The sequence below is a fragment of the Rhinolophus ferrumequinum genome, chromosome 26, assembly GCF_004115265.2.
Source record: "Rhinolophus ferrumequinum isolate MPI-CBG mRhiFer1 chromosome 26, mRhiFer1_v1.p, whole genome shotgun sequence".
NCBI classification, from domain to species: Eukaryota; Metazoa; Chordata; class Mammalia; order Chiroptera; family Rhinolophidae; genus Rhinolophus; species Rhinolophus ferrumequinum.
In genome coordinates this window covers 28,993,016-29,065,104 of record NC_046309.1, presented here as the reverse complement: position 1 = coordinate 29,065,104, position 72,089 = coordinate 28,993,016, and the positions used below count along the sequence as shown (strand labels likewise).

Sequence of the window (72,089 nt, the reverse complement as noted above, 5' to 3'; positions counted from 1 at the left end):
CAAGTCCAGTCGCCATCCTCAACCTTTAGTTGCAGGGATTGTAGCCGACCACCTCATATGGAAACTGAACTGGCAACCTTGCTGTCGAGAGCTTGCACTCTAACCAACGGAACCATCCGGCCACCCCTCCAGAAGCTCAGCGGCAGCTTACCATCCCCAATCCAGTCATGGAAGGAGCAGCTCACTGGCCCATGCAGGAATCGAACCAGCAACCCTGCTATTCAGAGCTCACGCTCCAACCAACTGAGTGATCCGGCTGCCCCTGAGTAAATACTTTTTGACAAAGGAGCCAAAAACACACAATGGAGAACAGAATACCTCTTCAGTAAATGGTGCTGGGAAAATTGGAAAGTCACGTGCAAAGAATGAAACTAGACTATTATTTGTCACCATTCACCAAAATTAACTCAAAATGGATCAAAGACCTAAGTATAAGACCTGAACGAATAAACTGCATATAAGAAAACATAGGTCCTAAACTTATGGACCTTGGTCTTACAGTGGATTTTATGAATTTGACCTCAACTGCAAAGGAAGTAAAAGCAAAAATAAGTGCACGGGACTGTATCAAACTAAAAGCCTCTGCACAGCAAAGGAAACCATCAACAAAATGAAAAGGCAACCAATTGAATAGGAGAAGGTATTTGAAAAGAACATCTGATAAGTGGTTAATATCCAAAATATTTAAAGAACTCATACAACTCAACAACAAAAAAGCAAACAATCCAATTTAAAAATGGGCAGAGTAGCTGAACAAACACTTCTCCCAGAAAGACAGACAAATGGCCATCAGATCTACGAAAAAATGCTCAACTACACTAGTTATTAGGGAAATGCCAATCAAAATCACAATGAGATACTACCTTACTCCTGTCAGAATGGCTATCATCAACAAGGCAAATAATAACAAGTGTTGCAGAGGCTGTGGAGAAAAAGGAACTCATACACTGCTGGTGGGAATGTAAATTGGTACAGCCACTATGAAAAACAGTATGGAGATTCTTCAAAAAACTAAGAATAGAATTATCATATGACCCAGTAATCCCTCTTTTGAGCATCTACCCGAAAAGTTTGAAAACATTTATCAATAAAGATATATTGTCATTTTCACATTATTTAAGGTGGCCAAGACATGGAAACAACCAGTGTCCTTCAATAGATAATTGGATAAAGGAGATGTAATGTATATACACAATGGAATACCATTCTGCTGTAAGAAAAGATAAAATACTGCCATTTGCGACAACATGGATAGATCTTGAGATTATTATGCTAAGTGAAATAAGTCACACAGAAAAGTCACAAGAACCATATGACTTCACTCATATCTGTGATATAAAACTGAAAGCAACAAAGAACAAGACAAAGAAACAAACAAAAACTCATAGACACAGACAACAGTGTGATGGTTACGAGTGAAAGGGAAGTAGAAAAGGGTAAAGGGGGTCAAATATATGGTGACTGAAGGAGAATTGACTCTGGGTAGTGAATGCACGATGCAATATACAGATGACGTTTTATGGAATTGTACACTTGAAAATTATATAATTGTATTAACCAATGTCACCCCAGTAAATTTAATAAAATTAAGAAAAACACTTAAATTGGTGAACTTTGAATAAACAGATTATCCCCCATAATGTGGGTAAACCTTGTCTGGTCAGTTGAAGGCCTGATAGAGCAAGTAGACTGGCTGCCTGGAGCAGAGGGAGTTCTGCAGCAGACGGCCCTCCATCTTCATCGGCACTGCCAGCTCTCTGAGTCTCCAACTGCTGGCCTTCGGACTGGAACTGCCTCTGAGACTGTCGTCAGTCTGCAGGCTGCAGCCTCAGGACTGGATCTAGTACACCACGGGTCCTCCGGCATCTTCAGCATGTTGGCCCACATCATATGTTTTGGACTTCCCAACCTCCAATATGCATGTGAACCAATTCCTTGCAATAAATCTGTTACATAGAGATCGGTTGTTTATCTGGAGAACCCCATCTCATGAATGTGCAACTGATGTGTGCATACATATACTTGTACTTGTCTCTCTTGTCTTTAGCTGTGAAATATGTCAGCAATACAGCCTTCAGTTGCTATCACCAGTGTTTTATATTTTGCTCTCACAGTCTCCTGATGTTGGATTTCTACCTGTTTTGGTGCTTATATCCCAGGATTCCACACACTTTACAATAGTGCAGTGCTCACTTTTATTGGCATGAATCCTTATTTCAGACATTGGTCAGTTTTTTCATTCATCTTTAGTGGTTGATGCAGTCTGTTTCTTTTCCCCCTTCCCTGCCTCCCTGCATTCATTCCAGCACTGGCACCTTAATCACAAAGCACTCACCCCCGCTTGACCACTCAGTTGGCAACTAACAAGTGTCAGCTTGTGAGGTCCCTGCAACATTCTCTAGGAAGGGAAGGAGTGAGGTCCCAAGCTGGACAGGCTGTCAGACAGGCAGCTGAATTGGTGCCAGAGCACTGTCTGTCCCTGCACACTGTTCCAACAGCAGTATTTATTCAAAGGCGGAAGGAGCTGGAGCCCAACAGTTGCGCTCTGCAGATACCCAGCTGGAATAGCCCCAGGCACAGGAAAACGAAGAGTACATGAATACAGCCAGACTGATTCCAGCACAGGAACTTTTTCTAATGTTCCAAAGTTTTTGTACTTAAAATACCTTAAACATCAATGATTTTTAATTTTATAAGTTCTGACCATTGCCAATAATAAAGTACTTGTATTAATATCAATTAAATACTGAAAGACACTGTCATCTTGCTACAGCATTACATTCACTAATGTGGATTTTAACTATCTCCTCTCTTAAATCATTGTCATTGTGTTTCTTGCCCACTGAAGACACTTTTCCTTAACACATCTCTAGGTTTGCCAGTTATCAGATAAAAATACAGAATACCCAGTTAAATTTGAATTTCAGATAAACAACAAATAACTTTTAGTATAAGTATGCTCCATGCAACTAAAATATTATTTATTGTTTATCAGAAATTCAAATTTAACTGGGTGCCCTGTGTTTTATCTGGAGGCTTTACATGTCCCCCAGTTTTGACTACTGATCTCGTCTGGGACCTTCAAATAGTAAAACATGACCACCAAAGTGGGTTTTCTACCTCAAATCTCAAAAGGCAATTGGCCTTTTTCCTTGGAACCCTCTATCTCCTATTCGTCCATATCATGGGCAACTCTGTCCTAAGATACGACAGCCAGGAAACTGTTGGTGTTCGCACTTGGAACTGAACGCAACACTACTTGAGATGTGGCCTGAGCGAAACAGAGTAGCTAGCCCCTCCCTCACTGTGGACTCTACTTCTGCTAAAAAGGTCTCATGGAACATCAACATATTGGTCTGCTTCATCACACAGATAACTACTACTGATCTTCATCTATTAATTTTGTCTTTTTCATATGTTCAGATGAATGATATTTTACTCCTGGTTTTCTTTTCAAGCTTTACGGCATTCTAGTTTAAAAGATCACAGCAACAAACTTTTCTTGTCCTTTTCATTTCTGAGCTCCCCAGAGAGCTAGCCCCATTGCTGGGTATTCCCCTTCTTTACTCCTAATTAGATTTATTTGAGATTATGTTATCAGAATGTCATGTTATCTCTGAATTTTTTTCTAAAAATTAAAAAAATCGAATTCTGCAAAGTATATGTTAAACTATGCCCATGTATTAGATGCCTTACATATATTATCTCTTTTACTTCTCACATAACTATGAAAGGCAAGTTTTATTACTTCTGGTTTACAGATGAGGGAACAGATTCAGCAGAATTGAGTGACTCGTCCAGGTCCAGACCTGCAGTAGAAGTCGATGGGCTAGAAACGGAAGCGGCAAGGACAGACATCTGCCGAGCCCAGACGGATGGACAAAACCCTACTTTCAGAAACAGCAGTGAGGGTGCCGGAGAGAAGGGGTCTCGAGCAGGTGCAGGGCCCTCTTGAACTCACAGCAGCAACTGCCACACTGCTCACCAGAGCTCGTCTTCAGACAGCCTTTGAACCCGTCTCTGGCATTGTGAGACAGAATAAGAGCTTTTAGGACCCAAGCATAGATGAGACTAACCTGGGCTATGGTGGCCAAATATCTGAAATTTCTAAAAATAAAACATTGTTTAAGTAAAATAGTAAATAAAACTTAAATTTTAAAAGAAGATATAAATTGCACTACATACCTGAAAAAGTTTAATTCTGTTTCTTTTCATATACTGCCTCAAATTATGTTATGGAATTGTAGCATGGAAAAGGATTTTAGAAATCACCTAGTTCTTCATTTATAGAACACGGAAATCCAGAGTGGTCCTATGACTTACTCAAAATCACACTAGTGATTTTGCAAAGAGCCCAGAGCCCACATTCTCCAGTTCAATCTGTTTTAATTAGACTACACTGATATAGTTGTTTTAAACTCTAAGTAGATAACTAATATTTAATTCTCATTTATTCTACTGACAGGTAAAGTATTTCTATCATCTGTCTCTATCCATCTATTTATCATCTATCGATCTATCGATCGATCTATCGATCTATCTATCTATCTATCTATCATCTATCTATCTATCTATCTATCTATCTATCTATCTATCTATCTATCTATCTATCTATCTATCTATCTATCATCTATCTAGAACTATCATCATCAGCTTCTATTAAGCAATTGTCCTCTTATGTCTACTTGTCAGAGATGGGCCTGAGACACTCTTTGCAAATAAGCAACAGGCCATCTAGTGGTAGGTAAGCTGAATTGCAGTCAGAAGTCCCACAGAGAATAAAACAGCTAAATCCAAGGAATCCAAATGTCTCAGACACATAGGATATCGCTCTCATTCTATACAAAAAACTGTATGTGGCCTATTCTTTTTCATTTTTAATTATAACATTTAAAAATCAGCTCAGTTTTCCAAACCAGAGAATAAGCCAATAAAAAAGGGATGTTTTAAAAGGCTGAGAAGGCATTCAAATGCATCATAAAATCCCAGAACAACATTCTACCCAGCTTTCTTTTAGTACCGTGCACCCCGAAAATAAGACCGGGTCTTATATTAATTTTGCTCCAAAAGACGCATTAAGTCTTATGTTCAAGGGATGACATGCTGAAAAATCATGCTAGGCCTTATTTTCCGGTTAGGTCTTATTTTCGGGGAAACACGGTATATAAAAATGTTTAGGAACAGAATGACACATCCTAAGATACTGTTCTGAAAGTGTACTGAGAACCTCTCAGAGTGTCCAGAAACTGGCAGCTTGATAAATTCAATTATTAGTTCTCTTGCAGGGAATACAAGTATGGTTTTACTCAAGATTATTCCAGGGGCAACTTATCCCAGGGGCTAGCCTTAACATTTATGGTGTTTGAAACTAACAACACTAGCTTTCTTTGTTTAGTATTTTCCAGTATATATTTTACCATCTCTTTCCTTTCAGTATTTCTGCATTTTGATGCTTACATGCTCTCATGAGGTAAAACTAGATTAAACAAATCCAATCTGAAAAATAAAATTAAAATTTTATTATTATAGTAATACAGTTACAGTTTTGTGATTATTATTATATATGTGGACTTATTTCTATCACCTTATTTCATTTATTATTCTACATGCTTTTTAAAAATTTTATTGGGGTGACGATTGTTAGTAAAGTTACATAGGTTTCAAGTGTATAATTCTGAAATACATCATCTATACATCACATTTTCAGAGTCAGTTCTCCTTCCATCAACGTATAGTATATTTGATCCTATTTACCCTCATCCACCACCCCGTCCTCCCTTATCCTCTGGTAACCACTAAACTATTAACTGTGTCTATGAGTTTTTGTTTCTTTGCTTGTCTTGTTCCTTTGTTGCTTTCAGTTTTATATCCTACATATGAGTGAAGTCATATGGTTCTTGACGTTTTCTGATTTATTTCACTTAGCATAATAATCTCAAGATCTATCCATGTTGTCGCAAGAGGTACTATTTCATCTTTTCTTATGGCTGAGTGTTGTGCGGGGTGGCCTGTGGGGTCTCTGGTCCCACTCCCCACATAAGAACGCAGGACATGGTGAGGCCAAAAAGGAACACCCACGGAGCCATAGGTAGGGGAGTCACACGACTATATTCTCGCTGGTGGCTGGGTTGGAGACACAGGAACCAGGAGCAACACAATTCTCAACCCTCACTGTGCCGCTTGCAGACTCAGCCACCATCTTCTTGCTAGATCCCCCTTTTTTTTCTAGCCTAGCCCCGGCAGTTATATTAGTGCCCAATGGCTCACTGGTTACAGCTGACGGCCAACTAGCCACAGCTGCTGGCCATTTGATCACAGTCGATGGCCATTTACTACCTGAGCCAGCACCTTTCTATGTGAGGCCGAGAGCCTGGAAACTGTTTTTTGGGGCTCTGTCCCCACACTCCACCTCTACAGAGTCTCGCCTCACAATCTACGCGACAAGCATCTTCCGTGAGGGGCCCTGTGCGAGGAGCCTGGAGGTGAATGCTATTTCCTGGACACAGCCAAGCTCTCTGGTCACAGCCAGGGTTTCTCAGGGCACCACCAGTACTTCTGGGCACAGCCAGACTTCCTGGACTTCTTAGGGTACCACCAGTCTCCTGGGCACAGCCAGGGTTTCTCAGGGCACCACCAGTACTTCTGGGCACAGCCAGACTTCCTGGACTTCTTAGGGTACCACTAGTCTCCCCGGGAACAGCCAGGGTTTCTCAGGGCACTACCAGTACTTCTGGGCACAGCCAGACTTCCTGGACTTCTTAGGGTACCGTGCTGGAACAATAGCGACTCAGAGTCAAGGTGCTTAATATTCTCAATGGTGGCCAGTCAAGACATAAAAGCAAATATCTGCCAGTTCCTCTACATGGTGGTATGTTCCCAAACAGTCAAGTGGTCCATTAAATTAGGGATGGAAGGCAATTCCCCATAGTCCATAGTCATTCGCCAGGGCTGTCCTGGGGGTGAGGGATGACCTTGACCTCACCCTCAGCTCCCATGGAGGACTCAGCAAGCCATTCCTCCTGGGACTACAAGTCCTGCATCCGGGCTGCCTCAGCAAGCTCTTCCCAGCCCACAGGGCCGCAAGGACCTTCGCTTTCTCCGGCCTCTGCTGGTTGGGGAACCGTCCACCTCTTCTCACCCCTCCACGGGGTTCCAGCTCTCAGGTAGCTGCTCCTCCTGGTGTTCCTGTGACTGAGTGTTCATACGCACAAACTGCTCCACCGCCCTTCAGAGAGCTTTGGCCAACACCATACCCTGCTCACAGCGCCACTCATCATGCAGGGAGGCCCTGCTCACTGTGCCATTTGTAGTGCAGGGGATCCTGCGGAGTATCCTGCCGACTACGCCATGTGTCATGCGGGGTGTCAGGCGGGGTCTCTGGTCCCACTCCCCACATAAGAACACAGGACATGGTGAGGCCAAAAAGGAACACCCACGGAGCCATAGGTAGGGGAGCCATACCACTATACTCTCACTGGCGGCTGGGTTGGAGACACAGGAACCAGGAGCAACACAATTCTCAACCCTCACTGTGCCGCTTGCAGACTCAGCCACCATCTTCTTGCTAGATCCCCCTTTTTTGCTAGCCTAGCCACGGCAGTTATATTAGTGCCCAATGGCTCACTGGTTACAGCTGACGGCCAACTAGCCACAGCTGATGGCCATGTGATCACAGTCAACGGCCATTTACTACCTGAGCCAGCACCTTTCTATGTGAGGCCGAGAGCCTGGAAACTGCTTTTTGGGGCTCTGTCCCCACACTGAGTAATATTTCATTGTGTACATATACTACAACTTCTCTATCCAATCATCTATCGAAGGACACTTTGGTTGTTTCCATATCTTGGCCACTGTAAATAAAGCTGCAATGAACATTGGAGCACATGTATCTGTACGGATAAATGTTTTCAGATTTTTTGGGTATCTTCCCAGAAGAGGGATTGCTGGGTCATATGGTAATTCTATTCTTAATTTTTTGAGGAACCTCCACACTGCCTTCCATAGCGGCTGCACCAGTCTGCATTCCCACCAACAGTGTATGAAGGTTCCTTCTTCTCCACAGCCTCTACAACACTTATTGTTTGTCTTGTTGGTGATAGCCATTCTAACTTGTGTGAGGTGATATCTCATTGTGGTTTTTATTTGCATTTCTCTGATAATTAGTGATGTTGAGCATCTTTTCATGTGTATTGGTCATTTGTATGTCCTCTTTGGAGAAACGTCTCTTCAGGTCCTCTTTTTAATTGGATTGTTTGTTTTTTTTTGTTGTTGAATTGTATGAGTTCCTTATATATTTTGGTTATTAGCCCTTTATTGGAAGCATTGTTTGAAAATATCTTCTCCCATTTGTTTCATTGCCTCTTTATTTAGTTGATGGTTTCTTTTGCTGTGCAGACGTTTTTTAGTTTGATATAATCCCATTCATTTATTTTAGCTTTTATTTCCCTTGTCTTTGAGGTCAAATTCATAAAAATCCTCTTTGAACCCAGGTCCATAAGTTTAGTACCTATGTTTTCTTCTATTACATGGGTTATTTGATTAATTTTTCTGTTCAAGCTTGCTAATTTCCTTTTTATTCCTCTACTAGTTTAGGAATACATTTTTATTATTTTTAGTAATTGTCTTACTTTTAACATCTTTTCTTGACATATCAAAGTTTAATAATACCTCTATCCTTTCAAAAATATTAGCATAATTTAATTTTTAAAACATACCTCCCATATTTTATGTTAGTTGTCTAGTATTTTATGTACTACTTGCTCTTAAACTTTTCATAGTAAAGTGGCTTTTATGTTTGTTTGCTGTCTTGTTGTTTTTGCCATTAAATCTTATTTACTTTTACCAACATACTTAAAATTTCTTTAGGGAGAATTGCTTCTTGCATCCTAGTTTTTATTCAGAACACTTAATTTTTTTTAAAAAATTTCTTTCAGCGAAGGCCACAGCTTGAAAAAGGAACTCAAATGTTGTCTGAAAAAGAAAATGCCTTTATTTTACTCTCTCTCTTAATAATCCTTTTAGCTGAGTATAAAACCAATTTGTTCAACTCATTCCTCCTGAGCCTTTTGAAGGTAAATTTGTATTGGTGCAGTTCTAGTTCTCGATTCTAATAAACAGTCTGTTCTCACTCTGATTACCTTTCTGTAGTAGATGGTCTGTCTTTTCTTCTGAAACCTCTTAGTATTTTCTTATTATCTTTTATGTTCTGAAGTTTCACAACAATATAACTAGTTGTGGATTTAACTTTATTTTCTTGCTCTGGATTTGTGTGACACTTCAATCTAAAATCAGTTTTTCTTTCAATTTTGACAAACTTTCAGACAATATTGCTGTGAATATTGACTCACTTCTAGTCTTTATCTCTTCTAAAACATCTTTCAAACAGATGATGTTTTTCTCATTTTATTGTCCACATTTCTTAATATCAATTCATTTTGATGGTTAATATTTGTGTCAACTTGGCTATGGGAGGGTGCCTGGTTGTGTTTTCAAATACCAGTCTAGATGTTGCTATAAGGTATTTTTTTTAGATGTGATTAATATTTAAATCAGTAAACTTTGAGTAAAGCTGATTATCCATCATAATATGGTGGGCCTTATGTAATCAGTTCAAGGTCTTAAGTTAAAAAACAGATCCTCTGAGGAGGAAGAGTCTGCCTCGAGACTGCATTCTGATTCCAGACCACATTATTAAATTTTCCCTAGGTCTCCAGCCTGCCAGCCTGCCCTGCAGATTTCAGATTCACTGAATCCACAATTGCATGAGCCAATTCCTTAAAATAAATTTCTCTCTCTCCCCCGTCTCTCTCTCTCTCTCTCTCTCTCTCTCTCTCTCTCTCTCTCTCTCTCTCCCTCTTTCTCTCTCTCTCTCTCTCTCTCTCTCTGTGTGTGTGTGTGTGTGTATATGTATATGTATATATATATATATATATATATATATATATATATATATATATATACCGTGTATATATACACACATATAGAACCATGTATCCTATTGCTTCTGTTTCTCTAAAGAAGCCTAATGCACTCATATTTTTTATTCCATCTTTCTGTGCTGCCTTTTATGTCTATGGACTGATTTCTTCAGCTCCATCTTCTTCTTTATAACTATAATTTTAGCAGTTCCTAATCTGTTGAAATCTTCCATTAAATTATTTTATTTCTTTAATTAATTTTAAAAATGTGGTCCTGTTTTGCAAATCTTCCTGCCTATGGTCATGGTATCTTATTGTACATTATAGTTACTAGTCCTTCAAAACACTCATTTTATAATATTTTAGACTGTTATCATATCTATATTTGGGCAGGCTAAGTTTCCAGTGTGCTGCCCCTCCATGGGAGGGGGTTATTTTCTGTGGAAGATTTGTGATTCTTAAGTTGTAAAAATGTATAAACAAAGGTTGCTTTTCCCAGCCTGAGGAATTTGGACGGTTCTCAGGTAACGTCTCAGGCTTGAGCCCTCTGACCATTAGCTCCCTGTACTGTTCTTCATCTCCAACCCCACCCCACCCCATATCCAGAGCAGCTTCTTTTGTTACAAGATTTCATAGAGTACTTTTTATTTGATATCACTTGAGTTTGTAATTATACTTTTATTAATATCTCTATTTGACAGAAATTTGTCATTCCCCCATCCTCAATAGACTCTTAGCATCACAAAAACAAGGGATATATAGATCTTTAGTTCACCATTTAGTTCACCCTTAGGACTTGGTGCGGTGCCAAACATGTAGTAGGCATCCAATTAAATTAAATATGCTTGTTGACTGAATGAAGAGGCAAATAAATCCATCCTTTTATTCTGCTAACCATGTGAAGTTTCCTCCAGGATGGATTTGATTGAGATACTGAATAGACAAGATTTATTTAAACTGGTGGGTTTTTTTTTCTCCTACAACTGCTGTTGTTGGTGCTGTTATGGCTAAAACATTAAAAAAATGTACCTGAAACATCCAAATACAGATATATTATTAATTATGGAGTTTCTCTATGAGTTTTGAAATTATGAACATGGACTCAACAGCAAACGTTGACTTTTATAAATCCACAAAGCATTTGAGTATCTCCAGTAGAATTGCCAACTCTACTCCACGTGAAGAAATATTTGACCAGAGTTAATACCATGCAGTGGTTCAAACCAGAATGAGATTTCTGATTCACGATCTTAGGAGCCTCAGTCTTTATCTAAAGTTGGAAGACTACAGGCCTACACTTTCTTAATGTCCAGGTGAGGTGTTCGGTGCCAGGAAGCTTTTGCATGGATGCATCTGGTTTAATCAATCCACACAGTTTCACATAGTGGCTTCTGAACAATAAATGAATTTTTAAAATATTCAAAACTTGACATTAAAAATAAGTATGTTGGAGGGGACTGGTTGGCTCAGTGGTTGGAGGGTAGTGCTCATATCACCAAGGTCACTGGTTCAATTCCCACATGGGCCAGTGAGAAGCAATGGCTTGAGCTTGGAGCTGAGCCACAGGTGGGCAGCCTGTTGGCTCATTGGTCAGAGCATGGTGCCATAACACCAAGGTCGCCAGTTCAAGTTCCACATAGGATAGTGAACTGTGCTCTCCACAACTAGATTGAAAACAACCACTTGACTTGGAGCTGAGCTGCGTCCCCCCCACAACTAGATTGAAAAAAACAATGACTTGACATTCTGGAAAAACACACTGTTCCCCAATATTCCCCAATAATAACAATAATAATAAAAAAATTCCATCTAGATAGAAGTTTTAAATGTTGAGGAAAAAAAACTAAAGAAAAAACAAAAACCCTTGGAAGTATTAAATTAAAACAAGGGTATTTAAAAAATAATAATAATAACCATGTCTATAGATTTCTGTTACATTGTCTCACTTATTAATTTTTATTTATAACTGGCATAGCTCAGAGCTTAAATGTTTTAATTTACTATAAATACAAAGGACAAGTTTTCATCAGAAGTGTAATTATTGCAAATGTAATGGTTGGTCAATTATAAATGGCCCGTAAATCTTTTCTTTTTTTATTTTAGCCTTATAAATAGTCATCTGGCATTAAATATTTGTGATCTGGGCCAGTAACCTTTTTCAATCTCACAAGACCTTTTTTAATTAAACTATATCTTTGTCCCATGTCTGTAATCCTCTCACTGACATTTTATGTACAAGACACCTTGCTAAAAAAAGGTCAAGCAGTACAGTTATAAATGGAAAAGAGATTAAAAGAATTCTCAAGCCATGGTGTGACCTAAGAGTGAGTTCAATATGGAGCAGCACTAGTAGACATGCTCCGTAGACAAGGAGTCCTCTGGGTAGATTTTAATGATTGGGGCAGCAAAGCAAATGAAATTATTTTTATGGCAGAAATGAAAACTACACATTATTTTTCATAGGCCACAGTAATTATTGTGAAAGACCACCATGAGGCTTTAATAGCCATAAAATGTTCAGGAAAACAATTGCGAAACACAGTCATGGTGTTTGTGTAATTCTTGCCTAGAAAGACACTTTTGTTGCTCCGTAAAGCTTGGGAACGTCAGGCTAGTGTTAAGGTTAATTAACTCTTGAAGTACAAGAAACATGTTGAAACTTACATGCATCAATGAAGAGTAAGAAAGGAAAGCAAAAACTGAGTAAGGAAGAGGGAGGGAGTAAATGCCACATTCCTGAAAATTCCATTTTAGTACCTATATATTAAAGAACAGTTATTGTGTTTGGAAGGTAAATACATTCACAGAAGAAGTGACTTAGATTATTTTCACCAGAACATTAAGCAGAAATTGAGAACGGATTCTCCCCCCTAATATTCTCCAGCTGGCACGTTACGACTAAAACTTGCTGAATCCATGCCACAGTGTGATGCATTTAATGGTGTACATGGGTACCACGAAACAATACGTTACTTGTAATGTCTTAAACAACTTAGCAAACCACGGTTCTCAAGTGTTGAAATACCACTGTCTGTTTCTCTGAGGTTGCTCAGTTATACCCAAAAGGCCAACCTTCTCTGAAAAGCCTTTACTGCTAATTTCTTTCTGTCAGGTTTATGTAGCCCAGTGATAAAAGGGTACCCTTTCTTTCCTTTGTCATCAGAATGGTGTTATTTAGATGTTAATACTGGAGGCAAAGCAGTTGACACAGGAGCTTTAATCATAGGACCTCATGCTTTTAGGGTTTGTAATGTTTGTATTTATAAATGGTCCACTTGGTTGCAAACATCCCTTAATTAAAAAAAAAAAAAAAAAAGACCAAAAAGGAAGATAAAATAAAACAAGAACTTTAACTTGACGTGAGTTAAATCTCTTTTGATGTCTCCCAAGTTTTGGGTTTCTGGACAGAATCTTTGTTGGTGTTGAATCCAAAGGTTATGTTCGCAGTTTGCTTCAGCTATAATAAGATGCTGGCAGTGAGTGATGGGTCAGGTGCCAGCAGGTCAGCCCCTCCTAGAGTAACTGGATGCTTGTTTGGTAAATGAGAGAGGTGACAGGCTGACATTATGATGCTTGTGACTCAGCCTGTGCCCGAAGCTTCCAATCAGCTATCAACCCAGACAATAAGAACAGTTGTTTCTATACCTAAAAATCTAGAGTGGTTTTGATACAGGACAGTTAGCATGTCCCTAGGTAGACAGGGAGGCCCCTGGTGGAATAAAGAAAAGACAGCCATATCCTAAAACTCCAGGTTTTGAAATCACTCCTTTGCTCCAGGACATAATGTAACAAGGCCTTGAGGTTAATCATAAAATTCCTTTTGGCCTGACAAACGGAGCAGATCTGATAAAGAGTAGGTTACTTTGCCAAGTCCTTTAGGATGGGCAAGAAGAACAAACCTGGTAGAGGAATTTCATTAGAAGGTGCCAGTTCTCTTCTTCAAACAAGTTCCCTTCTTCAACCAGCTCCCCATCCCCAAGCAGGCAAGGGAAGGTATAAAAGAGCTTTTGCCTCAGTCACGGGCACCCCCATTCGGGACCCCCTACCGCTCGGGAGCTGCAACCTCTTCTCCTGCCTCTAATAAACTATCCTCTTTTTCAAACTTTTTGCCTCTCCCTGGTCGGTGTTTCCATTCTTCGGTCTCACGAGACATGATCCCGGCCCACACTCAGAAACTGCTGGCAGATCACATCACCTATATCAGTGTTGTTGGTACATTTGCTAAGTGGAAAAATACTTTAACGTAGTAAAGCTGGTTACATTTCTAAAATTCAGGCAACTCAATCAAGTTCATTGAGTTCTCCTGGTAATTTTCAACACGTTCTGGTGGAATGCAGCTTTTTTTCCTTCCAAATGACTTGCTCACCTAGATAGAATTTTAGACTCAGACCAGTTAAAAAGATAGAAAAATTCAGTTAATCAAATGATTGCTTTTTTGCTTTTTCTAAATCAAAACTTTCGACTAATTTTCTGAACTGACAGAAATTATTATTTTGCCATTGATTATATTGGACTATCAGTATGCAAAATATATTGAACTTTTGTCTGAAATCAGGCAAATTGAGTCAAGCCAGGCAAGACAAATTGGGTATTTGATAAATAATATTTTTCAGCTTACTTTTGTAACACATTAACCTGTTAAATAGTCAAAACAAACTTACTTGGGGATAAATTATGAAAAATATTCTATTGAATTTATTATATACAAAGCACTTCTCAATAAAGTTCAGGATACGATTCAGAGAGTTTATGTAATTTACCTAGGGTCATAAAAGAAGTAAGTTGGCTTATCTTTAACCACATGATTTCCCGTTTACAACATTCTCTTTCATATACTAATGGGACTGCAGTGTCATTAGGAATAGTGATATTTTTAAAATTTTATGTATGGATTTTCCCATATTTATCATATAGCTTAGGTATAATAGACAAGGTTTTAATTTTATTTTCTCCATAGACCAACGAAATAAACAATTGAGAATATAAAATATTGGCATATGTAAAAATTATATTCAAAGAGTTCTGTTTGAAAAGAAAAGCACATGTTTTATTCTATTGCAGTCATATATAAAATAAGCAGAATTTAAAAGTATAAATATGGAATGTATTTTTTATGTTATATCTAAGGTTTCTGTTTTTTCCCTTGTTTCATAAAAGCTGTAATTTTCCATGACTCTGCAGATACTAAAAAAAATATGTTCACAACTAGAAAAAGAATAAAATATTTGTGATGCGGTAAATACACTAGAAGTTTGCTAGATGGTGCTGCAACATATACTTGTAATGCTCAACTAAAAGTGTCCGTTTGAGTAGCAAATTTTCTTACAATTAGAAATAATCAGACCTGATAAGTCCAATACCCACCTTGTACCCTACATAATCTTTACATTACTGATTATATTCCCCACACTGTATTTCATATCCCTGTGTCTATATCATGATTATCAATTTGTACTAGATTTATCAGGGGGATCACTTCATAGACTGTGTAGATGCCTAACCACTGTGCTGCACACCTGAAGCTGAAGTACAATAATATTGAATGTGAGATACACACACACACACACACACACACACATATAGTCATGAGATGTAAAGTACAGCATAAGGAATATAGTCAATGGTATTGTAACAGTTATATACGATGTCAGAGGAGTAGTAGTTCTTTGTGAGGGATGTAAATGTCTAACTATTATGTAGCTTTGTACACCTGAAACTAATTTTAAAAAAGAAGTAATCAGACCTATATTGATATTTGGAGTTTTCTCATTATGATGTATATATTATTTTCTTCAGAAACAAAATTATGCTACCTCCTTAGCCCCCTAACCAGATTTTAACTTCCAATTTTATTGAATTTGGGCTATATTTAACAAATTAGCTTTTTATATTTATAGAATATTTACACATATAGATTAAACTCAGAAGCCACTGAACAATAGCAAAGTTAATCTGCGATATTATGCTTCTTGGAATACAGATCATTTTTTCAGTCATCCTAGCAATAGCTGAATGTATTTCAAATAAAGTGATTTGATTTTAAGTGTGCTAATTCAGAACAAAGTAAAATAGTTTAGGAGTGCTCACTACTCTGAAGTATAAAATTATTATATATAATCATTTTCTCTTCAAATATACATGTAAATTAAATTAAAAATAATACAAGAACTGTTTCATTTTTTTAAAGCAAAAAACCATTTTTATCAAAGAGGTATTATTTGTACTACAGCCATTAACCTTAATCATGTGTTTGTACTGTCCAGCCTATGGTCTAGAGCAGGGGTGTCCAAACTGCGACCCGCGGGCCAACTGCAGCCTGCAATCCATTTTTAATTGGCCTGCAGCAAATTCCAAAAATATATTTAGTTTACTTAAATAAACCAGGTGAGGCAATACGTACTTCACCTCGAGTGAGTGGCCTGGCTGTTTGTGTATTTTACCGCATATGGCCCTTGGTAAAAAACGTTGAAAAGAGTTTGGACACCCCTGGTCTAGACAATGCCCTGCAAAATTAAATTATAATTATAGTGAAATACTAGCCAAATATAAAGAGGGAAATGTGTGACAATATAAGTTAGAATTAGATAACCTGCATTCTCTGCAGATATCATAATTATAACATCTTTAGGATTCAAAAGCACTTCGGATCTACATGACCTTAAGAACAAAGAAATGAGAGAGAGTTCTGGTCAAGATGGAGCAGTAAGTAAACACTATGCTCCCTTCTCTCATGACTACACCAAAATTACTACAGGACAGCCATTACTGAGAATCGCCTGACATCTTGCTGAACCAAAGCCCTACAACTAAGGATGCACAGAAGAAACCACCTTGAGACTGGTAGGAGGGGCAGAGACATGGAATGGGCTGGTCCCACACCCATGTGTGAACATTAAAAATCAGGAGGGATATCTTGGCTGCAGAAGTCCCTCAGAAGGAATGAGGGGTCCCAGCGCAGGGCTCCCGTGACAGAAAGAGAAGTCCCCATAATTTCTGGTTGTGAAAACCAGTGGAGATTGTGGCTGAGTGAGACTGAGGGTATTGGAGTCCCAGATGCTCCTCTTAAAGGGACCATGCATAGACTTATTCACTGACAGACTCACTTGCTCTGAGCTCCAGGCACCTGGGAAGCAGCTTGAGAGGCAGCAGGGACACAAGAAGGGAAACAGAGTTGTCTGGCTTTAGGATGAGGACTAGAGGGGCAGTTTTCTCCCAGACGGAGGAGCTGGTAGAAGCCATTGTTTCTTTGTTGAGCCCTCTCCTTTCCAGGCATGGAAACAATGGAAACAAATAAACAGACACAGGCAGCTGCCATATCTGAGTCTCCATCAATCTGGCTAACACCATTCATTCGCCACGCCCTGGTGATTCTGAGACCACCCCCCCCCACACACACACCCACCCACCTAACTTTCAGGCACACCCCGGCCGCTTCCAGTGGCTGTTTCATACAAACTGCCTGCCTTGCCTCATGCTACAGAATTTCCTAGGGTCTCTCAAAGGTTCACAGAACCTAGACAAGCAGTATTTGGCTTGAGCGTGTCCCATACCTCTTGCTAAGTGGCCCTAAACCTGTTACTAGTGGCAAGCAGCCTTGGTTTGCAACTGGGCCTCTTGAGGCACTTCCAAGCATGGCATGGGAGGCAGCCATCTGTGGATTGCTTTGTGGCCCTTGCCAGGTGGCCCAGAGTGGGACACAGGCTGTGACTGAACTTGATCTACAGTGGGTCCCCTCTCATGTGGCCGTGGGATTGGTGCACCCAGTGGCCAGCTTCAAAATAAGCTGGAGCATCGTCCAGCTGCCTCCAAGGATGACACACCCAAGGGGTGGATTGTGCAGACATCAGAGATCTGCTAAAGCTAATCCTGGTCTGTAGAGTCAATCCCTGCACCACAACTCCTCCACTGTAGTCAGGGCCAGTCCTTACAAACAGTGACCCCGAGGGTCAATACCTCCCATCAATATGCAAATAACAACTAAGGCTCAACTACAAGAGGAGGGCACACACAACCCACACAAGGGACACACCTGGAGTGTGTGACTCAGGCGGCCAGGGAGACTGCACCACTGAGTCCCACAGCATACTTATTACATAAGGCCACTCTACTAAGACCAGGAGACATAACACCCTACCAAATACATAGAAACAAACACAGGGAAATAGCCAAAATGGGGAGACAAAGAAACATGTGCAAAATAAAAGAACAGAACAAAGCTCCAGAAGAACTAAACAAAATGGAGTCAGGCAATCTACTAGACGCAGAGTTCTAAATACTGGTTATAAGGATGATGAGTGATCTCAGGGAGATTTTTAACAAAGAGATAGAAACTATAAAAAAGAGCCGGTCAGAAAAAAAAAAATCAATATAACAAAAATGAAGAATCAACAGGGAATCAACAGTAGATTAGATGAAGCTGAGGACTGAATCAGCGATTTAGAAGATAAGGTAGCAGAAAACACCCAATCAGAAGAGCGAAAAGAAAAAAGAATCAAAGAAATGAGGAGAGGTTAAAGGGCCTCTGGGACAACATCAAGCCTACAAACATTATCAATATAGGGGTACCAGAAGGAGAAGAGACAGAGCAAGGAATTGAAAATGCATTTGAAGAAATAATGATGAAAAACTTCCCTAACCTGGTGAAGGAAATAGACATACAAGCCAATGAAGCACAGAGTCCCAAACAAGATGAACCAGAGGCCCACACCAAGACACGTCATGATTAAAATGACAAAGGTTAAAGACAAATAGACAATCTTTAAAACAGCAAGAGAAAAGCAGTTAGTTACCTATAAGGGATCTCCCATAAGTCTATCAACTGATTTCTCAACAGAAAATTTGCAGGCCAGAAAGGATTAGCATGAAATATTCAAAGTGATGAAAAGTAAGGACCTACAACCAAGATTACTCTACCCAGGAAAGCTACTTTATCATTTAGATTTGAAGGATAAACAGCTTCCCAGACAAGAAAAAGCTAAAGGAAGTTCATCACCACCAAACTAGTATTACAAGAAATCTTAGAGGGACTTCCTTAAGACAGGAAAACAAAAAAGAAAAAAAAATATGAATAATTAAATGGCAACAACTATATACCTATCAACAATTACTTTCAATGTAAATGGATTAAAGGCTCCAATCAAAAGATAGGGGACCTGAATGGATAAAAAAACAAAACCCTTACACATGCTGTCTATAAGAGACTCACTTCAGATCAAAAGACATACAGACTAAAAGTATAGGAATGGAAAAAGATATTTCATGAAAATGGAAACAAATAAACAAAAACCTGGGGTAGCAATTCTTATACCAGACAAAACAGACTTTAAAACAAAGACTATAAGAAGAGACAAAGAAAGACCCAGTAATCCCACTTCTGGGTATTTATCTGAAGAAACTCAAAACACTGTTTTGAGGGGCCATGTGCATCCGTATGTTCATTGCAGCACTATTGATAATAACCATGACATGAAGGCAACCTGGGTGTCCCTGATGGATGAATGGGTAAAGAAGAGGTGGTGTATATATACAATGGACTATTACTTAGCCATAAAAAGAATGAAATGTTGCCATCTGTGACAACATGGATGGACCTAGAGGGTACTATGCTGAATTTAAGCAAGTCAGACAGTGAAAGACAAATGTCATAAGATTTCACTTATAAGTGGAATCTAAAGAACAAAATAAACAAACAAATGAAACAATCAAACTCAGATACAGAGCACATTTTGATGGTTGTCAGCTGAAAGAGGGGTTGGAGGACTGGGTGAAAAATGTGAAGTCATTAAGAAGTACAAATTGGTAGTTGCAAAATAGTGATGGGGATGTAAAGCATAGGGAATATAATCAATAGTATGGTAATAACTATGCATTGTGCCAGATGGATACTGTTGAATAACTATGGTGTACATCTGAAACTAATATAATATTGTATGTTAGCTATGTTTTAATAAAAATCGCTTTAAAAATAAAATAAAATGATAAAAAAAAACACAAAAAAACAAAAAGATGAAAACAATCTTTCCCAAGATTGAGGCTCTCAGAATCAACACTTAGAAAAGATTCTCAAACCAGGTGCAATCAAAAAAACTACCAGATATGCCAGGAGATTAAACAGACTATTAACTAAATTTTAATAAATGTCTACCTTAAAAAAATTGTAGTCTCCCGTCTACCACACCTCATTTCATAAAAATATATTCATAATGCAAAATTATTAAACAATATGTTGAATTAATAAGGTACTGTTTTGTAGTCGAACAAATTGGAGATTACATCACACAGGTAAATACTAAGATCATTTTTGTAGAATTCCAAAAATACCCTTGCTGAGTATGAGACAGAAATTTTCATAGGTGAAGGAATTTAAATTGCTATTCCAGGGTTTTTTATGGCAAAATAATTATCATATTAACTTTTTTTACTGAGGATAATTAGAGAAGCCACATAATTTTTAAAGTCTGTTCAAAGTTACTAGAAAGTTCACAAGTCTGCAACAAGGGTTTTGAGGGGCAGATTCCTGGGGAACATGAAGGCAAAAAAGTGAGGCTAACATTTGGATTTTCCTTTTCCTTCATGATGATTTGCCACTTCCTAAGTAGTGAGCAACTGAGCAAAGCTTACAGAAGACTCACAGTTATCAAGAGACAAAAACTGAAATATAGATACTGGGAAGAGAGTGGGGCCCTGGTAATCAGTACAGGATTTTAGTTGACATTCTTGAACAGTTATCCGACTAGTGGAACCTACTATCAAAAATAGCCTCCAAAAATTAAAGTGTAATAAAGACATGGCCAGAAATAAACCTGAAGAATTATCACCTGCAAACCAGCACTAAAGAAAATACGAAAGGAATTGTGTGAGGTGAGGGGGCAGAAAATTGAAAATCATAAATGGAAACAAGTAAATTCAGTAAAGAATGAAGAACAAGGGAAAGTATAAGTATGTGGTTAAATGAAAATGAATATTTAATATACAAAATAATTTCAATATCTATGGGATTTTAAATACATGCATGAATATAATTCATAGATTGGAAACTATGCATTTGTCAAATCTCATAGAACCTTACAGCACAAAGGGCAAGACTAATGAATTAAGTTTTGAATATCATTAGGATATTGTCTGCTTCAAGAAGGAATGCAGACCATGACAAAATAATCTGTTACAAATGTATCACCTAACTTCATTGAAGAGACTGGGAGAAAATTTTACCTAACTAATTTAGGCAATGAGTAGAGACTCTAAGACTAAGGACAAAAGGAACTATATATAAACACTGTAGTCTAGTTAATAAAGTTGTTTCCCATAAGGATACAGGTTAGCAATTCTGATACCACTGTATATGTACGTATACTGGGATTGAGCCAACAAGCAAATAGATGTTGGATAGTGGGAGCCAGGGTTCTTACTATTGGTGTGAGAGCTTACAGATAAATAAGAGTGGAAAGCTAGAATGAACCATGTGGTACTGAACGAAAATCAGAAATTTAAGTGTGAACTCATGTTGACCTTAATATAGATACGGATGGATACATATAGAAATGATTATAGACACGCACAAGTAAGTACACCACATGTATTTCTAGCTCTGTCTGATGAAAGAACCAGTAGCAATAAGCATCCTCAGAACCCAGCTCTTAGTTCCTAATACCATTTTCCAACAAAAGGAAGTAGGAGTCCTTGAAGAAATGGCTGTTTCTAGGCTCAGGCATAGAATATCCAAGGAGATTCTGGATCATCTTGTATTGCCAGAAATTAGGAATTGTTCACAAATAACAAAACAATGAGGGTATGTCAAATGGACACAGGAACCAACTGAAAGATTTCCCAATGGTCAAAACTGAAACAATTTAAGCAACAGTACAGTGCAATGTTGGGTTATAACCAAAAGTATAAAATAAATATAAATGGGGCCGGCACGGTGGCTCAGGCAGTTGGAGCTTCGTGTTCCTAACTCCGAAGGCTGCTGGTTCGATTCCCACATGGGCCAGTGGGCTCTCAACCACAAGGTTGTGGGTTCAACTCCTCGAGTCCCGCAAGGGATGGTGGGCCGCACCCCCTGCAACTAAGATTGAACACGGCGCCTTGAGCTGAGCTGCCGCTGAGCTCCCGGATGGCTCAGTCGGTTAGAGCGCATCCTCTCAACCACAAAGTTTGCCAGTTTGACTCCCGCAAGGGATGGTGGGCTGCATCCCCTGCAACTAACAACGGCAACTGGACCTGGAGCTGAGCTGCACCCTCCACAACTAAGATTGAAAGAACAACAATTTGACTTGGAAAAAGTCCTGGAAGTACACGCTGTTCCTCAATAAAGTCCTATTCCCCTTCCCCAATACAATCTTTAAAAATAAATAAATAAATAAATACAAATGAGTCCATACTTAAGTAAATAAATTATTGGAAAATAATTAAAAGGGAAATAATAGACAAGTTTCCCATACAGAAAAATTATAAATAATTTACATTATTTATAGGAGTATAATTTACATTATCCAGGAGGTAGAGCATGACCACCTGCTCCTTAAGTGTGGACTCTGTATAGTGACTTCCTTCTAAAAATTATAGTATGAAAAAAACAAACAAAATACACACACACAAATAGAGAGTAAGTTTACACTGGAGAAATGTGGCAAATATTTTTAGCAAGGTGATCACGATTTACATTATCAGTGATAAATCATATCCTTGATCTGTTGATGGGAATGACATTTTACCTCTGTATTCTTCCTCCCCAAACACAACCTCTGTTTAACCATGAGAAAAACATCAGATCCAAATTGAAAAACTATACAAAATCCAAATTGAAAAACATTTTACAAAACATTACTCAGAATCCTCAAGGTCATCAAAAACCAAGAAAGACTGTCACAGTTTAGAGGAATCAAAAGAGATTTGACAAGTAAATATGATGTGGATCCTGGAGTAAAAAGAGAATATCAGGTAAAAATTAGAAAAATCTGAATAAAGATTGGACTTAATAGTGTGTCTATATTGGTTCACTAGTTATGACAAAGTAGCAAAATAATGTATGATGGCAACAAAAGGAGAAATGGGAAATTGAATATATGGGAATGCTAATATTCTTGCAAGGTTTGTGTCAATCTGAAACTATTCTAAAATAAAAGTTTTTTAAAATGTTAAAAATATATAAAATACTGGGAAATAGCACAAGATGGTGAGGAGGTGGGTAAATGCAATTAAAGGTTTCTAAGTCTTCATCTTCTCTAAAAAATGGTAAAAGTATAAATTTATATTAGACATTTGAAAGTCAAAAGTGCATTTATAATCTCTTGGTTAACCACTAAAAGAGTAAAAGACTGTATAAGTAACACACTCATGTAGGAGAAAAAAATTAGAATTGATTAATCCAAAAGAAGATAAAACTACAGATTAAAGAACATAAAACAGTTCATAAGAGTAGAAAACAGTTTGAAAATAAGTAGCTTGAAACCCAAATGCATTAGTAATTAGATTTAACCAAATAAAGTTGCAGGTAATCTATTTGTGCATAAAGATGGCAATTGTATATGATTCAACTTCATACCTTAAAAATTAAAATATGTACTCCAATTAAAAGGTGAAGATTGTAATTCTGGATGAAAATGTGAAAGTATGCTACTTACAAGAGACACACCCTAAACATAAGAACACACAAAGGTTTAAAGCAACAGGGTTGGGAAAGCTGTGCTATATAATCACCAAACTTAAGACAGTTGGTACAGCTAGTATATTAATATTGGGGAAAAAAGATTTTAAGCAAGAATAGTTACTAAAAATAAAAAGGGGTATTTTCTAGTGTTATCTTCTACCAGGAAAGGATAATCATTCTAAATTTATATGCACTGAATAATAGCTTCAAAAATATAAAATAAGAAAATAACAAAAGGAAATTACATACAGTTAAGTTAGGAGAAATTCTAACACCCTCCTCCGTAATTGAAAGAATATGTAGATTAAAAACATGAATAAACATTATAAACAAACTTGACCATAATGAACATATAGAAAACACTGAACACAACTGAAGATTATTTTCTGAGTGCATATCAATCACTTAATAAAATTTACATTATTTGAAACGTATCAATTTTCAAATTAAAATTGAAATTACATTGAAATACAGTTGAATATCAATAACAAAAATGGCAACTAGAAATAAATCCAAATGTTGTAATATTAGGCAATTATCTGGATAATCACTGGATAAAAGAAGAAATAATTTGGAAGTTAGAAAACATTTTGACTGAATGATAATATAAATATCATCTATCAAAACCTGTGATTTGCATCTAAAATGATAATTTGAATATGTGGCAATAAATCTGAGACTTTTTGCAAATAAAGAACTCCTAAAATAATACAATTTATGGAAACAAACAAGGAAGATATAGAAAAATCTGAATAGTTTTATATTTAATTAAGAAAACAAATATGTAATTTCTTTCTCAAACGAAAACCTTGGGCTATGTTGGCTACAGCAATAAATATTTCTAACATTTAAGAAGTAACACCAAATTTACAGAACTCTTCCAGAGCATAGAAAGGAAATGCTTCCCAACTTGTGCTATAAGGCAAATGATTTTAATTTGAAAACCTGATAAAAGCATTGCAAAAAATAATTATAAGAATCTGTCTCATGAACATACATTCAAAGATTCTAAAGAAATGATTAGCAAACAAAATCCAGAGTTACATAAAAAAAAAAAATTATATATGACAACCAAATTGGTTCATTCCAGGGAAGGGAAATTTTACATTTATTTCCACAGTTGCATATATACAATTGTTACTGGAGAGTGGGCTATTCTCTGTGCGGTGTCCAGGTTCTTGGTATCTCAAGCAAAGAATTGAATGAAGCACAGAAATAAAGTGGTGAAAGAGTAGTTTATTAGAAGAGATAGTATACTCCAAAGAAATAGGAGCGGATCCGAGCAACAGAGAATGGCTCAAGGACAAGGCAAGGCTCAAGAGGATCAAAAGGACCCAGACTGGCAAGGACTTGGGAGTTTTTATCTTTTTTCTCTAGAATGGGCTGTTGCTTTCCAGGTGTGGAACCACTTGATTGACACCTGTGATTGACAAGAGGCTATTATCTCATCTTTTAAGTCTGCTGCATTTTCCTTCCCAGAATTCAGTCAATTATAATATTAATGAACTTCCGGGCATATGTATGATATTATAATGATGGTATAATGAGGCCCAGGTGAAATGAAGGTCATTGTGGCCTTTACTGCGCAGGTGTGAGTGGCCGGTTTAATCTAGTTGGGTATTTTGTACCCATTTGTTCGTCATAGGGGTAGATAATTACAATGAAAAGGGGAAGTTTTGGGCAGAGAGGGGAGGTCTTTGGGGCAGTTGCATTCTGTGGATTATGCAGGAATGCGGAGACCCGATGCCTATCTCTAACTGCCTGCCTAGTTTTCCCCTTGAGAGACATGATCCCCATAAAGTCTTTTTGGGAAGCTGAGAGACAGATCTTTTCTTCTGTATCTGCTTCCTGCTGGACAGGGGCGTAGAGCTGTACCTACCTATTGGGGGATTCATGGAACTCTCGTCCTATCTGATCTCAGATGAGAGGAAGTGGTCTGGAGATCTGCCTAGAAGACCATGCTGGCTTCTTTAGTTGCCACTGGCAACCTTGCTGAAGCATCCTCTGTATCCCCAAGGCCCCTGAATGAGGAAAAATAGATTTCAATTAACAAATCCGTTAAGTCTATAGAGCCTGTGGCCATTGAACCAGTCATTCAGGTGTTGTTAATTGTCCAGGAGCTGGGCCTGGAATGAGAAGGCGAGAACATCAGGCTTCAATGATTACGGTCCATAAGCATGAATGACAAGTTTTGTGGTACTTATCTAAATCAAGGATAGGAGATTTCTATGACTTAGGTTAAAAACAATCTATTGTTTATGATTAAGAAACTAATGGAGTTAAAACACTAAAGAAAGAAAACTTAAGAGTTTCTGTAGCAAGAAGCCCTTTCATTTGGCCTGTATCACAATCATCTCAACAGTTGCAAGAAAAAGATTTGATAATATTAATAATTAAACTCTAAGTAAACTAAGAATGAAAGGGAACTTTCCTAATCTCATGAAGGGATCTACAATAAACCCTACAGCAAACTCCATGCTTACTGTAAAATATCAAAGGGTTTTCCTGGGCATGCCTGCTTTGACCACCTGTGTTTAACATTGTCCCAGAGTTCCTATATACACATAGTGGAGTAAGGTAAGATAAAGAAATAAAACATATGGGGGCCGGCCGAGTGGCTCAGGCGGTTGGAGCTCCATGCTCTGAACTCTGAAGGCTGCCGGTTCGATTCCCACATGGGCCAGTGGGCTCTCAACCACAAGGTTGTGGGTTCAACTCCTCAAGTCCCACAAGGGATGGTGGGTTCCGCCCCCTGCAACTAAGATTGAACAAGGCACCTTGAGTTGAGCTGCCTCCCGGATGGCTCAGTTGGTTGGAGCGCGTCCTCTCAACCACAAGGTTGCCGGTTCTACTCCCGCAAGGGATGGTGTGCTGCTCCCCCAGCAACGGCAACTGGACCGGGAGCTGAGCTGCGCCCTCTACAACTAAGATAAAGTCCTGTTCCCCTTCCCCAATAAAATCTTTAAATAATAAAAAAAGAAAGGCTGCATGAAAATGTTAGATGAAAATGACCTGAATTTAAAAAAGAAAGATAGAAAGGAAGAAAACATATAAAGATTGGAAAGGAAAAGAAAAAAAATCATCTTTAAAAAATACTATTAAAATTAAGAGAATATAGGCAAGTCACTACAGTTGACCTTCATTATTTGTGAATTCTGTGTTTTTCTAAATTCTTCTACTTGTTAAAATTTATTTGTGGCATCAAAATCAATACTCATAATGTAACGATGACCTTATGTCTTCTATTTTGAGATTTAAACTTCGGGTGTAATTTGAGTTGATAGTGTGGTTTGGCTCAGGACTTTTTGAAATTTTTTCTTCCATTTGCTTCTGTCCTCTCCCACCAAAACTTAATCACTCTGTTTACTATGCACACCAGTTTCAATGGTCCTGTTTACTTCAAGCCAGTGTGCAGGCCTGGCCAAAGACTTGGGAGAGGTTTCTGTATCTGTATGGGATCCACTCCTGTCCCTGAGGCAGAGCAGCCTCTGGGAAAGTGCTTTTCCCTGGAGTTGCTTGATCCACTTCCCCTTCTTTTGTTCTGCCCCTCTTTGCATGACTATAAAACCTTTCAGTGGTATCAAGAACAGGAAGGCAGTCTTTGTGAAGAGGAATCTACTGTTTTCCCTTAAGTCTGGCATTTTGGAAACCTGCTTTTCTTTCCACCAACCTCGCCTGAGTTTTGGCTTTTGTGTGGTGAGTAGCCATACCTTTTGCATGGTAACAGTAACACTTTTATGGTTATTTGTGAATATGCACAAAGGACTGAAAAATTTGAGTTGCCCAAGTTCCCAGCTGAGGTTAAACAAGGCTACAGTCTGCCTTCTTGTCTCAGCTTTCATACCAGAAATGAGTGTCCTATTTACTGCTGCTACATTTCGTGCTTTTTTGTTGCAAATTTCTGTTTAAAGTGGCCCTCAAAAAAACAAAACAAAAACAAAGAAAAACAGAAAAATAAATAAAATGGTCCCCAAGAGGTGAGTTAAAGTGCTGTTTTGTGCTCCTATGCTCAAGAATGCTGTGATAAAACTGAATTGGCATATTAAGATGATTAACCATAGAGCTGGGAGGACTATGGGCAGAGCTGGGCCCCTTGTTAATTCTCTAGTCCTGACTTCCTATTAAACTTTGTGGTAACTTCCGGGAGAGGGATATTTACATCTATATATATATATATATATATATATATATATATATATATATATATATATATATGGAGAGAGAGAGAGAGAGAGAGAGAGAGACCATCTTGGGAAGGCTCGCTGTCTTCTTTTTGCACATGGGCGGCTGGTTGGAGCCCAGGCAAGAGGTGTGCATTCACACATTGCAAGGGTGGTGTCATTTCTTTCTCTTTTCCCAAATAAAGTGATCTTTTTGTGGATTTTCTGGAGAGTTACTTTGGCCAGTCAACAGCTTTGATATGTGTTTCAGAGAAAATACATTTGTTAGTTAAGTTCATTCAGGCATGAACTACAATGCTGTTGATTGAATTCCATGTTAATGAATCAACAGTATGTATTAATAAGAAGTCTTTAAGCAGAAACACACATAAACAACATTATGACTTGATTGGTTAACAAATACGTGACGAGAAGCTCACAAGAATACATGTAACTGTATTTCCTCTAGGAGCCATGGTCAGTATTCTTAAATTCAGTGTTCACAGTGAATTATGGAACATAGCTACTGTGCATAATGACAATTAATTATATATCCAAGGTCTATATACAAATATTTATGTTTTTGTATTTGCCAGGAATAAGTAACTAGAACATGAAGATGTTTAGATATTGTTGTATCATTGGAATTAACCCCTGGTTGTTTGCAAAAGGTAAAGAGAATTCATAGACTCAGCCTGAAATGAGGAGAGCAAGGAAGTAAGTTTATTCAAGAAGAAGGAAGCTGGACTAGACGTTGCCAGGCAAAGGACTGCCCCTAACTTTAGGTTCGCTTTTTCTTATATAGGAAATTGTAGGTAAATTTCCTTATGGCAGTAGATGTGACGTATAGACTGAGGTCATTTGATTGACATATGTTGGTTATATAACTACTTTCTTTCTGCTCATGCTCTTACCCAGAATGCATACAGAAAAACCCATGGTGGGGGGGGCCAAGTCTTAATGTTCATTCCATTCTAATTGCATTATAATTAGGCTAGAGTTCAACTAACGGGCAAGTTTTGGCAGTTTGTGCATGTGTGAAGGACAAGTTAATACCACTTGGGTCTTATCTCTTCTTTTTATGAGGGTTTAGACATCTTAGATTTATTTTTAAGGGATGAGCCTGGGGCGGTTCTTGGGGAGGGGATGCAGGCCTGGGCAGTCTCCCTTCAGTTTCACTTTTATTAACCCTTTTCTGCCTCATCAGATATCATATATAATATTTTAAAAATAAGGAAACCTATGAATATTTCTAACAAGTGATAAATAAGACTTTACAGAAAATAGTACAAAATATTATTAGAAATTAGAAGAGCTACATCTTTCCTGTGCTCAGCCTCCTACAGACCCACATCCATAACATGCATGGAAATAAAATTCCCGAACTTTCTCTGTGTCTTCCTTCTTACCCATAACCCTCAAAGTCAGACTTGTCTGAAATCTCTATAGTCAGATTAGGTGACAACCTTCCTGATTCAAACTTAAAGAACTTTCTTGGACAAATATGTTAACCTACTCAGTGTTTTTGAAAATCATTATGCCCAAATATTATTTCGCATGCTGGGGTATTTTTTATTTTTAAAATTTCCACATTAAATGCAAAGTCTCTTGAGATGGTAGGATCCAAAGCTCCATTGCAGTCATAACATTGGTAACAAGACAAAGCAATCATAACGGGAAAGAGCCTGCAGAAGGGGAGACGTTTAAAGACAGGCATTACATAATAGAGCTCTACCAACCCTGCTCATACATTTCCTTTTATTATATTAAAATTAAATCTCACATATTACAGTTATAACCTCTTTCTTCTTTCTGAACTCCCAGGAGAAATGGAGAAAGGTGATGCTTATTTACTAAGGTAAGTTTCTTAGCGGAAGTCTACTGTGAAGGTCTTGCTTTCTTTTACTTGGTCTAAGTCTGTCTTTGTTTCCATGTTCCCATTTTTGACTCATTAACCAGATTCAGTGCTTAGTGAGTCTCTTTACTCACTGCTCTTCTGAATTATTATGGGTATTATCAATATAAAGCTGTTGCTTAGTCATTTAGGGGTTTTGGCATCACTCCTAAGTTTCACTGTTTGAGACAAACATTATGTTATAGGCTATAGATTGTACAGTGCCAAAATAGGAACTATATTTTTCAATGCCATTCCTCAAGATACCTGATTGTTATAACATGATAATATTAAGTTCTAGATACCAAAAGACTATACGTTCTGGTCATATTCTTGAGACCTCACAGAGGTTTCCATGTGTGAATGTTACAGAAGAAATGGAGTACATAGCAAGCCCAACTGTATCCTGTCCCAGATCAGGAAACTGTGGTTTGTCTCCTAAAAGTACAAAGTTATGAACAAACAGCCTAGAACCTTGCCTTGCTGACACAACTCTCTAGGCATTATTTGGTGGTGAGTAAGTTATTCATTTCGCCTCATCTGTGCCAAGTGAATGTTTCATTGTGCAGCTGAGCTGACACAACAGATGAAGATGAAAGAGGCAATACTCAGGAGCACAGTTACTGACAAATAATTACAACAAAGGCATTACAATTATTTAATTACAATCTGTGCATGGGGAGAGATTCTGAGTCTTCACTTTGCTACCTCATTTAGATGATACTAGTCATTATCCTCTTAGCTGGAGTCAGCACCTAAACATCCATGTGTTCCACTTTATCTCTGAAACCTGTGCAGTCAGCAGCCATGGCTGCCTGCTCTGTGCCCCGCTGCCAGGGGGCACAGGCACATGCCCTAATAGCTTTACGGGGACACCTGTATGTCTTAAGTACCCATAACCATCTCAGACACCTTCCCTGGGATTCGGGAGGTTTTCTTTTGAAACAGTGCTCAGGACTTTTGGTGGCACTTACTCTTATTAAGAACACACAGAAACCTCTGCCAAAGAATAGAAATCAACAGAATCCAGGACTGTCTGAAGCTCTCTTTAAAGAGGTTTCTTTTCTGATGTATTCAAAGAATCTGGTTTTAAGGAGGACGGTTCATCTATACGGCAGTCCCACACCATCAATCCTGAACACAGCACTCCAGGTACCAATATTTCAATCTCCACATAGAAATTAAAGTCCTTCTTCTTCAAGTATTTTGTTTTAATAAAGAAAAAAACAACTACATTCTTACTACTGGAGACTGTTGGGACAAAGGAAATAAAGGGCTGTGGGGACAGAGCCAGGAGTGCAGTTTCCAGGCTCTCCGCCAACCATGGAAAGGTGCTGGCTCAGGTAGTAAATGGCCATCAACTGTGATTGGATGGCCATCAGCTGTGGCTAGTTGGTTGTCAGCTGTAACCACTGAGCCATTGGTCACTAATATAACTGTCGTGGCTACGCTAGCAGCACATCGGGGGTAGCAAGAAGATGGTGGCTGAGCTAGCAAGAGTGGATTGCAGTTAGCACATCGGAATGCAGCTAGCAAGTGGGGTTGGTTGTTTGGCGGAGAAGCAGACAGCAGGTTACAGATCATGTGTCTGGCTTCCTGTGTCTCCAGCCCAGCTGCCAGTGAGAATATAGTGGTATGACTCCCCTATCTATGGCTCCGTGAGTGTGCCTTTTTGGCCTCACCATATCCTGCGTTCTTATGGGGGGGAGCAGGACCAGAGATCCTGCATGACACTTTGGTAAGTCATCTGTCATTTATTTTACTCTGCTATGGCCCAATTCTGCAGATTCACCTAGTTTCTAAAAATGTAACAAATTACTCTGCTTTTGAAATCAGCTTGAAGTAGGACATCCTGGCAAATCAATAAAGTCCCACAGGCACAGTACCTAAGAAAAATAAGACAACCTGAACTATGGTCAAGTAGAAATTTTGATAAAAATTTAAAAGATGATCCTTGGACCTTGGGCTAATTCCTTGAAAGTATGATACACCCAAACTGGTGAGTCATCTCTGGAAACAAATAACAATTTTGAAAAATTATGCAATCTAAAGAAGCTGTGTAAAATAGCCTCTGGTCTTTCAATGCCTTCCCAAAAATATAAATTTTAGGAATGCTAAATGTTCCAGATATGGTGGAACACACAGAAAACCAAATACACAAATACCTTCTGGAGAGAATTCCTTTGTCTAATTCTGTTTCTTGATTCTTCTCCCCACATAGGAGAAATGAGATCTGGACTAAGTAGGAAGGAGACAGACTAGAGAATGTTTGGGATATGTTGTATCTATATTAGTAATTACTTATTAATATGTGGGTTCATGTCTTTCCCTGTAAATTACTTCTTATATGAATATCTGCTTTCCCTGCTGCTCGCTTAAATAAATACTCTGCTCCAGCAACTGTTCTACTTCCAGGGACCAGCCTAGCTAGTTTTTGTCTCAGGGCTTTAGCCCTTGCTCGTTTCTCTACCTGAAATGCTCCCCTTTGAATTTCTAGCTCTTTTTTGTCATTCAGTATTAGTTTAAATATCTCCTCAGAGTGGTCTTTCCTTACCACGCTGTTTAAAGTAAGCAGCCACCTGTTATTTTCCATCCTAACAACTTTTATGTTACCTTCATAGCACTCATCAGTATTTTTTAATTACACAAATAGTCATTTGATTACTCATATATTGACCCTTTCTGTAGACTATAAGCTCCATGAATAGAGGTGCCAGGTTGGTCTTATCTACTGTTATAATCCCATTGTCAGGCACAGGGCATGAATGAGTGAACCCCCAATCAACTTGGAAGTAATAAACAGAAACTTTCATTTGAATAACTTTTCTCCTTCCTTCTTTTATACTCTTTTCTTCTGATCTGGTTGAATTATTGACTAGTGGCTGAATATGATTGACAAGTGTTGTTTAGGCCTTTATGTGTTATCATGTGATTTTTATCTTTACTTTTACAATGTGCTGTGTTTTCCTTTGATTTTTTGGTATTTTTCTCTATTGAATTTCATTCTTTTTATTTTGACCCCTTTTCTACTTCAACAGAAATTGAAATCTAGCTCACAAAAATATTAAAATGTTATTTTAATTTCCCTTAATTTTTCTTATTTCTTTATTTTATTAGGATCTTGGTCTCTATTAGTTATGGATACTTCCCTCAAAGAACAAATCTCAGCTGATCCATATATATGCATACTTATTACATAAGCAATAAATAAAAAATAATTTTTTAGTAATTAGCTTGTTATTTAGGATTCATTAAAATTTTTTCTTTGTTAAAGTAGGTATATTTAATTTTGTATAATAAGTAAGCTCTTTCTAAATTGGTTTGTTTGCCTATTGTATAATAACCCTAAAAAGGTTTTAATTAACATGGGTAAATTCAATTATGCATAAGTAAAAAAGTACACAAGCCTTAAACAATAGCTTTATTTATGCTAAATTGAGGTTATAAGTCATTCCACCTGAAGCAAAGTGTTCTCAAGCCTTAAGAACATGCTTAGCTAAATCCTGGCAATTCAATATACTGTTCCTACGATTGGGATGACTAATGTATCTGCAAGGAGATTGTTCACAGCACAAAGTCTGCTAAAGTCTTATTTTCCTGTTCATATTATTGTAGTTTAATTATGAATATATTAACGCTATTCCCTGACATTTACTTTGTTTTACTACTCCTTGCAAGCTATGGCTCATACAATTGAAACAAAAATGCTGTTTTAGTTTGTCTTACTACTCAGAATTTTTTACACCACACAGTTGTCATACAATATCACTGTCAGTACTATCTATATCAAAGGCATTTCTATCTTTGTTATAGAATGGGGAGTAACTGAGCAAGTTGAGATAGCAACTAACCCAGTGTCTTGTGGGTTGGGTACCATCATGTGGCTTTCAAATCTTGTTTGGAGTTTCATGTTTTCATGGGGCGGATTTGAGAGAAAGAACTATTTATACATAAGAACAAAGACAATTCTGGAGCCCAAAATCAACAGTTTTTCAATTCTCCACTATTTTGAATTTTCTACATAATACCTCCTAGTCAGAGACATATTTATCTATGCTTAAGTGTCTTATTTTGTAATTTTGATCAAAGCATTTAATGAAGACCTCCAAAATCACAGGAAATAATAAAACACATAAAACAGTACCAGAAAGTCAAACATCACGCTTTTACCCTGCATGGAAGTCTTTCTGCATTCTGTCACCTCTCCACTTCAGGAGGTGGTGAGCGTCAGGAGAGCAGCAGTTTTTTTCTCATTCATGTTTGTATCATTGAAGTCTCTACACAGCATTGGCTCTAATACTCACCCAGTATTTGTTTGAAAGAATTGAATTAAACTCCTTTGTAAATGACCAACTTTAAAAGTCCATAAGCTATGAAATAATCTGACATTTTTAAAGTGAAAACTCATTAAAGCCATCGAGACTCTGTAAAACACTGAGGAAACACATGTGGGGACAGAGCCCCAGAGAGCAGTTTCCAGGCTCTCGGCCTCACATAGAAAGGTGGTGGCTCAGGTAGTATAGGGCCATCAACTGTGATTTGGATGGCCATCAGCTGTGGCTAGTTGGCCGTCAGCTGTAACCAGGGATCCATTGGCCACTAATATAACTGCTGTGGCTACGCTAGCAGAAAATGGGGGCTAGCAAGAAGATGGTGGCTGAGGTAGCAAGTGGTGGAGTGTGGCCAAGTGTGGATTGCAGATTCTGTGGCTCCTGTTTCCTGTGTCTCCAACCCAGCCGCCAGTGAGACTATAGTGGTATGACTCCCCTATCTATGGCTCCATTGGTGTTCATTTTTGACCTCGCCATATCCTGCATTCTTATGCGGGGAGCGGGACCAGAGGCCCTGCATGCCACCCCACATGACTCCCTGTATGATACACATATTCAAATTTTGTGGGGTTTCCAATCTAAACCAATTGTTTAATGGGAGTAGGCTTTCTCGGACACGAGCAGGCTTTCTCCAGAACATGCACCCATCTGGAATCCTCTGAGGTTATAGACTCACTATAGACTACGCAAAGTAGTAGCTAAGCCAGAAAGAAAGAGCCCATGTCTTCTTAAAAACATTTATCACAAATGCAACAGAAATAGTTGTAAAAAATGGAGCTAATTACACAGTGAATATTCCACAGGTGAGGTGGCGATACAGTTTCTGAAATATCACTGTGAAGTTTTGCTTCTCATCCTGAGGTTGACTCTCTTATTAATGTGACCTCACATGGGATGATATTACATCACCTTCTACACACGATCTGCACACAGTTGTTAAAGACCTTTACATCTAATGTTCACTGACCTCTTGAACATTTTCTATTACTAGTGGTTTCCAATTTCTTCTATATCAAATGGTGACCTTAACATTCTAACTCACCGACATAACTATTAGAATTGAGCCAACATGATAAATGACTATTCGTGCCACCCCTGGTCTTTTATATTTTTATTTTGTAGAGATTCAGTTGATTGTTGGGTCTTTTCAGTTTGACTTTTACTTCTCCTTAATAATGACCATTTCATTGTTAATTTGCATCTCCCATAAAAAAATACATAATTTAATTAGTGAGTATAATCTCTAGGGTTTGTTATTACTGATCAACATCAGTTTTTTTTCAAAATTAATTCATGAACAGTATATTCAACTGTTCTGATTCATGATTATCTAAAAATTCAGTATCTTTCACATTTGTCACTTTCACCCTATCCTACCCAGCACTACAGTTCTCACAATTATCTATAATTGTTTTTTTAAAAACTTTATGATTTAGATGACTATAAAAATTTTCTCTAGCCTTGACTCTCACCACAGGTTAGTTTCCACAGTTTATCCCCATCGATGCTTACCTTCCTGCCATCTGATGCTAAATATGTCTGAACCCAAATTTATTCTCTCCAGGCACTGTTATCCCCAAATCATCTGTTCTCGATTATCATCAATGGCAGAACTGCCCTTTCTCAGCTTACGACACTAATAAATTGAAACTCATCTCTCAGCTATGTCCACATAAATTACCTATACTACCTGAAGGACGGTTTTTCATTTACCAAGATTTTAGCAACTCTAATTAACATTTAATATTTAGTCTAGATATCCATCAATTGGCTCAACTGGATTTGTAGCTATATGTTTGCCTAAATAAACTTGATATACCTGCAAGATAGTCTGATAAAAGTTTTTTAATGTTAATGAGTATTTATTTAATGGTTAATAGTTTTATTATTTAAATACTAAAAGGCTAATTGCTATAGTCAAAAATTAAACTGAGCTATTTCCTGAATTATTGGTGTTTCCATTTAGGTGTCGTCCTTAGAACATTTTATAATCTAAAACAATTGTGACTGTTATACGTTCATTAAATTTTTACTGAGTTAAAGCATTTTTGAAATGTCTAATCTCCAAATAGCTTTAGTTAATGTCACAAATAGAGTCCAATATATATTAAGCTATTTTGAAAATAATGGAAACATCTTATTAAGAGCTGTTTTCTCTTGTGGGGTTTGGTGAATAGTAATTTAGGGCAGGTGAGAGCAAAGCAATTTAACATTTCCCTTGTTAGTTCCTATGACCTACAAGTTTGGAGGTCTCTGCAAAACACTTGAGTTTAATAGTTCATAAGACTTTGCCAAAAAGTTCTTTATTTTGCTCTTAGGTTTACCTGTATTTTGTTCATGTATTTACTTTTTATATATTCCTGTCTCCAAGAACAGAAATATATATATATATGTATATGCACTTTATATATTATAAAGTTATATATATTGTTATAACATTAAGAATATATAATTATATGTAATCAACATGTTAATATGTTAATAAATTAATATAAATTTTCTTTCCACATAAATTGTCACCTGGTTACATTTGATTTTGCTCAAAGGCCTGCCCTCTAATTTGATCTTGTGCGACAGATCAATTTGTCTAATGAACTAGATGTATTGCCTTTTATTTTAAATTGTGTGTCCACTGGCTCTGACCCATCCATATGGTCACCTCTCTCTTTGTGGTCATTCCCAATGTCTTCAATCTCTCTCACTCTTGGCCCTTCAAACAGGCCAAGATAATAACTTTATGTAAGCATATGTTTGAGGAAATCTAGTAAATGTCTACTCTACATAATTTACAATTTACAAGCAGACAACTTGATTTCCTTTAGGGCTTCTCTGAATCCTTGTATGTTCTGGGATTGTGGATGGCTGCATATTTTAACAATTCTGAGCCAGAGCCAATGCAAGGCAATTCAGGAACAGATGCTCAGAGCTGTGAGTCAGCCAGCCTGGTTAGTTTAGCTCCAACATTACCCATAACTGTGACTTCTGATAATCCCTGAACTGTTCTGGATTTTCTTTTTCTTGTTTATAACATGAGTGGTTGGATTAAGTTATGTAAAGTGTCTTTCTATCTGAAAGCTCTGTGACTGAGATAAAACAGAATTGAGAAAAGGTGGTTTGGCTTCAATAAATTTGAACTTGTCACTTCGCCTGACACCTCCACAGGTGTCAGGCAAGTCCACGCTGCCCAGGGCCTCCACCTCAGGTAAGTTGCGTGCCTGACTCCTGACAAGTGTGAGCTGGTGATCTCTGAGCCTAGGCAATGTCTGATCTGTTTTGAAATACCGACCTCCAATAAATTCAACCTGAAATGAAAGCAGTACCCAAATATCCAATTTCCTTATCGTCTAGTGCTTGATCGCCTTCACAAGCTCACGAAGCTTTCACAATAATACTAATATCTAGTAGCAGAAAAACTGGCATTCTCATATACCTCAACAAGAGTTTAAGTTAGTATAATCTTTGTAAACAGTAAATTAGTAATGTGGTCGCTCGCTCAGGGGTTTTGAAAGCATTTATGAGGCACAAAGGAATAGAAGTCAGAAAGTTTACTTAAGAAGAGAAACACCAGTAGAGGAGTTGTCAGGGGCAGAATCTAGGGTTGACAGTTGCGCTGAGATTCTGATTACTGAAGTTTTATATTCTCCAACCAGGATGTAACTTGCTTTGGCCTGTAGTGGAACCTTCCACTGTGGTCTGTTTCATCCGTTGTGGTGGAGGAAGGTATAGTTAAACTTGTTATCACAACCTTTGAAGATGTTGTGTAAATTTCAGTTGGAGCCAAATGGCTGCCCCCTAGGTTCAGTCCTGTTTTCCCATACCGATCTTATCAGGTAGATGATGAAAACTCATATGGTTTCACTGTCTTGCCCAGGACATGAATCATCCATTGTCACTGTCTCCATAGTATGTACGGTCCCTGCCCATTAGTCATTTAGTAGCCTGCTCAGTTATTTGATCAATTGTCATGTCATAGTGCTTGTGTTCAAGTCACCCTTATTTTACTTAATAAAAGCCCCAAAGTGCAAGAGTAGTGATGCTGGCAATTCAGATACACCACAGAGAAGCCATAAAGTGCTTCCTGTAAGTGAAAAGGTGAAAGTTCTCAACTTCATAAGAAAAAAAAAAAATCATACTCTGAAGTTACTAAGATCTACAAGGTCAGACAATTAAGTTTCCTAACTCACCCTAGAAAAAGTGCTACATACCTCATTGCTGAATATCACTACAGTCACCTTGAAGGACTCCCCTTGGGAAGCTATGCACTAATGCCAGCGCCTAGTCCAACCTTCAAAGCGATTTTTGAACTCTTTTTCTGGAATGGCCATCAGAGCTGTTGTCATATCACACTTGATGTCCTGAATGTCATCCAAATGTCTTCCTTTCAATATTTCCTTTATCTTCGGGTAAAGAAAGAAGTCATTGGGGGCCAGATCAGGTGAGTAGGGAGTGTGTTCCAATATAGTTATTTGTTTACTGGCTAAACACTCTCTCACACTGTACTGTGTGAGCTGGTGCATTGTTGTGATGCAAGAGCCATGAATTGGCAAAAAGTTCATGCAGCCTTTTCAGCACTTCCAAATAGTAAACTTGGTTAACTGTTCAGTTTGTACAATTTCATAATGAATAATCCCTCTGATATAAAAAATGGTTAGCAAAATCAGTGCAACAAGTTCACGAACTTAATTGTCACACCTCATATGGTAGGAATGATTCTTTGATCTGTAAAACTGGGAAGAAGGAAAAAGAAACTAGTGCTAGTATTGCTTTCACATCTCAAACTGCAAAAGTTATGGGCACTATGCAGAATAAGCACTTGTTAAGATGGAAAAGGTATTAAATTTGTGGGTGGAGACATGAACAGAGAACATGTTCTGATTGATTGTAAGACGTTGCACCAAGAAGCATTGATTCTAAATGAAGACTTCAGCAAGGGGTCCCCTGAAACAACTGACATCAAACTATCTATTGCAAGTAAGTATTATTGTTAATCTCTTACTCTGCCTAACTTATAAATGAAACTTTATCATAGATATGTGTGTTTAGGAGAAAACACAGTGCATGTAGGGTTCAGTGCTATCTGTGGTTTCAGGCACGCACTGGGATTCTTGGCGTGTACTCTGGTGGATAAGGGAGGACTACTGTATTGCTTTATAATGGGAACAACAGCAGAAACAACGAACAAGCATGCAAAAAAATAAGCAACTCAACAAATAAAGTATCATAAATGTCTTTGAAACTCCCTTCTGTTTCTTCCCAAATGATGGCATTTCTTCTTTGCCCTAAGAGGTAACCACCAACTTACTTGGGGTGTACCCCTTAACAAGCTATAGTATTATTCTGCATATTTTTACCTTTATATAAAGGTATAAAACTGTACATATTCTTTTACAATGTGGTTCTTTTACTCATTGTTTTTAAAATCTCTTCTTGTTGATTCATTTTAACTGTTATATGGTATTCCATTGTAGAAATATTTTAAATGTATTTGTCCATTTGTCTACATTACTCTTTATAATCATTTATGTTTCATTTTTTTAAGTTTACAAACAATGCTTTAGGTATCTAAGAGTGAAATTATTAGATCACAAGGTTTGAAGGACTTCAACTTTACTAGTTATCGACAAAATGCTGCCAAATTTATAGACACTCCTACCACAAAATATGAGAGTTATTGTTGTTTCAGGTTTTGGCCACCTCCTGGGGATGAGAGATATTTAATTTCTGTCAATCTCAAGCATATGCCACAAGTCAGTTAAAATGTACATTTACCTAAATAGTAGTAACTTTGAGAATATTTAAACATTTATTAGGCCCTTCACGTTCCTCTTTTGTGAAATGACTGTCATTGTATATTTTTCGACTGTTTTGCCTTTTTTCTTATGAATTATAGTTTAGTAGAAATATCTTTTCATGTTTGTAGCTTGTGTTTTCACTATCTAGCTGAAAAAATTCAAGTCAAATGATGATGTGTTAGCTATAAGAGAAACTGAAAATATGAGTTCTGTCTTCTGCTCTAGGGAGGGCTGGACAGCCACATAAACACGACGAAGGTGCATTGTATTATATACATATCCCACTTCACCATTTCTAAATAAGTTTCTTCCTTACAAAATCTTACACATTTCATTTATTTTTCTTCTGTAGCTACTTTTGTAGGAAGCTAGAAATGTTCTGAATAGAAACAATGATAATGGACATCCTTGCCTTATTTTGATTTCAAAGTGAATGATTCCAACATTTCACCATTAGGTATAATATGGATTTTTCCTAGATAATTTTTGTCTGATTAAGAATTTCCTTTTATTTTTAGTTTGTTAAAATTCTTTTTATATTGAAAAGGAATATAAATATTATCAAAAATGTTTTGCTCCTCAAACATGCATGTGTGCGTGTATATGTAGAAGTACACAGAATACAAGTATATGTATTTTGCTGTTTTATTAAGAGATTTGTTTCCATATTCATTGGTAAGATTGCTTATGATTTTACTCTCTTGTGTCTTCTCTGTTTCACTTTGTCACTCTTGCAAGAGATTTGTCAATTCTATACATCATTTTTTAAAAAACAGATCTTTGTTGCATGGATATTCTCTATTGCTTTGCTATTTTCAATGTTCTTAATTTCTGCTCTTATTTTAATTCTTTTTCATATGTTTGCTTTGGGTACATTTTGCTCTTATTTTTCTAGGTTCTTGAGTTGGAATCTGAGATTCATAATTTGAAACTTTTCCCATTTTTATGTATAAATTATTGTTCTCTGGGATTTTTGTTTTATTTTTCCTGCCTTTCTGTGGGTTACTTACTTTATAAAAATTCCCTATTGGTTTAATTATAGTATTCTTCAGTGTATGTATTTGTATAATTTCTTTAGTGGTTGTTGTAGATATTATGATAGATGATATATAGATAATATATGTATACCATATATTATATATAATCACAATCTACTATTATAATTTTATCAATTTGAGGAAAGTGCAGAAATTTTACCTCCTTTAAATCCCATTACTCCTCCCTTCTTTATAATATAATTGTATTATAAATTTCCTCTATAAACATTTAGAACTGCATCACATAATTTTATAATATTTGCTTCAACAATCAAACAATTTAGAAACCTGAGAGGAAAAGGAATGTCTATTGTGTTTATCAATATTTTCTGCTTACTGTGTTTTTTCTTCCTTCCTGATATTCCAAAACTCCTTCTTTTACCATTTACTTTCTGTTTAGAAAATTTCCTTTTGCCATTTCTTTAGAGTAGTCTGCTGGCAACAAATTCTCTTAGTTTACCTGAGAATGTCTTGATTTTCTCTTCATTCCTGAAGGACACCTTTATTGGGTACAGGATTGTGAATTGATAGTTTATTTTTTATTTTTTGTTCAGCACTGAAAAATGTGCCTCTTCCTTCTGGCCTCCAAGGTGTCTGATGAGAAATCCACTGTCATTAATATTATTTTTCCCCTATATGTAAGGCGTCATTTCTCTCATTGCTCTCAAGATTTTTCTTACTCTTTATTTTTCAGAATTTGATGATAATGTGTCTTGGTGTGGATTTGAGTGTATTCTTTTTGAGATTTGTTCACCTTCTTGAATCTGTAGTTTTATGTCACCTGCTAAATTTGAGAAGTTTTCAGCCACTATTTCTTTGAATACTTTTTCAGCCCCTCCATCTCTTATCTTTCCTTCCAGGACTCCAGTGACACAAATGTTAGATCATTTGTTATAGTCACATGGATTTTTGAGGCCCTGTGTTGTTGTTTTTCAGTCTATTTTCTCTGGTTTTCAAATGAGATAATTTCTATTCTAATTTCTAGTTTTCTGATTCTACTTTCTCCTCCATTTTTCTCATGAGTGTATCAACTGTTTTTATTTAACAGTTCTAAAATTTCCATTTTCTTTTCTTTTCTTTTTTTTTTTACATCTTCTTTATCTGCTGAGACTATTTCATTACTGACATTTTTTTCTTTTCATTTGTTTCAATTGTGTTCTTAATTGCTTTTGGAAACATTTTGCTTTTAAAACTTTGTCAGATAGATCTAACACCTGTCATGTTGGTATTGGCATATATAGAGTGTCTTTTTTTCATTCAGTTTGAGATCATCCTGGTTCTTCATTTTTAATTGAAACATGAGTATTATCTTATGAGATTCTGGATATTGTTTAATATTATTTAGGTTTCTGACCATATGAAATTTGTTTTTCTCCTGTTTATCTGTCTTAGGTCAATATAATTATTTGACAGTCAAATAACCTAGAAGGGAAGAAGGGTAAATTTCCACCCCTACAACTCATGCAACATTATTTAAGATTTCACCTTTTAAACTTTTTACCTAATATTGTACTTCTTTTTTTTTTTTTTTTTTTTTTTTTTTTTTTTTCCAGATCCTGCCTCAGCTTTATTGGTCCAGGTAACACAGGAGGACACTAGTCCCACGCAGACAGCAGCCCAGGGTCCCCCAGTCTCTCGTCCTCCATCGGCAGACAGAGGCCTCTACTCTGGAGCCTTCGTGGCAGCTTGGGCACCTTTGGGAGCTGGGGCCTGAGCTGGAGGCGGAGCTGCAGCTGCAGGACCAGCTGGGGCCTTGGTTTGAGCCTTGCCCTTGGCTTTTGGCCGGCAGAGCCTGAGACCCTTGGCGATGCGGGCTCGAGCATGTTTCCCAAGCTTGGGGTGGGCAATGTAGGCAAGTCGACTGAGCTTGCGGCTGCCGCCCTTTGGGATCTTGGGCTTGACCTCCTTGGGCTTTCCGAGGGCCTTGATGGCCTCAGCCCGTGCACTCAAGGCCTTGGCGTTGTTGGCCTGCATCTCTTCAGGCCCTTCTTGTTATGCTTCTTGGCAAAGTGCATGTTCCTCAGGAACTTGGGGTCCACCCCCTTGAGAGATTCGTATCTTTGTGATCGGGGTTTCTTGATGCCGTTTCTGTGCCATTTTCGGGACTGGTTGTGCGTGGTGTGGTTCTTGGACTTGGCCATGTCTGCACCCAAGCCCGCAACTCCCAAACTCCTGGGACCAGAAGAGCCCTAATATTGTACTTCTTGAAGGCATAATATATAGTTAGTCTAGTAAATAACCAAATATTCCTACAGTTCAAGTGTAAAGTTACAGATTGATCATGAAATAGATTTATTCTACAGGATGAAACTCATATTATTCCAGATCCATTAATACACAGTTCTTTGTGCCTTAGATTTACAGTCTTTAAGCAAGAAAGAAAGCTTATTAAAATTAATTTTTCCCTTAGGAGTTATTTTAGATTTTCACACACATTGCACAAGTGAAATGGCTTTTTAAAACTCATGCTTTTTGTCATCCTAATTGTTTTATACATCTTGGCAACTTTTTACACACTGCATAAAACAAAGAGTTCATTAGGAGTCATTAAAAGAAAATATTTTTTGCAAATGCATTAGAGAATTTGCACCGTATTTTATGCCATTTTCAGAAGAGATGTAAATTGTGACTAACCATGAAGCAAACATGGTCACTTAATAATGCAGGAAAGAGCCTCTCAGCAACAGCATTTTAGAAATGAAAATTTGATAGGATTTGGAAATAGAACCATTATTACCTAATTATAAATGTTTACATGGTATATTTATTTGATCTTTTTTAGCCCTTATTAAGTGATATTTTTATATATTCTTAAGTATTAAAGATAATACTAAGGATAAGGAAAATGAATCATAAAATCAAAATCAAAGGTTAAAATTGTATTCTTAGTTTATTCCTACCAAATGATTTCTTACAGAAAGAACATAGATGTGGCTGGACAGGTGGGAAGTTAAGGTAAATTTAGTAGAAGTATGCAGTTTAGGTGTTGAGATGCTGAAGGAAGAAAAAAGACAAGTATGTATTTTAGTATTATCAAAGTGTAAGTCATGTGAATGAATAAATCTCGTTTAACAGTCACGTTATGGAGGATCCAGGAGTAGTGTTATTATTTGATCCTTAAGAACAACAATGGAAAATAATCAAATCCTTGGTATTAAATGAAATGCAAATAGGAAAAGCAAATAAAAAGCATTCTCTAACTCTGTTTCTCAGAACAACCTGTATTTGTTGAGTCACATATGACTGCACCTGTGCTTAGGTCCTAAACAAAGCAGTTGCTAGAACCATAGTGAAGTTTACACACTGACTGTGTCTATACCACCTCCAGGTTAAGCTAGGCAATAAATCTGATCTGAACATAAGAGAGTCAATAATGAGTTTTTGATCATATGGCGAGGGAAGGATCATCTTAACATTAATACCAACCATTTTACGTAAAAAGAATCAAATCATGGAAGTCACTGAGTCTTCACGTAGAAACAGTCTCAATCCCTCTTTTTGGGGGAGGCAAATTGTGGGAATATATTTATTGATTTGGTTCTCTATTTATTTTAATTTTTAATTTGAAATAACTTTAAATTTATGCAAGTTCTGCAGTCATGATACCATATAAACTTCACTCAGCTTCCCCTATTGTTGACATTTTATAAAACTATGTTATAATTTTCAAAACAAAGAAATTACCAAAAGCAAAGAAATTAACTACAGATTTTATTCAGATTTCTCCCATTTTTCTGATATGTTTTTCTGTTGCAGGATCTAGTTCACATTACCAGGTTGTATTTAGTCATGATATTGCCGTAGTCTCCTCTAATTTGTGATGGTTTCTCCATCTTTCCTTATCTTTCATGACCTCGACACTTTCGAAGAGAAATTGTCCAGAATTTTATAGACTGCCTCTCAATTTTTGGTTTGTCTGGTGTTTTCTCTTGATTAGACTGAGGTTATTGGATTTGGAAGAAGAATATCATAAATGTGATGTGCCCTTTTCATTGCATCATATGAGCTCAAACCAACCTTTTAAAATTTAATTTAACTTGGTTTCCATGGCAAACTTATTTTTGTGGTGCAAATCTCTGAGTATGCTTGTTACAGTCACATGCCTGGCATTTCTTACGTAATAAGCATAATTGAAAAAGTTGGAAGAAATCAAGACAATTTTGTAGCCAAACAGAATATTACCAGGGTCTCAGAAATTCTGAAAATTGTTTTCAAGAACACCAGTCATTTTATGCTATTTTAATTTGACAGCTCCAACACCTTCACCATGCTGTGGCTTTTTCAACTCAGTTAAGAATAAATAACATCAATTTCCACTGTAGTCTGTCTACTATTTGTAAGTTACCCAAGTTCAGTGAGTATTCTCACTATGGTAGCCTCTGCTTCAGGAGCAAGGTAATAATTTATTCAATATTTGTTGAAGTTGGACTTATAGATGGTGAGGATCATGTCCAAAGATATGTTTGCGTTCTTCTTCATTAGCTGAAAACCTACTTTATTAAACCTTTTCCTTATAAATCAGCCTTGGTTTTTACACAATTTGGTTATGCAGGTAGACTTGGGAGCCTGACTGCTTGGGTTCACATTCTTGCCCCTCCCCTTCTAATTGCCAAGACATTGTCTCTTGCTGTATAATTTCATCTTCTCCTAAAGTTGTTAAGAAGATTACATTGAGTTAACGAGAGTTAATGCATGTAGAACTCTCGAACAATGGCTGGCATACAGTAAGTACTGAATAAACATTAGTTACTATCATCATTATTCAAAGCTATAAGGCATTATCAGTAAATGTTCTATGTATCACATTTTAGCACAAATAAGGCATAGAACTTTGTAAGGGGAAAGGGGCATTATATAAATAAAAGTACTCTTACATAGTTCACCTAGCCTTTATTGTATCATCAATTATATATGTTTCCCTATACTTCAAAATTAATGCTTAGTTCTCTATGTAAGATTGAGCTTATTTTTCAAAATACACCCTTCTTTCAGTTATAATTTATTTTACTGACATTCACATCATGTTTAGTTTTTAGATATCAGGCCTCTTGTTGCCTAAACTTTCCCTACTAATATTGACTTTGGTATTTAAAAGTTGGCTTAGAAATTCCAGAGACTTTCAAATTTATTTCTGGTACTGTTACAGAAGAGAAGGAGTTCTTCCACCTGTCACTAGGCAGAGCCAAACACTAAACACCAAAAATTGCAGTGGAGAAAGATTGGCTATTTTATTATGAATGATGCCACCCAGGAGAACCGGATGTTAATGCTCAAAAGCCTGAACTCCCCAAAACACATCAACACAGGATCTTCCTGGACAAGGGACCATATGCTTCTGAAAGGGTTCCATGTTTAAATTCTGGCTGTGTGTGTATGTGTGTGTGTGTCAGGGGGGTTGGGGGGGAAGGGGTATGGGGTGGGGTAAGACTAGTTCTGGATGCAGCTGGAGATCCAAGTTCTCTCTTCCATGCATGCTTCAGGTGCATGACTTGCAGTTTTAGTGTATTAGTGTACTGAAAAACAACTCAGTACCTCATTAAACAGGACAGGACTATTTTGAGCTGGTTCTATGGTTACAAATCCCCTTTTTGTTGTTCATCCTTCAATCCTGAGGGAAAGAGGGCAACGAGGTCCAGGTTCAGTTAAGATGGAGCATTAGCTTCAAGATGGAGTCAGATTCGTCCATCCATTGTGCCCCTCCTAATTGGCTTTTACAATCTCAAATGCCCACCTCTTCCTCAAATAGTCTCTGAGCCTTAGAGGGGGCATTCCGGATATTCAATTTACAAGCACACAGCAATGGTAGAGGTAGCAGCAGACCAGGATACCTGTTCCCTAATATGGGACAAAGAAGAAAGAGTAACTTTTGTTACTATGTCCCCCAGGACCCAAACTATGAAGACGATAATTGCAATGATCATCAGGGAGCATGTCGTTTAGCTGCAGTTTGTACTGCCAGTCTCAGGAAAAGGCCAGTTTTAGTTTTCAATGATTCCAAGTCAAAAAATGGGAGAAAAGTTGGAAACCTGTTTGAAGAGTCATTGGCAGATATTGGAGGAAACTAGAAGAATTCAGATCCAGTCCAGTTTATAAGTAGAAGACAAAACAAAACTCAAAAGACAATAAACAGCACTAGATTCTAATATTCATAAAGGTATGTTTCTACTGAAACATAGTATTTCTATAAGTCACCCCCATTTTAGCCTAACTTATTTGCAAAATAAGTCTAGTTTCAATAACCTTGGCTTGATTATTTGTGTAAGTCCAGCAATAAGAGTAATTAACCATATAGGTACTTTTAAGTCTGCTTTGCTGGAGTTTTTTCAAAAGCAATCTTCACATTGAACTTTAAAAGGGTTCTCACGGCCAGAAAAGCCAAAGCAGGGATTTGCTATCGAGGATGCCTGCAGTACCTATAGTTTTGGGTGAATTCCTCTCTTCTCAAGGTCCCCAACGTATCCTGAGGTTCATTCCTCCAATTATAGCAAGTGCAGTGGCCTTACCTCTGTCTAGAGTATAGATATTCTATCTAGCGGCGAGTATCAGGCGCACTGTCCTGGGGTGAAGGCGCCGGGGTCATCTGCAACGTGGCCCTTTGTCAGCCCAGGCGCCCGGGCGGCGCGCCGTGGCCTTTAACAGACAGGGCCAGGGGAACCTCCTTCAGTTCCTAAGCCTCAGTAAGGAGCAGGGCCTACACTGCTGAGACAGAATGGAGACGGGGCTCGGCTCGTCTCCCTTAACCGCCAGATCTGGCATCACCCAGTTCAGCCACTTTGGGAAGCAGAGATAAGCAACTTTTCAACTGCAGAACTTGCCCAGGCCGCAGACACCCACATCCACATGCACACTTGACCCAGAGTTGACCACTATATGACCTTCCTGGGATGGTGTAGTGAGCAGCCATCTTGAGCCTACTGAGCATGCGCCAAGACCCTGGCATCCGCTGCAGATGCACAAGCGCCGAAACCAGGAAGAAAGGAAGGCCTTACCCCAGCTGACGACAGGACGCCCGCCCTCACTCTGCCCTATATAATGTCCCGAAAGACTTTCGGGAAGCCAGCCGAGAACTTCTTTCCCTGTGCTGTCTCCTTTGTGCTCCAGCATAAGCCCCAATAAACATTGTCTGAGATTATAATTTGGCCTCTTGTCCATTTATATTACATAGAAAGTATAAGAACCGAAGGTGAGTAGCGCTATTATCGGATGAATTCATTTTTCCAAATACCTTGGCAATAACCTTTGCCCACCAGTGCAAAGTACAGGATTGTTAAAGAGCCCACAGCTGGCTGTTAGGAGTATAAACCTAGGGGCTTAAGGAATGGAACTCCTTTGTACCTAACTGCAAATATTTACGTGTGCCGGGATGGGCTTTATCCTGCATTACTAGTATTTTGATGCCCTGCTCCACAGCTCTTGAGCAATAGTTGACCAGTACAAAGGTACCACCCTGTTCAGCTAGGATATAATCCAAAGCAATTCAATTACCTAATAAATACAACTTTGGCCAGAGAGTCTAAGGCCTCCTTTTGAGACACTATGGCTTGAGCAATCTCAATGGCTATTATTCCTAAAGTTATTAAAAAATTGCTAATTATGAGTTCATGGGCTCCCACTCCCCACTTCAGAGAGATAAGGTCCTGCCAAACATTAGCCAAAAACTATGTTCCTGATAGCCAGTTCGATAGTCAGAAAATTGGGGAGCTTCTCTTTTGAATTGGTTGAATAAATTTAAAGGAAAATAATTAGATTTTATATATCCAAAGGAGATCGTTTAAAGCAAGTGGAAATTTAGAAATACAAGCAAATAAAGACAAGGATGCATCGAAGTGAGTTGTGGGTTACTTATCTTTTGTTAGTTGGCTTCTAAACAGTAACTTATGATCTGTTAGAGGATTACATGAGTATTCCAACTGTTTAGGCTTGTCTATGGACAGAACAGGAGCACGTCCCCCTGATTTCTCGAAGCCTTTGGAATGAATTTTCATCATAGAGGAGCAATCCTGAGTGTTCTTAAAAAGAGCTGGAACAATTTAACAAAGGACTGGGTTATTAAAAGAATCTAATTGGGCCCCATCCACTTGGGCTCAAGCTGATCATCAGGATGTTTCTTTTCTCTTGATTTTAATAATACCCAATCTCTGGGACTCTGGGACTGATATGATAGAGAGGTGCATCAGTCAGGCACATCATCCTGCTAGAAACAGACTTATGAATAACTATTAAAGTTAGACCCATGGACTGCTTATAAATGACAAAAAAACTTAAGATGGCATGGTTATAGATCTGATTATAATGCAATTGACAAAGAAATTTGCTTCTTTCTGTAACATAAAATTTTAAGAAACCAAATGAAAATACAGTGTCAGGACATTGTAGACTCTTGGAGATTATTATCACTGTAACATCATTTAATAATAAGACTATATGCATACAAACACAACACAATTATTTGTTTATTTGACAAGACTTCCCATGTAATTTTAGTATATTAAGTGGGCCTAATTAAGTTTTCCCTGCTAAAAAGGACAAAGTTTCTTAAAGTATTAGTCTGCTACTGATATTGTGAAAAGTTGTCTGCCTAGAAAGCAAAGATCCTGTATTTTATCAAAATAAATTTTTGTGTTTTATGTTGTCTCAATCAGGTCCTTGGTTACTTAAGAAAACTGAATCTCCTCAATAGTAAGAACTAAGTTTTTCTAATAATTATATAAACTTCTGTATTTGTGTTTGAAATTTTCTATTGTCACTTTGGGTAAATGAATAATTTAATATTATTTCATAATGATATATGATCTTTTCGGTTGCATATGTTTGACAACTTTTCCCAGGGTTCAAGGTTTAAAAGGAGACCTACTTAACTTGGAAATCGTTTTGAGCTCTTCCAAGGAGCCCCTGCAATACCTTAAAGATTTGTTCTCTCTCTCCTTATAAAAGAGTACTTAAAACTAATTAGACCTATTCACTATGCTAAAATTGCATGGGAAGCTTTGTCAAATGAAGAAATAATAACTATCATGTATTTGTATGCATATATTATTATTACTAAAATGGATGTTCTAGAGATTATATAAAAATCTCCAAGAGTCTATATTCATGATAATAATATTTTTAATTGTAATTCTAATTGTTATTTTAAAATGTTATATGTTAAATACAAGGCAAATGTCTTCGTTGTTTACATTATAATCAGATCTATAACTGTGTCATTTGAATTTTTTGTGTGTGTGTCATTTACAATCATTGTTTTACTCTCGTGCTTTGCAAATATATTTCATCTTCAAAAAGATCCATGGAAAGGACTCTCTCTTATTTTAAAATACAAGTTTCTGAGAATAAATTTTCAGATCATACCTTTAAACTGGATGAAGATTTACAGAACTCTAAGGAATATCTGGATTCATAAAATGCTGGCAAATGATCAGTATAAGCAAGAATTGATTATATGGGACTGAATAAACTAAGAATGATCATAATTTTTATAACTTTTTATTTGAAACATTGCTGATTTTTAATCTTATTGTTTTCCAGATATAAAGAAATTTGTTTTTCTTAGAGTAATTTGGTGAATTATACATTTGTAAGCACTACTGAAACATTTACATTTTTCTCCCTACCTCATCCTTCCAGAACTTGGAGACTCAGAATGAGTATTGTTATTCTCATGGCTATATGGTTGTTTGTATAAATTCAATACGAATCTGTTTTCTTTACAACAGGCCACAATTGGAAATGGGTTTTTATTACCAAGTCTTTGACTGGAATGTCATATTTAAGAGAGACATGCACAGACTCTGGATCTCACCAGAAAGTTTTAAGGAATTAAGACTGACATTGGAAGCCAATAAAATCCTCTTGGAAAAACAGCCTGGTACCTTGCTTACATGGTTCACAGCAATCTTTCTGGGTAAGGAACAAAGGTTGTTTTTCTGGGAGATACAAACAAAGAACCTCAAGACATTTTGGGGGACTCAGAACCTGAGGAATTCACCCAAATCTATAGGTATTGCAAATAAAGTCTAGTGGCAAGGCTGTGGCCTGGGTCTCAGCCTCAAGAGGATAATTGAAGTTCAACCTGGAGATTCCTTATGAAATTTTAGCACAGAGATTTAAAAGAACCTACATTATCAATTGCTATTCTTATTGTATTTATATAAACCAAGTTTATTAAAGCTAGACTTACGCAATTAATTAGTCTTAATTTGGCTATCCTTGATAAAAATGAGGGTGATTTAATTTCTTTTTCAATTACAGTTGACATTAAATATTAGTTTATATTGGTTTCAGGTGTACAGGTGTAGGGGGTGATTTTTAGAGAGAAAAATTGTTTCAATAGAAACTATAATACACAGTTGTGAGCAATAGATTCTGGTTCAGTTAATTGTCTTTAAAATTTTATTTTCACCTCTAAACTGGACTGAATCCTGCATTTTTCTAGTGAAAATATTTGGCTACATCCCTCTGCACTAATATTTCATTTTGTCCCATCTTTTGCCTTGGAATTATTGAGAATTAAAACTGTTTTTTTTTTTCTGAGCCTTGCAATTACAAATTGCAGCTAGATGACATGATATACACTTTAGAGAAATCATCACAACAGCTCACACTTAAGCAATCTCAGTGACGCTGTATAAACCACACATTGTTTACCTGAGCACCTGATGACATCATCAGAGACATTCTGCATACCAGGAGAATCTGTCAGATTGTCACTGCCTACTTTCATTCCAGCAAAAGTGAAACTATGAGCTGTACTTGTAGAAATCTTGACTGACAGCCTCACAGATTCAGAAACTAATTTATAATTTGCTTTGATAATTAACATTTATTTTTCTTTTGTTTCCATAAATCTTATCAAATATCGATGTTATAGAATTTAACCCATATAGTCAGCCCTTGGACCATTCTGATCAAGCTCTGAGATTCTAACAGACCATCTTAGAGTCCTTGCCATGTGGGTCTTTAGAGAATAAGATTGCTTTAGATTACTTGTTAACTGAACAAGGAAGAGTTTGTACAGTGGCCAACTTATCATGTTTTGGGTCCTGAGAGACATAATAACAAAAGTTACTCTTTATGCCTTGTACCATATTAGGATACTGGTGTATTCTGCTGTTGCTACTTCTACCATTGCTGTGTTCTCTGTTTGTAAATTGAACACCCAGAATGCCCCCTCTAAGGCTCAGGGACCATCACAGAAGAGATGGGTATATGAGATTGTAAGTACAGATAAAGGGCACAGTGGGCAGACAAATCTGACTCCATCTTAAAAGCTAATCTTCCCTCTTAATTGAGCCTGGACCTGGTAGCCCTATTTCACTCAAGATTGAGGAAGGAACAAAAAAAGAGAGGAATTATAAGAGTGAAGTGCTCAAGCTCTCTGACTCCACCTTGTTCAAGCCTGAGTGGTTTCCATGGCCTACAGACCAGTAGCTTCTGCTTTGTCTTGTGTGTAGAAGTGCTAAGCATTAGAGAAATTCTGCTGGTGGTTAGAGATTTACAAAACAGGCATTTCCCTTCCCTTGACATAGAAGAAGCCTGAACGCTGTACTTCCTTAAGATGGATCTGTGGAACCACCAGGGCTCCCATTTTCTTGGTTGGTGGCTTCTTGATCAATAAACTGGTCCTTATTCCAAACTCTGATGTTTCAAGTTTGGGCCTTTTGAAGCTTTGGGCACCTGGACTTGAAACATAACAGTGTGGGTTAAACAATGACTGTGTGCCATGTGGCTTCCTCTCCGAAACCAACAAAGTTCAGGTGAGTGAGCCCCATACAGGCTACCACTTTCGGCTGCTTTAGCATGTACAAAGAAAGCCTGGGAGGAGTGTGTAAAGTCCCCAGACCCCTTGGAATGGCTAGAGGTGTGCCTCTCTTCTGTGGGGTCAGAAGGCTCTTACAAAAGAGTTCACTATAATCACAGGGGAATTCAGTTCATCAAGGTCAAATCAAATAACATCGACAAACAAGATTACCTCACTCACATTCATACATCCCCCTCCTCCCCACACACACATACACAATTTTCAGAGTTAATTTGCCAGCTCTAGACCAGTTTAAAACCAATTTCAAGTTAAAAACAAAATTCCATGGCTGGGTTCAAACAAACCAAATGATTTCAATCCAGATTACCAAGGTAATTTCTCAAAGCCTATTCCCTTGTATAACCAGTGGGAAATTCCCAAATCACCAAAAAGGAAAGTTTCTTTGGTGTCATCACCCATGAAGCTATTTACCAAGAGATGCCTTTGAAGCCACGTACCCAATTTCATTGCAAAATGAAAGCACTGTAAGTCAGCCATGCCTGGTCAGCAGTGAGCACTGCAGGTTTGTCCCTCGAACAGTAAGTCCAGTCAGCTACTTGGATGGGACCTGGAGAGACGGCCACTGGCCAGCAGTCACTGAACCACGGATAGAAAGCCCATTCAGGTTTAAGTCCCATCTGAATTGCCGTTTTTTATTACAGAACTGAAAGAGTTCATCTACCCATTGTAACAATAACACTATATCTTCTATTTTGTGATTTAAACCTCTAGTATAATTCGATTTAACAGTGTAGGTTAGCTTGGGACTTTCTGAAAGTTTTTCTTTTCCTTGTTTTCCTCTCCTCCCACCAAACCTTAATGACTCTTTACTACATTTACTAAGCACACCAGTTTCAATGGTTCTGTTTACTATGCATACTAGTTTCAGACAGAATGCATAGCTAGCTCAATGACTTCAAAGAAAGAAGTTTCTACATCCGCATAAGATCCACTCCTATCCCTGAAACAAACCAACCTCTGGGAAGCAGCTTTTATCAGGACTTGCCTGACCAACTTCTCCTTTCCTTTGTTCTGCTTCTTTTATTTATTTTTTTATTAGTTTCATGTGCACAAGACAAAGTAATACTTAGACGTTTATCATTTATATCCCTCACACTGTGTGAACCCCCCTCCCCCATCCACTATCCTTCTGACATCGCACAGAGCCATTACATTTCCACTGTCTCTATTCCTAATGCTGTACTCCGCTTCTTGTAAATATATATATATATATATATATATATATATATATATATATATATGTATGTATAATTATAGTTGGCATTCATTATTGTTAAGCTTCAGGTATACAGTGCAGTGATCAGACATCTACATCATACCTGAGGTGGTCTCCCAAATGAGACAAGTGTCCATTGGATACCCTACAAAATCTTTACAATATTATTGATAACGTTCCCCAAATAAATTTTCAAAACCCCGTGGCCATCTTGTGGTTACTGATTGTTTTCTAATCCCCTCACTTTCCCCCTTATCCCCCCCACCCATCTAGCGACCCTCAGTTTTTCCTCTATGTCTCCAAAACTGTTTCTGATTAGTTCATTCACTTATTCTTTTCTTTGGAGTCCGCATGTAAGTGAGATCATATGGTATTTGTCTTTCTCTGTCTGATTTATTTCACTTAACATAATGTCCTCTAGGTCCATCCATGTTGTTGCAAATGGTAAGATTTCTTTCTTGTTTATGGCTGCGTAATACTCCATTGTATAAATGTACCACAGTTTCTTAATCCAGTCATCCACCGATGGGCATTTCAGTTGTTTCCATGTCTTGGCTATTGTGTATAATGCTGCAATAAACATAGGAGTGCATAAAGATTTTTGAATTGGAGTTTTGGATTTCTCCAGATAGATACCCAGGAGTGGAATTACTGGATCATAGGGTAGTTCCATTTTCAGATTTTTGAGATACCTCCATACTGTTTTCCATAGTGGCTGCACCAATCTGCTATCCCACCAACGGTGCACAAGCATTCCCTTTTCTCCACAACCCCGCCGGCACTTGTTGTTTGTTGATTTATTGATGATAGCCATTTTGACTGGGGTGAGGTGGTATTTCGTTGTGGTTTTTATTTGCATTTCTCTGATGGTTAGTGAGGTTGAGCATTTCTTCATATGTGTGTTTGCCATCTGTATGTCCTTTTTAGAAAAATGTCTCTTCATGTCCTCTACCCATTTTTTAATTGGGTTGTTTGTTATTTTGGAGTTGAGTTCAGTGAGTTTTTTATAAATTTGTGATATTAACCCCTTATCAGATATATCATTGGCAAATATCTTTTCCCATTCAGTAGGATCCCTTTTTGTTTTATTGATGGTTTCCTTTGCTGTGAAAAAACTTTTTAGTTTGATGTAATCCCATATGTTTATTTTTTCTCTTACTTCCCTCACTCGAGGGGATATATCAGTAAAAATCTTACTCCGGGTAATGTCTGTGAAGTTTCTTCCTATATTTTCTTCTAGGAATTTTATAGTTTCAGACCTTACATTTAAGTCTTTAAGCCATTTGAATTTATTTTTGTATATGGTGTAAGGAGGTGGTCCAGCTTCATTTTTTTGCATGTGTCTGTCCAGGTTTCCCAGCACCATTTATTGAATAGACTGTCTTTACCCCACCATACATTCTTGCTTCCATTGTAGATTAAATGGCCATATAGGCATGGATTTATTTCTGGACTCTCTATTCTGTTCCATTGATCTATGTGTCTGTTTTTATGCCAGTACCATGCTGTTTTGATTACTGTAGCCTTGTAGTATACTTTGATGTCAGGTATTGTTATACCTCCCACTTTGTTCTTATTTCTCAAGATTGCTGAGGCTATAAGGGGTCTTTTATGGTCCCATATAAATTTTAGGATTATATGTTCTAGTTCTATGAAAAACGTCGTTGGTAGTTTGATAGGAATTGCGTTGAATATGTATATTGCCTTAGGCAGTATGGACATTTTAAGTATATTAATTCTTCCTATCCATGAACATGGTATGTGTTTCCATCTATTTCTATCTTCTTTCATTTCTTTCTTCAGTGTCTTATAATTTTCTGAGTACAGATCTTTTACTTCTTTGGTTAAATTTATTCCCAGGTATTTTATAGTCTTTGGAGCAATTGTAAATGGGATTGCTTTTTAAATTTCTCCTTCTGATGTTTTATTATTGGTATATACAAATGCAACTGATTTCTGAATATTAATTTTGTGTCGTGCTACTTTACTAAATTCATCTATCAGCTCTAATAGCTTCTTGGTGGAGTCTTTAGGGTTCTGTATATATAGTATCATGTCATCTGCATATAATGACAATTTTACTTCCTCCTTACCGATTTGGATGCCTTTTATTTCTTTTTCTTGTCTGATTGCTGTGGCTAGAACTTCCAGCACTATGTTGAATAGATGTGGAGAAAGTGGGCAACCTTGCCTTGTTCCTGATCTTAAAGGGAATGGTTTTAGCTTTTCCCCATTGAGTATGATGTTAGCTGTGGGTTTATCATATATGGCCTTTATTATGTTGAGATATGATCCCTCTATTCCCACTTTCTTAAGGGTTTTTACCATAAATGGCTGCTGGATTTTATCAAATGCTTTTTCTGCATCTATTGATATGATCATGTGATTTTTATTTTTCATTTTGTTAATGTGGTGTATCACATTAATTGATTTGCGGATGTTGAACCACCCTTGCATACCAGGGATGAATCCCACTTGATCATGGTGTATGATCTTTTTAATGTATTGTTGAATTCTGTTCGCTAATATTTTGTTGAGGATTTTTGCATCTATGTTCATTAGAGATATTGGCCTGTAGTTTTCTTTTTTTGTGGTGTCTTTGTCTGATTTTGGGATCAGGGTATAGTGGCTTCGTAAAAAGTGTTTGGGAGTCTTCCCTCCTTTTGGATTTTTTGGAAGAGCTTGAGGAGAATAGGTGATAATTCTTTTTTGAACGTTTTGTAAAATTCACCTGTAAAGCCATCTGGTCCAGGGCTTTTGTTCTTTGGGAGATTATTGATTACTGATTCAATTTCCCTGGTGGTAATCAGTCTATTCAGGTTTTCTGTTTCTTCTTGAGTTAGCCTTGGAAGGTTATACGCCTCTAGAAAATTGTCCATTTCTTCCAGATTGTCAAATTTGTTGGCATATAGTTGCTCATAGTAACTTCTTAAAACTTTTTGTATTTCTGCAGTGTCCGTTGTCACTTCTCCTCTTTCATTTCTGATTTTATTAATTTGGGTCCTCTCTCTCTTTTTTTTTTAATGAGTCTGGCTAAAGGTTTGTCAATTTTGTTTATCTTCTCTAAGAACCAACTCTTGGATTCATTGATCTTTTGTATTGTTTTTCTGGTTTCTATTTCATTTATTTCCACTCTGATCTTTATTATCTCCTTCCTTGTACTCCCTTTGGGCTTATTTTGCTGTTCTTTTTCCAGATCCCTTAAGTGTGAAGAAGATAAGCTGTTGATTAGTGATGTTTCTTGTTTCTTTAGGTAGGCCTGCAATGCTATGAATTTCCCTCTTAGGACTGCTTTCTTGGCATCCCATAGATTTTGGGTCGTCGTGTTTTCATTTTCTTTTTTTCTCGAGGTATCTTTAGATTTCTTCCTTGATCTCCTGCTTGACCCATTCATTATTTAGTGACATGTTATTCAGCCTCCATGAATTGGTGTTTCTTCCAGTTTTTTTCCTATAGTTCATTTCTAATTTCATAGCACTGTGGTCAGAGAAGAAAATTGGTTCAGTTTTCTTAAATTTATCAAGCCTTGTTTTGTGACCTAACATGTGGTCTATCTTGGAAAATGTTCCATGTGCGCTTGAGAAGAACGTGTATTTTGCAGCATTGGTGTGAAATGTTCTGAAAATATCGATTAAATCCAAGTGGTCCAATGTATCATTTAAGGCTATTGTTTCCATATTGATTTTCTGTCTGGAAGACCTGTCCCTTGTTGACAGAAGTGTGTTGAAGACCCCTACTATGATACTGTTACTGTTGATCTCAGTCTTTATGTCAGTCAATATCTGTTTTATATATTTAGGTGCTCCTATGTTGAGTGCATAGATGTTTACTAGGGTTATGTTCTCTTGTCGGATCGATCACTTTATTATTATATAGTGCCCATCTTTATCTTTTAATATATTCTTCATTTTAAAGTCTATTTTGTCAGATATAAGTACTGCAACTCCAGCTTTTTTCTCATTTCCATTTGCATGAAATATCTTACTCCAACTCTTCACTTTCTGCCTGTGTGTGTCTTTTGATCAGAGCTGAGTCTCTTGTATACAGCATAAACAAGGATCTTGCTTTCTTATCCACTTAGCCACCCTATGTCTCTTGATTGGAGCATTTAATCCGTTTACATTTAAAGTAATTATTGATAGGTACATAGTTATTGCCATTTTTAAATTTGTAGTTAGATTGTTTTCATCTTTCTTCTATTTACAGAAGTCCATTTAGTATTTCTTGCAGGGCTGGCTTGGTGGTAATAAATTCCTTTAGCTTATTCTTTTCTGGGAAGGTCTTTGTCTCTCCATCAACTTTAAATGGTAACCTTGCTGGATAAAGCAATCTAGGTTGTAGGTATTTGTTTTCCATCACTTTGAGTATCCCCTGCCACTCCCTCCTGGTCTTCAATGTTTCTGTAGAAAAGTCATTTGATAGTCTTATGGGAGTTCCCTTGTACGTAACCCTCTGTCTTTCTCTTGCTGCTTTTAGGATTCTCTCTTTGTCTTTAAGCTTTGCCATTTTAACTATAATGTGTCTTGGTGTGGACCTGTTTGGGTGTATCCTGTTTGGAACTCTCTGAGCTTCCTGGGCTTGTATGTTGGTTTCCTTCATCAGGTTAGGGAAGTTTTCGGACATTATTACTTCAAATATGTTCTCATTCCCTTGCTTCCTTTCTTCACCTTCTGGTATTCCTATGATGAGCATGTTGTTGCGCTTGATGTTATCCCAGAGGTCTCTTAAACCATCTTCATTGTTTTTTATTCTTTTTTCTTTCTGTTGTTCTGCTTGGGTGATCTCTGCTAACTTGTCTTCTAAGTCGCTGATTCGATCCTCTGCTTCATCTAACCTGCTGTTAATTCCTTCAAGTGAATTCTTTATTTCGGTAATTGTGTTCTTTAGTTCTAACTGGTTGTTCATTATGATTTCTACATCTTTCTTTATGTTGTCTCTAAGCTCCTTAAACATTCTTATCATCAGTGTTCTGAACTCTGTCTCTGATAGGTTGGTTACCTCTGTTTCATTTGATTCCATTTCTGGAGGTTTTTTCTGTTCTTTTATTTGGGACATGTTTCTTTGTTTCCCCATTCTGGCTGACTCTCTGTGTTTGTTTTGATGTATTAGTAGATCCCCTAGAGTTCTTAGTTCTTGCTGTGTTATCTTATGTAGTATGTGTCCTTTATATTTGACTTGCACTCCTTCTTTCTTCTCCTCTGCGTGTGCTCCAAAGGTGACTCTTGTGTTGTGTATATTGTCCTGTTAAAGAAGATCTTTAATTGCTTTTCGATTGTGAGTAGGTAGGGTTAACTCCTAGGCTGACTAGTTGTGAGACTTGGCTCTGCCCACCGCAGGGTGTTCTGCTGCCTGAGGGTTGACCACTTAAATGAGGCTTTGCCCCTATGAGCTCTTGTGCCTGTAGAGAATTCCCTCTGGGTGTGTCACTTGTAGGTCAAACCCGGTAGTACTCTGGTTTGGTCTGGAGTTGGCCTCTGGGTATGTTGAATCTTGTGCCTCTTAAGCTGGGCCCTGGTAGGGCAATTTCAGAACAAAGCAAATTACCAGGCACAACAACAACAACAACAACAACAACAAAAATAAAACAACCGACAGCCCCTACTCAACACAGGCAAAGATATCAAAGATATAAAGACAAAACAAAACAAAGCAAAACAAAACAAAACAAAAAGGAGTGCCAGTCTTGGCTTAAGCCTACCAAGTAATCTCCAGGTTGTCCTCTGCTGTATCAAAGAGACCCCAAATATTGTGCAGGCAGAGCCGGTCACCTGGTGCCCAGAGTGACATTGGGACTGCAGATTTAGATGTGTGGGGCTGAGGGGTCTGGATGGTAGTTTTTACAAAGTCAGTGCAGTTTCTGCCCTTGCCTGCACATATGCACACTGAGAGTAGCACCACCAGCCCTGTGTCCAGTTCTCCTGAGTCTTAGGGCACTTCTTCCGTGTGTGTGTGTGTGTGTGTGTGTGTGTGTTTGTGTGTGTGTGTGTGGCGGGCAGGAGATTTCTGAGCTGCTGAAAGCCGGGAGCTGCCTCTGCCGCCTAGTGCTGATCCCTGGGAATGCCTCCGCAGTTGTAATTGCCCCGCCCTAAGCAGGCCAGAAAAGGGGGGGGGGGGCTGGGGATGGAGGTGTGTTCTCTCTCCCAGCCCAGCCATGTCACCCTCGTCCCGCAGGCCAGAAAAGGTGGTGGCTGGGGGTAGAGGAGTCTCTTCTCTCCTAGCCCAGCAAAAATCACACTCTTCCCAGCCTCTTCCCTGGGTCAGAGCTGCCCGCCAGTCTTCCCAGAGCCTGAGCACTAAGGCTCCTCTGTAATCTGACACTACTCCTCAGTTCAGGGGCAAGTTTAAGTCTCTGGAAGGGCGGGGGTAGGATTGGAAGAGTGGGGGGAGTTGTCTAGGTATGGAGTTTGTGTCCTTTGTCCGGCCTAGGGCCCAACTGGAGGTATCAGCTGAGGTTATTGCCTCAAATGCTGGATATGTTGCCCCTTCAGTGGGAGAGATCAGCTGTGGGACGCAGGGAAAGAGCCCACCTCTTGGCTTTTGTGTTCTCTGCTCTGTCCTGGGACCCCATGCGTCTCTGCAGCTGCGGATGCCGGCCGCGTTTCCACAGCCACAGATGCGGGCTGCGTCTCCACTCTGCTCTCTTCCCTCTTCCCCTGCTCGCCCATTTTGCCCACCTGCAAGTAATCCTTGCACGAGTCTCTTAGCTGTTCTGCGTGGTGAGCAGAGTGTCCTTTGATTGGTTATAAATGTCCTGTTTGTGATAAGATCTGGAGGAGAACTCAAAAAGTGTGCCCTGCTGCCGCCATTCCTATGACGTCAACCCTGTTCTGCTTCTTCTTACTGCCTGTAAAACCTTTGGCTGTGCTGGGAGGTGAGGAAGGCCTTGGGCAGGGGTCCACCATCCTCCCAGAGGGCCGGCATTCTGCATAAAAGGGCTTTTCTTTCCATCAACCTCCTTCTTGAATTTTGGCTTTTGTGTGGCAAGCAGCCGGACCTTTAGCCCAGTAACACCTGCACTAGCAGAGCCACAAACTAAACACTGAGATTTGCAGTGGAGAAATATTGGCTATTTTATTACAAATGGTGCCACCCAAGAGAACAGGAAGCAAATGCTCCAAAGCCTGAACTCCCCAATCCAGGGTTTGGGATGGGTTTTTAAGAGTATAGGAGGAACAGGTATGTGGACGTGCTGGCAGGGCAAGTTTTAATCAGAGGAACTGAGAGCTTGGCCATTTATGGTAAGGGCCATCAACACAGGATCTTCCTGGACCAGGGATATTCTGCTTGTGTTACCTGCTAAAGGTTCAGCTGCTGGCCACATGAAAGCCAAAACTTGAGAGACGAGTTTGGTGGGGGAAAAAGCAGGTTTATTCAAAATGCCAGCATTCTGGGAGGATGGCGGACCCCTGTCCAAAGGCCAGTCACTGCTTCCCTCTTCCCCCCGCCCCAACTCCCACCACAGCCAAAATGTTTCATAGGCACAGAAGAAGAGGCAGAACAAAGGGAAAGGAGGTGGCGGAGGTGGTCTTGGCCTGGAGTGAACAGAACCATTGGAACTGGTGTGCATAGTAAATGTATAGTAAACAGAGTCATTAAGGTTTGGCAGGAGAGGAGGGGAGCAAAGCAAAGAAAAATCTTTCAGAAAGTCCCCAGCTAAATTACACTGTTAAATTGAATTACACTAGTAGTTTAAATCTCACAATAGAAGACACAGTATCCCCCTGACACTTCTGGAAGGATTCCGTATTCAAGTTCAGGTTGTCCTTGTCCTTTGGTCCCAGGTGCAGCTGGGGGTCAACGTTCTCTGCTTTGTGTGATTTGGCTGCATGACTTGAGGTTTTGGTCTATTGTCTCTCAGAAGCAAATCAGTCTTGAGCGCGCTCTCTCTCTCTCTCTCTCACTCTTTCTCTCTCTCTCTCCCTCTCCCTGTCTCTCTCTCTCCATCTCCCTCTCACCTTTCCCCTCCCTTTCCTTCTCCCTCTTTCTATCCCTCTCCCTCTCCTTCTCTCCCCCACCTCGTCTAGGCCTGATCTCTTACCTGAGAATATATCACTAATAAACCTGCTTGCATATTAATCAGCTTGCTGACTTTGGATTCTTCACTGTGTTGGCAAGAAGAACCAAGACTCCTGTAACAGTACCGCAATTACAGTATACTATAGCAGTTAAAATTGCTTATTTAATACTCTTAAATAGTTCACTTAGTAATTTACTCTGCTCATAAAAATAATAAATTAAAATATTGTAAATAAACTCACTGAGTTTGCAGAATGGAATGTGAAGCACTGTTTAGATAAGTGAATGTGACTGTGTGATCATGTCTTTACGGTCTGATCTTCCTGGTTTTGTTTGTGAATGCAAAATGGCCTTCTGGGTAAGATCAACTTCTTACTTCTCTGAATCAGAGGATCCTAGAAGCTACATGAAATAATTCCACAATAAATTTATTTTCCCATGAAAATTCAGTTTCCCAATCCTCATTGTGAGGAGGATTGGGAATGATATGTTGTGATATGTTGATATGTTGTAAACACTCTAGATTAAATGAAAGCATTTCTTCTCTTTCATTTATTGATATGTTGTCAACACTCTAGATTAAATGAAAGTGTTTCTTCTCACTCATCACATGTAAATTTCATGACTCCCATTGACAATATTCAGAGGAACAAACATAAAGTTGTTCTTTAAACTCTTACAGAAAGTGAGGAAGAGATTTCTCAGAACTCTCTGCCAAAGCCTTCATCAAAACTCACTGGCTCAAATCCAGTCACTGCCCAGGGGGATCCATTGCTTGGAGCTGGCATTGGTCCATCTTGCCCTGAAGAGATCAGCTCCAGGGCAAAGGTTGAAAAGTGAAACCTAGGAGTTCTGTTAGAAAGAAGGGAGGAGGATGGATGATAACTAGGCAATTAAAAATGTATATTTTGTAACAATTTGGATGTATATTAATTAAACACATTTATATGACTGTTTACTACCTATAAGGCGGTCTTCTAGAAGTTGGGGTTATAAGTGTGAGCAAGAGAGACAGTTTCTACCTTCATGAACTTACATCTTACTTGGTAAATACAGACAATCAAATTAGTAATATATGTCAATGGTTAATATTTGCGATGAAGAAACTAAAACAGGATAATGGGATAGAATGTGTGTGGGATGCTCATTTTAAAGAGGTGGCCTGTCTGAGATAATGATATCCTTGCTGACACTGGAATCATGAAAAGAGGCAGACAGGTGAAGACCTAGTGAAAGAGTGTTTAATTTCAGAGAGAATAGCAATTGCAAAATCTCCAAAACAAGGTTGGCCTTTTCAAGTGAGAGAAGGCAGACTGGCAGACCTAGAATATCGAAAGGGAGGTAAGAATTGAGGCCTGAGAAATCATCAGGGATAGCTCTTGTGAGGTTTTTCAGGTCATAATGAAAAGTTTGGATTTTATTCTACTTAACTTGGAAAGCCACTGGGGTTGCATTTGTAGGGAGAAAATAGTGAGGCATCAAAGGGAAGTAAAGCTTTCTAATGTCTGTCTCACAATTTCGTCTGTATTAATTAGTATTTCCCAAATCACCTGATCTCTTTAATCATGGCATTCAAGGCCATTTATTTGAATACCCAAAATATTTTTCTGTACTGAATCATTGATCAATTTCTCCCATACGATATGAGTCACTTTCTAATTTTAGAGAACCCACACCATTAACTTGAAAACACAATTTTACGATTCTTCTACATGGAAGATGGGCTTTACTGCAGAAGTACTGAGGTAGTCACAACATCTGGATTGCCTGGGAAGCATTCTAAATGCGCAGATTTGTCATGGCTTGTACCACAACTGTGAAGTAACTGCTATTCACTCAACAGTAACTGTCAACTCCATCCTCCTTCTGCGTTGGAATAAACATTTTTCCACAATAAAGACTTTTTATAAAAGCAATAAAACAACTCAAGGGAGCATTGTTATCAGGAGCTAATCATGCCCATGGGGAATTAGAGGCTCTTAGCTGCTGCAGGCCTCACAGCACCTGAGGGCTGAGACTATCTCCTCACAACCCCCAGTCTGTCAGCATTTGTTGGTTAATTAGATAATGTTCACCTTGGTAATACTGTATTTGAAGATTCTTTTGGAAGTTGCACAGTTTATAAAAACTCATACATACATTTATGCACATATCAGCAAAAATTTGTATAATTGTTTCCTCCAAATGAACTCAAATTTTAAATAACTATTAGAAAAATAGAGTCCAAAACTAAACCCTGAGGTGTTACTTTAACAATGAGTAATTCTAATAAGTTCCACCCAGGAAATCTTTGCGAGAAACCGCCAGAAATTACATAATATAGTTTATTTCTAATCAATAAATTGTTGTGACACTTCAGGCCTCCCTATGAGACTTGGTTGCCCATTGTTTAAAAAAAATTGGGGGTGCCTGCCTGGTGGCTCAGGTGGTTGGAGCGCCGTGCTCCTAACGAGGTCACCGGTTAGATTTCCACATGGGCCAGTGAGCTGTGTCCTCTACAGCTAAGATTATGAACAATGGCTCTCCCTGGAGCTGGGCTGCTGAGCGCTGCTGTGGGCTACCATGTGCTGCCATGAGCAGTGGCCAGCAGCCATTGTGAGCAGCCAGCAGCTGAGGAGAGCTGCCATGAGCTGCTGTGAGCGGCCGACTGACAACTGGCGACTGACTGCCACAGCCAGGGGGAGCGCAAAGCTCATAATACCAGCTTGGGCCAAGGAGCTGTGTCCTACACAACTAGAAAGAAACACTGACTTGAACTGGAATAGGGCGGGGGAGGCATAAGAAAGGGATAAAAAATTGGGGAAGAATAATAAACACATATTATTAATAATAAATGCAGGCATAAATATATATATTAGTTTGAAAAACTTTGTCATGATAATGCTTGTATTAGGGTGAATAAGAAAAAAGTTAGAAATAAGCTTGAATATTGATATAGTTATTTTGCAGTTCAAATTTTTAAATTAGTTTAAATACTTAAATAAAGTACTTATTTTTCTATTTGTATTTCCAACACAGATTACTATGCAATTAAATGTAACCACCTATAAAATAAGTATAGTGTTGTTGAGGAGGAAAACAATTTCCTCTATCCTTCCAAGTTCTTCTGGCTGGTCTAAGAATTAAATGCACATGATACAGATTAACAGGAGAAAATCAAATTTAATTTTGTACATGCAAGGCTCCATAAAAACTTGGGGGCCCACAAATGGTCAGGCAACTGGAGTTTATCTGCCATTCTGAACTAAGAAGGGGCAGGAGCCTGGAATTTCAAAGGGGAGGAATGCAATTCTCATGGAGACAGAAAACAAATGTTTGGGGCCCTGTAGAGACCATGGGCAGAGAGGACTTGGGTCTCCACACCCTGCTATCTCCACCACTACTTGTAACCCATATTCTTTGTAGTTATCTCTAATGATAGCTCTTCTTACTGGATAGGCCCTTTACTGAAATTCTTTTAGGTAGTCAGGCGAGGGTATGAAGCTCTTCCTGAGACTTTTGTTTCTTAAAAGTAATCAGTCTAATAGAACCCTCATGCCAAGGAAACATATGTTGGGGTGGTAAAATCCGCTCCCCTACAGTGTCTGTGAATCTCATAATTAAATTAATAAATAAATAATTACATTGAAGTACATTTTAAAAATAAATGATGCCATATAACTGAAAACATTTTATAGCACTATCGCTTTTCACAACTATCAGAAAATAAGAAAAACGATCCAAATGTCTTATTTTGCTTTTCTTTCTTCTGGTAATTAAATATAAACAAACTAGAAGGATCTAAACAAAAATAATTCAAGGTTGAGTTTAAGTTTTGAAAACTTATTAAGTTTATAATGTAGTATGCTAATGAGGGATGGTGGTACTTAAGGGGAGTATCAGGAATCTAGAATGCATAGCGAAGGATAGATAAAAAAGAGAAACTAGAATGAATTTCTGAGAGACATTATAGAATTCTTTCCTCTTGGCATTGTCAAAATGCCACCAAACAGGATTTATTGAGTCACCATTATTTGCCAAGCACCATTACAGTGATCGTGTATAAATGTTAAAATCCAAATAAGGTAGAGTCCCTGCTCTTAAGGAATTTATCTTTTTGTTGGACACAAAATGTCTAACATGCCAGAACTTAGTAGCTGTTTATATAAGTTAATACAAATCATCAAATTAGCCAGGATCTCAATGCCCATCCATCAGAATCACCAGGGAACATTTATTTTTAAACACAAATTCTTGGAGACTGAGAAATTCTAGCTCAGCAGGTCTGTGGAAGGAATTTGTTTTTAAGTCTGTCAAGTCACTCATGTTAACAGGTCTTCTTAAAAAACATTTACATATTATCAGGGAAATATAATTAAAAGCAAAATCTTCCCAACCCAGAAAATCCTCTACAATAAGGTAAAAGAGAATGAAAACAATTTTATTATTGAATAAGCATTAAATCAGAATGTGATGGTCATCACAGAAAATCTGCTAAGACATTGCAAAGACAGAAAGGAATCTCACCCTTTTATGTAGCCAAGTAGATATGATCCATTACATAAACATTTTCAAAATAAACTATAACTAGCCCTCAAGTAAGAGAACTTGAGAGCACCATTTGTCATACACAGTTTATCCTGAATTCACCTAGTAATTGGGTTTATACAAAGGTAAAACAAATTTCTCATATCTTTATGAGTTTTCAGTTTTGCAACTAGAAGGAAGCTCCTACCTCCCACAGAAACTGTGAGATGGAACACTGTCTTTCTTTATGTTTACATTCCAAAGGGATGACTCCCAGACCCTTAAGAAAAACATTCTTGGGTTATAAAACTGGCAAGAGGCTTTTTAAAAGATTTGCATACATCTCAAAGAGGCAGAAAAAGAATTCACAATTATAAGTGTACAAAAGAAAATGCTTTAAGATAAGGGAAGGAGACCTATCTTCCCTATTTTTAACAGGGAAAAATAAGCCTCTTATTTCTAATTTATATTCAACCTTAACATAGTCATACCATAATCCCATCATCTAAGATGATCTATGAATAGGACCAAGTATGAAATGACTACCTGTAATTACTCTTTTAAATTTAAATTCCAAAGAGGTACTAGACTTGGACAGTATAAGACTGAATACTCACACAAGTGAGTGAATTAATAAAAGAATTGAGTGAATGAATGAATCTTCTTTTCATCGGAGGTGCTCTGTTCCACTTCACTTCCATGGACTCTGAGGAGATTTGAGTTTTGGATAGGTATTGCACCAGCTGGCCTCCAGGGTTCTCTCCACCAGTGAGACTGATGTAATCTTATGATATAAATTATGTTCAAGGATACATGGGTTTAAATAAAGCAGGCATGTTAGAGTCACTAGTGCACTCTCTTTTAATGTGAGATTATAGTCACTGGGACCAAGATATTTCAATGTTTGAGGTACCATGATAGGTAGAATTTATTGCCATCCTGTGGGATAAGAAGTGTGACCAAGTTGGCTACAGCCATTAGGGTCTTTCATATAAGCAACACAAATTCTCAATGACCAGAAATACACAAGATAAATTAATCTGACGTCTTCTGAAATGCAATCATATTCCACTATAAAATTATAAAATTAACACAATACTCCAGACAACACTAACCCTTATATACTCTGCATGGGCTCTTATTAAAAGGAATAACATATAGGTAAAAATCAAACATTTTAACGTATTTCAGAGAAGCTATTAAATAGCCAAGTAAAGCATATTTCTAAGGGGAATGTTTGAGCCAATTGTCAAGATGACAAAAGATTTACACTGAATCTCATTTTTGGATTATTCATGCATTATTGTTGTTCCCCATATAATACATCCACTCAGTAATGAAGTTCAATAAATTACTCCCAAGGTTTTTCTGGGAATAATCCTTCTGAATCCATCTGAATCTGCCTGTGCATTATATTACTTCTCTGTACATAAAATGCTGGATTATTTTTCAAAGGGTTATCTGCTTTTAATTATCTGAAAGAAAAAAATATTGGTTTTATCAGCAAGAAAACCAATAAATACTTCTTGTAACAAATAGATCTATTATTGGAATAGTGACACAAAAATATGATGTCAGTCCTTCTTCTGAATTATAATATGATAGTAATATAAGCATTGAATATAATTTTTGAGCTAACCTTCCTTTTTGTATGAATTGATGCATCTAATGTAAGTATTCTTTCAAAGTTTCAAAACTATTTTTCAAGCTATTTAATTTTTAAATGAAATCGACCAAACTAAAATTCACTGATAATATTAAAAGATAAACTGAGGCATATTGAAAACTATAAGAGTGAATTTGAGCAAAAATCTGTTTGAATCAGCAGCACCGAACTGGAAGTGGTTAGAAGTGCATATGGGGGAGGGGAAGATGTTCCCTCTTTCCCCTCTGAGTTCTTCTGGCTGCCATAAGAATTACATTGACATGAGACAGATTAACAGGAGAAAAATGAAACAAATTTAATTACGTATGTACATATGGTGCTCCATAGACTATGGGCCTGAGGAAATATTGGGCAGTTGATGCTTATGTGCCATCTTAAGTGAAGGAAAAGGAGGTAGTGGTTTCAGCTTCAAAGGGGAGGAAGGCAATTCACAGGTATGAGAAAGAGCAAACATTTGATAAATCCTTGCTGGGCCACCCAGGAATAATGAGACAGAGGGGAGCCTAACAGACTTTGCAGGGTTCCGCTCCGTCTGCCATACTTAGTTCATACGAAGGTGCAAGGTGATAGCTCCCTTCCTGGAGCAGGTTTTTCTATCTGAATTCACTTAGGCAGATTAGGAGATGGTAAAATTCTCTACTTGAGTCTTTTATTTCTTAAAAATAACCAGCTTAAAATAATCAATGTCCCATAAAAGGCATATTTTGGGGTGGCAAATTTTGCATCCCCATCCTCCACCTGATAGGCGCTCAGGGAAATCCTTGTATAGAGCAAAGATGGAAGCAAAGAAAGAAAATTACTGATTGGCTGTAGCTTAAAACCTAGTTGGCTATTTGTGATTTGTTGTCCTTAGTTTCAATTTCTTAACTTGAGGTATTTACAGGCTTAGATTTTTGTTTGTTTACATAGGTCACCATGACATTAGGGCCACCTCAGTCCAATAGTCTCCTTGTTTAATTAATTTAACAGAAATTAGCCCGTAAGCCTTTCTGGAACAAAAGGAACGTCTCTATTCTATCATTTAAAACATTTTTATAATGTCAAAATTTTTTAATGAGATTTTCCTCAAGATAGTGTCATATCTGGAATGTATTTCTTGACCATAAAGTAACTGAATTAAACTTCAATGTCACTAGGGAAGGTCAAATCTCAAGCCTAGCTCCTAGCAAAGGGCTTTGTCCAGGCGCTAGAAACACTTAATGAAATCAGAGGCAAGTAAGGTCTTTAAGAGTGTAGACTTTGAGGAATTCTTGGACGTCTGAAGAGTAACACATTTTTAAACATTACCTTCTTTCTTTTACACAAGCTTTTTTGTTTACTTCCTATAATTACAGGCATAATTAAAAATCCCTGAAGGCAATCAAGATGTCTTCTAAAGTGATTGCATTTTTAGGCCAAGTTACATGTCTAAAAACAGACTAACTCTACTTTGTGGACGTTTCCCAGGTCTAGGAAGAGAATTACGATAGCATGACATTACTAAACACTGCCTAATACTTTGCCCTCTTGGGTAGTTGTTGATTTGCTTTATGTGGAGAAACTGGAAAGCTTTAACATATACGAGTAATATTGCACAGAGTTTGTGTTTGAAATAACTCCTAAATGGAGATGCTCAAGTCAATAATTGTAATTGTATAAGGCAAGTTTTATTTTGGTCAGAGTAATGCATACTCAGAGTTAATAATTCCACCAATGACTAAATTGTTTATATTATAAAAATGTCAGTTTCCTACCCAATATTTTCATCTTCATCACCTGTCCTACTCTTTAAAAGCAGGATCTTCCAACTTTCTTAGCTGTTTTTTCTGGTATTAGCCTAAATATTCCTAAATAATATATTTATACTAGACATACTTGGTTTATTAATATTAAATAGCATCAATTTAATTTCCTAACTTATGACTAGTTAATTAGTTGACCTTTAAACCATTATACATGTCGGCTCATTTATGTTTGCTCCCTTTCTGTTCTCAGTATATTTGGTTAAAAAATAGTCAGTGTTTACATTGTTAAAGCTATGCAACTCTTCAGTGCAGAGCTGACCCAAGTAATGAACTAGAATTTATTTTTCACATCTAATTTTTTTTGTTTGCTTAGTTATCTAGGTACCTATTAATTTTAGTGATGGGTGATATAGCTGTCATTGTTTTTTGCCCAATATTCCAATAGATCTATCAAACAACTAATAATATTTTTCCAAATGTTCAAACTCATCTTAGATCCATTTTCTTTCCTAGGGAAGACCTTTTCCTTATATTTTTCCTTTTTCTCGAATTTGTACTGATTCTCTCTAGGACTGAATAGACTTGTCATACTAGAACTTGCTTCACCAATTTTCTGTGTTGGGTCATTCATTTCTTAAATCCTAGGTTTTACCTTAGTTTCTTCCTATATTTTAGTGATACTTACCTTTTATTAGATTCCTAAGAAAAAAACGTATTGGCAATATATATTTTTGCCCACATACATTAGAAACTATCTTTATTCTACTCTCATACTTGATTGAGAGTTTTGCTGGATATTGATAGTTTGGGTAGTTCTATCAAATAGGAAACAATTTTAAGTGTTATTCTTGAGAGAATTCCAACTGGTTTCCAGTTATTGTTTGTGACCTACCTTGTGTCTGTCACTTTTTGGATCTTCCTTTATTCCTTTATTCAGAACAGCTTTATAGATTTCTGAAATGTCTTAAGGTACTTGTCCTGGGTCTGTTTTCATTCACTCTATTAGGAGTGTGCCCTTTATGGGTGGGGAGAACAAGAGAGTTTCCCAGGAAGAATGATGAGCCCAAAGGACCTCATTGCTCTGAATAAGACCATTGATCTCCTTGTCCACTTTTGTCATGGCTGGTCCTTCTAATCAAAGTGTTTTCAGGAGTTTTTGAGGGAAATTCTGTTGCTTTTTTAATTTTTCTTTCCTCCTTAGGCATTTATTTCAATTCCCCCTTTAGTTATCAATCCTTCTCCTGATTTCCATTAAAAAAAAAAAAAGTGTTGAAAGCTTTCATTCATTTTTCACCTCTTGCCCCAATTTTATTTTTTCTTTTTCTCTAACACTTCACTTACTTATTTCTCTTCTGTAATTTTAATGGGATTTGAGTAGGTATAGGAAATAAATGCAAAAAGCCAGTCTCTATGTTTAAGTAGATGTCTCAATTTAATTCTTGAAAGGTAAGAATCAAGAGATTTAAACATTTTTAATGCTAGCCTCAAGATACGTTCTATCTGCTCCCCCAAATAAAGAAGAGGGTAAAGGGAAATAGTATAGAAACTTCCAAAAGAAAGTCTTTTTTTAATACTTCCTGCTTTTCTTTCCCTATTACTCCTGTACTTCCCAGGATACACCTTTCCCTTCCTAGCAACTATTACAACCAAATTTAATTTGTATTGGTTTCATTTTAAATAATTTTATTGTATTTCTCTTTTACTCCCTGGCACATATGTTCTCCTTCCCATAGCTACCTCTAACAATTTTATTTTATGTTGCTTTTGTATAAAGCAAATATTATTCTATTTATCTAATTTTAAGAATATTAGAACCTGTACAATCCACTTTAGAAGGATTTACACCAAAGAGACAAAATGAGTAATATTTTATAGCATAGTTATAACTATAACTTAAGTGAGTTCTTTATTTCTTTATTTCCAGATGAGACAAGAAATCTCAAAATGAAGGCACCTTGTGTTTCCTCACTTAACCAAATAGTGTGGTAATAATGAGAATAGAAATTTAAATATTTTACCAGTGAAATCTCCATAATCAGTCTTATGCACACCCAACCTTCTATAGATACTGTGTTTCCCCAAAAATAAGACCTAACCGGAAAATAAAGCTTAGTATGATTTTTCAAGATGACATTCCCTGAACATAAGCCCTAATGCGTCTTTTGTAGCACAACTTAATATAAGACCCAGTTTTATTTTGGGGAAAACACGGTAGGCAGATAGATAGATAGATAGATAGATAGATAGATAGATAGATAGATAGATGATAGTTAGATGATAGGTAGATAGATAGATAACAGATAAGTAGAGCCAACATTTCTTACAACAATAAAACTGTATTAACATCTGTACTCATATTAA

The 72,089-nt window shown here is 37.6% G+C and overlaps 1 pseudogene; it reads right to left on the bottom strand.

Moving 5' to 3' along the window:
- Window positions 1–42,419: 42,419 nt before the first annotated feature.
- Window positions 42,420–42,961, bottom strand: LOC117018219 (60S ribosomal protein L29-like; annotated as a pseudogene).
- Between the last annotated feature and the right edge of the window lie 29,128 nt (window positions 42,962–72,089).